General features: G+C 38.1%; 4 protein-coding genes across 4 annotated transcripts; all 4 read right to left on the bottom strand.

Moving 5' to 3' along the window:
* Positions 1-12,929: 12,929 nt before the first annotated feature.
* LOC113285658 (glutaredoxin-C9-like) lies at positions 12,930-13,743 on the bottom strand. Its single transcript, XM_026534462.1, has one exon. The coding sequence runs from the start codon at positions 13,667-13,669 to the stop codon at positions 13,139-13,141; it is 531 nt and encodes a 176-aa protein (XP_026390247.1). The 5' UTR covers positions 13,670-13,743; the 3' UTR covers positions 12,930-13,138.
* Positions 13,744-16,018: 2,275 nt separating this feature from the next.
* On the bottom strand, positions 16,019-19,205 carry LOC113287541 (prohibitin-1, mitochondrial). The gene is made up of 5 exons (XM_026536322.1): positions 18,961-19,205; positions 17,744-17,860; positions 17,314-17,484; positions 16,585-16,797; positions 16,019-16,398 (listed from the first exon to the last, which is right to left on the bottom strand). Exons 1-5 carry the CDS (start codon positions 19,135-19,137, stop codon positions 16,201-16,203), a joined length of 876 nt encoding a protein of 291 aa, XP_026392107.1. The 5' UTR covers positions 19,138-19,205; the 3' UTR covers positions 16,019-16,200.
* Positions 19,206-37,609: 18,404 nt separating this feature from the next.
* On the bottom strand, positions 37,610-39,824 carry LOC113290801. Its single transcript, XM_026540390.1, has 2 exons — positions 39,290-39,824; positions 37,610-38,355 (listed from the first exon to the last, which is right to left on the bottom strand). The coding sequence occupies exons 1-2, from the start codon at positions 39,822-39,824 to the stop codon at positions 37,610-37,612; spliced, it is 1,281 nt and encodes a 426-aa protein (XP_026396175.1).
* Positions 39,825-56,617: 16,793 nt separating this feature from the next.
* LOC113285657 (fasciclin-like arabinogalactan protein 9) lies at positions 56,618-57,453 on the bottom strand. The gene has a single exon (XM_026534460.1). It carries the CDS (start codon positions 57,419-57,421, stop codon positions 56,693-56,695), a length of 729 nt encoding a protein of 242 aa, XP_026390245.1. The 5' UTR covers positions 57,422-57,453; the 3' UTR covers positions 56,618-56,692.
* Between the last annotated feature and the right edge of the window lie 14,636 nt (positions 57,454-72,089).

Genomic DNA, 72,089 nt, shown 5'->3' with positions numbered 1-72,089 from the left:
AACTGAATTTTGATAAATTGTTGAATTCAAATACTGAATGCAAGTATTGCAAACGTTTTGGAGAAATTGAAATACAATGAAATAAAATCCTAAATGCCAAATCCAGACGTCATGAATGTTCAAACGCCTAGTACCTCGAATACCCAATAATTTCAGGCGTTAAATGCTTTAAGCCAATTCTCGTGTATTACTGGCACGGACCTGCCATCCGTGTTGATCAGTCTGTAGTATCCTCCAACTATGGATTTAGAAACCACGAAAGGTCCTTCCCAATTGGAGTTTTTTGCAGAATGAAGGTTGCGCTTAGTTGATTTGAGAACTAGGTATCCTTCATGGAATTTGTTAGGATTGGTCGTTCGCGCTCTGAATATCTTCTGTTGATTCAGAATTCCTCGTATGGTGGAATTCCATGGTTGTGGCACATATGGACACTCATGCAAAGGGGAATATCCAGAGTACTGTCTGTCATGCTGGGCCATGTCTTTAGCAATAAACCTTTTGATATAATGCTCAGTTTGAAGAAGATCTGTGTTCAACCATTTGGTGTAATATTGTCGTGGTGAGGCTATGCACTCGTAGCACTTTGCGAAGGCTAAGTTGTCAGTGGGAAGAAGTCCCCGGACTAGGACAATATGATTAAACATTGGTAGTATAGGTGCATGAAGGGGAATCAGACTTGTCTGAGTACGGAACCTTTTGATGAAAGAGTGTGCATTTTCTCCAGGTTTCTGTGCTAATTCCACCAAGGCTTTAACTTCCTCCAGATGCTCGAATGATGGAGTATCTTATATTTCTTCTGAATCAGAGATTTCTTCAACCGAAGGCATTAGAGTTACCTTTCCAGCATGAATCCAAGGTCGTCCAACAATCATGTCATATCTTGGATCTTCTTGGATTATATAAAACTTGGTCTTAGTGCCGACCGAGTTTTCTCTGACCTTGAGGGTGATGTATCCGCATGCATCTCTGAATGTCCCTTCATGATCTCTGATTGACATGGGAGCATGCGTAGCTTCTTGTCGAGTAATGTCAGCGGCTCTGAGAGTTTTCAAAGGAATGATGTTGATGGATGTGCCAACATCAATGAACACTCTTCTGAATTCATTTCCTTTGAGATGCACTGTGGCGAGCAGTGGATGTGGGATCAGGAGGTACTTCTGGGATCAGTAGACGTTTCTCAGATACTATATGATTCAAAACCATGAACATGTCTCCCCTTTGAGCCTTCGACAGATAAAGAAATTCGCAGACATGTTCGATCAATGACTGAACTGCTTCCTTGACTGGTTGTTCAGGGATGAAGAAATTCCTGACTAGAAGAGGGTCCTTGTGTATCCCTTCAGTTCACAGGTTAAGTTCTCCCGATTCGACCTTTTCATTGAATATGCACTTCAAGACCCTGCAGTCGCTGGTGGGATGATTGACGAACCTATGGAAACGGAAGTAGCGAGGGTTCTCCATCTCCTCTTCAGTTTGTTCTTTTCTGACATATGACAACTTGATCGCACCGTATTGGATCCAGGCATCCAGCAATTCAATGACCTCTTCAATGGAGAGAGGGAAGTCAGGATCCATTGTATCTATGCTTTGGGTTGGAGCTTGTGCGTCCCGGGTTTGATTACCCTATCTTGGTGCTTTCGGAGGAGATGAAGATGCAGGTTTGCATTGCGGTTCGGCTTTCCATTTGCTCCCTTCTGCAACAACATTTGTGGAAGGCTAGAGGTTGTATTTTTTGTTGATCAGACGCCTGCTACCTTGAGTCTCTCGCGGTTCCTCAGCTTTTGTTCTTTCCAGTAAAGCAGGTGCAGTAGTCGATGATCTCTTCGCCGCTTCATGAAGGTTGGAGGTTGTACTGTTTGTTGATCAGACGCCTGCTATCTCGAGTCTCTCGTGGTTCCTCAGCTTTTGTAGCTTTTGATCTTTCCAGTAAAGCGGGTGCAGTAGTCGCTGATCTCTTCGCCACTTCCTGAAATTCTGAAAAGGTCTGGAAACGAAGGTTTTCCAATAAATCTCTGTAGACCGGGATCATGTCGTTGATGCAAAAGTCTACAAGTTTTTTCTCCGTGACATTTGGATCATGACAGTCCAAGGCTTGGACCCTGAATCTTTTCACATGGTCATTGGGATGTTCATTGCTTTTATGAAACATCCTTCCAAGATCAGAGAGAGTGATTTGCTCTGAAACAAAGAAGTATTTTCTGTATAAAGCATTAATCATTTCTCCCCAACTTTTGATAGACCCTGGTGCGATATTTTTATCCCAAGTATATGCCCTGCATTTCAGAGATTTTGAAAATTCCTTAAGGCGGACAACATGGTTGTGCTCATGTTCGCCCAATGCTTCCAAAAACCGAGATACATGTTCTCGAGCATTGTATGTTCCATCATAAAGGGTGAACGTTGGAGAGACATAAACTTTTGGTAGAGGAATCCTTTGTGTAGTAACAGGGTATGGAGATTGGTGAAGATGGACATATGAAGTTTTATCTTTCCCACGGTCCTCCAAGAGGCGCTCCAAGTCTTCACGAGTGATGAAACTGGATTGTTCCTTCTCTGGCATATTGTATGTAGTTTTATCTTTAGGAACTTCTTCATCATCTACTTCATGGATTGGAATGACTTCAGGATCAGCGTCTGAAGATGTTTCTTTAGCTTTTCATTTACCCTGAGTTTTCTCTGACACCTTGTTTGTAAGAGTCTTGAGATAATTGAATAATTCCTTCTAAGTGGCATCCATGTCAGTCTGATTCTTGGCAAGAGTTTCTTACACCTTCATGAGATCGCCTATGGTAGGAGGATTTTCTCTGACTTCTTCAGGATGTCGGACAAAGAGGGGATGACTTCCAGTGTTGGGCTGAGGAGGAGTAATGTCACCACCATTGTTGGAAGCTGGAATGATTTTTGGAATACAATCATTGTTATTATTTCTAGTGCTAGCGTCATTTTCATTTGTAACTAACCCATACCTAAGATCGACCATCTTTGTGAGAATATTGCAACCGAGAGAATGATCTCCCATTGTGGTCGCCAATCTGTAGATGGGGAAAACGATTTGCTAGTTTTTACGGAATTGAAGAGATGACCATGCGGAGGAGTCTCCTTGAACCGAGAGAAATGTTTAACCTCACATAGATGCACTGCAAGAAGGGAGTGATTTAAGTTCGAGAGATCAATCTGTAGGACTCCGGCCTAAACCAAGACAATGGTCGTTCCAGAGTCAATTTGGTCACAAGAGAGGATGGGTCAATCTGTAGGAGGGAAGCTGAAAAATGTGTGAGATCAATGGTGATCAAGGATTGCTGGTGTGTTGTGTATTTTACGTGAAAATAGTTTCTGAATGATTGAGTTTACTCGGTTTAGAGTAATTGCTAAGACGATGAGTTCGTGTAGACGAAAGACTGTCTATCGAGAATTGTCTGTTGTTTCAATCATGATTCAGAGACTTATTTATATTGCTAGAATTGTAAAAACTTTGATCCCATGAAGTATGACAGTTGTTGGAGTCAAAGAGTGTGGAAGTGGAAATCATGTTAAAACCAGTTACTCATCGTGTGGAGACTTGGTTGATTTTCTACCCACTACTTTACTAACTCCTTCAACTGATTGCACGACCTGCTCACATTCTCATCGTGGGTGAAGACACGTTCCGTATACCGCTAGACCAAAACCCTAGTTAATATCCCCCCATGTGACACGATTGATGTCTCGTGATTGTGGCGTCTGCAAGGCAAACGTGTATTTAGTTAGTCAGTTGCTGACTTTATGGGACGATGAGTCCTTTTATTGCTGAGTCGAATGTGTTTGAAAAAATATTCTGAGACTCATGAGTTGAACGTGTCTGTTGAGACAGAAGTATAATTGTTGATAGTTAAGGTGAGAAAATGTTGCTCATTTTATGAATCGTTGAATATTGATAGTTGAATCAATATTCCTTAGTCTTAGCAAATATTGCTCATCTGAGCAAAAGTTGCTCGTTTGATGAATTATTGGTAGCGGGACCAAATGAAATATTAACTTAAGATACTGACGACTGGTCCGAGTAAAATAATTAAAGTGTCGATCACGGGATCAACGTAAAATTATTAGTGTTTGAATCTGCTCATAATTATGTTTTGCAGAGCTTTGGATCCAAAACCCTAATTTTGATCAATTGCTGATCAATTGATGATTCATTGAAAATCAACCACGGAGTGAAGGATGGACCGGCTACACGGGATGATGAGTCGACCATGTAACGCCCAGATGCTCGAGTGAGAAAAATACCAAAGTCTCTTGAAGACCAGTTGGTGAAAAGATGATTAAATACTGGTTTAATCATTTATTCAAATAATGTTCGTCTGAACCTTAGATGATATAACCTAATAAATTATGAAGAGATGAAGGACCGACCAAGAGGTCATGAAACCGTCCCTGGTTGGTTACTGGATCGACTGACGATCATTTTATGAAATTCCCAGTTATTTGGAAGAGTTCTGGACCTAATACATGCAATTGGGCAGATTAGGTCAAATTGTGAAAATGCGTGGGACCGGATCCTTGCAAGCCAAAGAGCCAACCTTGGTAGGTCAAGGTAACATGATCACGTTTCCAAGGTGTCCGTGTCTCAGTCCTGAGAATCTTGATATTTTCTGATGTGCGTTTGAGCAACATTTTGAGAAAATATGAAGAAATCAAGGATTTTTGCTGAAACTGAGGAAACTTCATAAGATCAAGGAAATAATAATAATAAAATGAAGGAATCATGAAGTGTGGGACCGGATATGTCCAATGCATGGACGGCCTTCCAATGAGCCCTGTCCCATGGCACTTTTCCTAGTTTTATATTATTTTCATGATTTTAGGGAAATATCATGAAATTAAGGAGTTTTCTTGAAGTGGAGGAGTTTCCATGAGATGAGAGAAACGAATAATATTAATAATAATAAAATAAAGGCATGTGGGACCGGATTGGGCATGGTCGGCCGGCTAGGGCCCAGTCCCGTGAGTCTCCCCTAATTTTATATTATTTTCATGATTTGAAGGAAATATCATGAAATTAATGGATTTCCATGAGATGATGGAAATAATTAATAAAATAAGGAATTACAAGATATGGGACCGGCCAAGGCTAGGGCATAACCGGCCGCCTAGCACCATGGTCCCGTGATACCTTCCCTAATTTTATGTAATTTTGTGTAATTTCCTTGATGTGAAGGAAATATCATGGAACTAAGGAGTTTCATAAATTTACGGAATTTCCATTAGACGATGGAAATAATAATTAATAAAATAAGGAATTGCAAGGTGTGGGACCGGTCACGGCTAGGGCATAGCCGGCCGGCTAGTGACCACGGTCCCGTGACACCTTTCCTGATTTTATGTAATTTTGTATAATTTCCTTGATGTGAAGGAAATATCATGAAACTGAGGAGTTTCATAAGATTAAGGAATTTCCATGAGACAATGGAAATAATAATTAATAAAATAAGGAATTACAAGGTGTGGGACCGCTTACGGTTAGGGCATAGCCGACCGGCTAGTGACCACGGACCCGTGATACCTTTCCTAATTTTATGTAATTTTTGTATAATTTCATTGATGTGAAGGAAATACCACAAATTGAAGGGATTTGCTCAAATGAAAGGATTTTCATGGGATCAAGGAAAATAATAAAATATGATAAAATAAAGGAAGGGACGTGAGACCGGCCATGGCGGCATGACCGGCCAGCCGGCCGGTGGGCTTGGTCCCCTTAGTCGCCTCTTTTAAATATTTTATTATTATTATTTTCTCCATGGTTTCATCGTTCTTTCGTGTAATTGAATGTTCGTTCGTGCATTCAGATGCTGGTTAGTGCGTTTATTGTTGAATACATTTGCACCATTTTCTCGGGGCTTATTCGATGGTAGCTCAGATGCCCGTATGTTGAATATTTGTTACTAACTCATAGAATCTTGCTGGGAAAAGCCATAAATTGAAGTAACGAAATACTATACAGAACGTAGAATATTTTCTAGGAATTCAATTGATGAATCGTGCGACTAGAAATAATTAATTAGTGTCTCTATACTAGCAGGCATGTTGTCTAGGAGCATTATAATTATTCGGAAATTAAGGTATGAGCCAGCTAGAGCAGAATGCTCGATTTGACTGTTTATTCTGTAAAGTCATGGAACATTGCGACGCCATGAAGACGTAGTGCTCTATACTAGTGAGTAATACATCTAGGAGCCGTCCAATAATTTTGATTCTTTACATAAGTGATTACTGAAATTGCTCAGTATTTATGAGATATTACGTGGTCTCAGCTGAGAGACTGCACATCTACACATACTCTGAGAGTCAGTATTCTCAGTCAGATTTTGTGGCATGAGATTTCATGCTTCGATGAGAGACATGAGCCTCAATACTCGTCTGATTGCTGGATCAGGAGCATGTATATTTATGGTCTTATAATTTTATTCCTTGTCAAAAATCCACCATCTACAACAGCAAACGAAGTTTCTGCTCGGGTAATCAGAAGATACTGATATGCACTAACCATACTTCTATAGGGTGTAGGGTCATGCAATAACTTTCTTCCAATGGGATTAAGATCAGTTAAAGTGCTTAATGGTATAGAGACTGGTTTGGCCCCTTGCATATTAGCCCTTTTGATTAAATTCTTTATATATCACTGTAGATAGGAAAATGTCTTGAGGGACATATGTTACATTAAAAAAAATAAAAAAATAAAAAAAATAAAAAATAATTGATGAGGTTCTTAAGAGAATATTCCTTGAAAAGAGTAACCATTCAAGAATTCATACATGGTATTGTGGATCTTGTTAAGATTATGTCATTTACATTTACTAACAAATGAACAATACCATCATCATCTCGTCTTATAAACAAATAAGTATCAGTGGTGAGATCATGAAACCAATGGGCTGTAAGAAGACACTAAGACGATTATATTATGCTCGTGGTGTCTGCTTAAGTCCTTGTAAGGAGCGATGTAGCATATATACATTATTCGTAAAGGTAGGATCCGTGTAACCTGGGGGTTGTAGAATATCATCAAGAAAAGAAATTTGGATATCAAGTTGTCGAATCGGCCAGTTATATGTTAACCAGAGTGTATGTCTTGTTTACGTGAATAAGATTCAAAGTTTTCATCTAAGAATGAATATTGTTTGCTTGGTTCCAAAGCTATCTTAGCTTAAACCTAAAGCAACCTATCTTTGAAGTCTATATAAGAATTTATACCCTTGGGATGAGCATTATATCCCATAAAGACACAAGGCGACGATCGCGACTCCATTTTGGTAAAACGGTATGATCGAAGATAAGGAAAACATAAGAATCCAAAATTTCTTAAAGACGTGTATTCAAGTGTCTTGTGGAAGAGTTTTTTATATGGTGATCTAGAACAAGTTGGAGTTGGTGGAAATATATTCGTAAGATAACATAACGCGAAAAGGGCGTCGTAGCAATTTGATAAAGGAACAAAATCCGTAGAGAGAAGGGTAAGATCAGTTTCGGTTAAAGCGTTGCTCGATTGAACCCACAAGTTATGCTATCTCAAGCTTGTTGTCAATGTTAGGTGACCAAAACTATATCTTGATTATTAGTTTACTAAGTCAAGTCTCGGACTAGGTTAGAATTTGTAGTTGAGTATCAAACATCACCCTTGAAGACTGAAGATCGACGAAGATATTTGGATAATTTATGTATAAGATATGTGAAAACTGAACCATTTTATTTTACTCACTATCTTACCGTTCTATCTGTTGAGACTATGTCGTATGACTTCAAGTAGATTTACAAATAAGAATTTTCAGTCAAGCTTGTCTTGTGAAAAATCTCGAAATATGATTCTAAGAAAATATGTTCAATGGTCCTTAACAATATTAATTGTATGAATTAATTTGTGGATCAATTGAAAATTACCCATGCAAATGATTTTATCTTTTGGGAATGTTTCGAACATCATAAGAGATAAATATTGAACTTATTGATATTTCTATTCAGGGTAGGTTGGCAAACCAGTTTGCAACCTATAGATATCTGAATTTCACAAATACAGGAAGGTTGGAGAACCAGTTCACGAACCACGCGTTCAGTTGGGTACAGTTTGGCGAACCGTAGTGAACTAAATTTTCACAGTTGTAATTATAGGCTAGCAGTTGGCGAACCCGATTTACGAACTGTTATCAACCGAGGTCGGTTGGGTTGGCGACACGGTTCACGAACCGTAGCAACCTGACTCATGAACAATCCCTACGGTTGGCAAACTGTTGTACCAACTGTCTCAGTTTATATTTTAGTATATGCTCAAAAACTTATTTTTATAATATGTTTAGCATTACTACAACTATCTTAAACACTTCTAAGACTTCATTGATCACTTAAGCACTTACATGATTCTGTAACCGGACCTAAGTGTATATGCCTCTATTGTACTTTTCAAGAATATAGTTTTCTTGATTCTCAAGTTATCTTATCTTGAATTCTAAGCAACCCGTGGTCTTGGAAAAAATATAAATAGAGATGCTCTTTCAACTAGGAAAATTAATCCCTGACACTTTGTGTCCTAGTTGATTCTAGAATCATCCTCTATTGACCTAGGTTTCCTCTTAGAAACACAATTAGGTCTACGACTAACTTCACTTTGGGGATTTGTGAATCCATGTCCGATTATCTTTACCTTGATAGTTCGTGTATCATGATCTTGCTTTTTTGTTATCGAGGTTCTCGTAATCTCTTTCGAGCAAGATAGATATAGAAATCGAAAAGTTCTCTTTGTCTCAGGCTTTGTGATTCCTCAAGATAGATATCTGAAAACTTATCTTATTTGATTTTTTGAAGATTTTTTTTAGAGATGGTTAAGAATCTAGGTTGCTCTTATGGAGTCGTAAGTTCCAGATTTGTGAGGTTTGATAGTTTCGTCTATTGCAAACATATTTTCACATCTTGATCTTTGATCTAAATGGAAATCAAATAGGCTTATCTGTAGGAGGCGGATTGGTATCAAAAGTCTTCAGTTCGGCCGAAACAACTCTTAGGATGTAAAGGACGTCAGCTAAGGGAATCAAGTGCATAGAGCCTTGTGAGGTTCAAGAGACGTAAGGAGCATGGAGTAATTGAATTTCTTAGAGGGTGGATTCGGTGTAAACTAAATTCCAGTCCGAAGTCTGATAGTAGGCTAGTGTCTGTAGCGGTTTGATACGACTCGGTGTTCAAACTGTACGAGGTCCCGGGGTTCTTTTGCAGGTGCAGTTTTTCTAGTTAACAAAATTCCTCTGCGTCTTGTTTTACTTTACTTCCGCATTATATTTGTGTTTGATATAATTAAATAAAAACAAATGATTCAATAATCAACCTAGACAGTTTTTAACTAAAATTGCATAGAACCTACAAGATTTGTTCTTGAGAATTCGTATCTTGAAATATATATTACAAAACTTGTTCTTGGATATTGATTTTTGAGAGCGTCCAAGAATTCTTGTATACAATCAGGTTCAGGTATCTTTGTAATAAACTACTGATTGTACAAGAAAGATAAACCATATACATATTGTTCAAGGATTACTAAGTTGGTCCACTTGCAATTGTATTAGGTTTTGTCTTATATATAAGTCCAAACGAAAAAATTTGATGGTGTAATTGGTACCCCCGCGTTTTCAATTGGTATCAGAGCAGGCAAACACATTTAGACATAATAAGTCTGTGTTTCTAGCGATCTGACTTATAGATATATAATATCGAATATGAAACACACAGAATATTATTTTGTTTAAAGTTTGGATCCAACACCTGAGGAAACTATTACATCTAAATCAATATCTGAACGCCTCTTAAAATCACCTTGAGTGGATCTACTAGATAAGTTTATCTTGTTAATAATGTAGAAACTTTTGATAATCGGGAAATACACCTAGAAAAACAGTTGGATGAACTGCCCGATGACAGTGAATCAGATATTGATATAGATGTTAATGAGGAAGTCTCAGAGTACGCTAAGTTATTGGACCCTATTATGAAAAAAAAAAATAACGATGTATTGTTTCATTGGATTTCCGACTCCTATCTGTCGAGAAAATAGGAAATTGAGAAAGGTCTTCGAAAGTTTTGGTCATGGTTATAAACTTATCGAATCCCTTCTAAAAGACATCGAAGAATATATAAATTCAAAGAAATTTGAATGTGATAATCTTCGTCAAAATTTCTCTTTGTTAAAAGAGAAACTTGCAAAATTTAAAGTAAGGATTAACTTTCAACAAAGTAGTTTCGATGACAGAGAATATGCTTCTGTCGCTCGAGAAAAATGCCTTGCGTCTAATTTAGCTGATGCTCTTGATAAAATCAAGATATTGGAAGATGACTTGAAAAAGTTCAATACTAGCTCGAACAAGTTAACCATAATGCTAGGAGCAAGTAAAAATCATTGTGATAAACGAGGATTGGGCTATAAGGGAATAAATTCCCCAAGTACTAGCAAAGAGGTAAAATTTGTCAAGGATGTTGATTCTTCTCAACCAAAGGCTTCCACTAAAATCAAAAGTGAAATACCTTTCACTGACAGTTAATGTTCGAAAGAGCCAAGTCTATCAACCTCCAAAGATAACACAAATGAATCCAGGGTAAGAATATTCCTTATGTTTGCTATTATTGCGGAAAATAAAGGTCACCTGGAAAGGGGATGTCGTTTTCACATAAGGAATGAGAAACTTCACGATGTTCTTGTTTGGGCATCACAAGAAGTGATCAAACCTAGATCATATTTTAAGGCTAATCCTCTTGACATTATGGGTTGTAAACGTCGAACCTATAGGCAAACGAATCAGTGTTGTGATAAGCCTAAGTTTGTCTATAAATGTCGTACGAATCCTTTTCACAAATGTCATGATTATCAAAAGGATAACTTTGTAAAGACGGAGATAACATCTGAGGCTCCTAATTGGAAAAAGACAAACTTGCAAAAGAATAGTCAATCCAATTCTCCTCTGAGAAATCGTGAATAGAATAATGGTAAGAAGGTTCTGGTTGCTCCAAAACGCACTCAGAGGTGGGTACCAAAGAACGTCAATGGTGCACTGAGTGTTAAAAGGAATGATCTCCCAATAAATTCCATGACTATGAAAAGGGCAGAATCCATGATTTTGGAAGTTAAAAGATTCCTGGGGAATGATGAATATAGATCTGAAGGGTTCTAGAAGAGATCCCTTTTATGATAACCCAAAGGTGAAATGCAAGAATATGTGGAGGAAGAAACAAACTAAGCCAAAAACTACAGATGGTGAAAATCCATAGATGCAGAAAAGCTTGTTTCAATCGCCTGTGGTGAGCAAGACTTGTTCACCCCAACACAATTTGATTATTTTGAAAGTGTGCCGTCACCAAGCAATGCCCTAGTAAGAAAGATGGTGAGGAAGGCACAAGAATTAGGGCGCACATATTATGTTGGATAAGATGTTGAATATTTGGTGAAGTCGTAGGATTGATGATTAGATTCTTCTAAAAAGGTATGCCTTTAAACTTCAGCAAACTTTATGATATCATTATATGCTTGATGCCGTGAACTATTAATACCAAAAACACTCTTGTTTTTGAGCTCTTATCTTTCGCTTAGTGATTTGATGGAAATCCATATGTATCATCATGATTGATTGTTTAACATACTTGAAGTTAAATACCCAGTGTTTCTAAAGACAATAGTTATTATCTCCATCTTATTGAGCTACTGCTCCAAAGAGATGAGTCAACATTTAAGAGGTTACACAACCTTTTAATTGAATGGTTTATGAAAATAAAATCCCTTTGTGGTTGTCATGATTATCTTCAATGCATCTACAGATAAAAGATTCAATATAGTTTTATTTGACTCAAGGTGTAGCACATCGCGTGTGAGTCCAAATCGTATGACTCAATACGGGTATCAACACTTCTCATGTTCTTTGTAGAGTTTTCCTTGGCTAACCAAGAGACGAGAACATGATTCATGGGAATTTCTATCTAACAAGCTTAGAAAAATATGCTTGATAATCTATCTGATCGTTAATGTTGATATTCAAACTTATGATTTTTGGGTACAACTCTCAGGACATGATCATACAGATTACGGGTACACCACTCACCATTGGTGAAGAGATAATGGATCACAGGTGAGGTACTCATGGTAGACAAACCAATGCGGCTAAGATCCATATACCTCGTGTATTCATGTTTACCTAACTTGATTTGGGTTTAAGTTCTTAAATTTACAGGTTAGAAGAAGCAAAAAAAAAATCGATGACTTTATATTTACATCTTATATATATCCTTGAAGTTGGTGAGTTGGGAGCTTATCGGAGGCACATTCTTATTTATGGTAACTTCTATGAATTTTAATCATATAGTTGTTATTTGATATTAGATTTGTTCCCTTGTTGTGCACCGGGAATTTTTTTCTTTTAACTTGGTGTGCGTGGGGCTTCGCCCTGTCCCTTGGTGATGCATTTTTGATTTGGTGTGCGTGGGGCTTCGCCCCGTCCCTTGGCGATGCATTTTTGATTTGGTGTGGCGAGTAGAATACATTAAATAGGTGGTGTAAAGATACAAAGTATGTGTGGATTTTTATTATTTTTTATTTTCGCAGAAAATGTATGTGAAATATGTGGAATTTTTTCCCCTTTAAATATAAATTTACGGAAAAAAAAAGAGTCCTAATATAATAGGTACTCGACTTCCGAATTGAACTTGGACTTTCATAAAATTCCAAACACGGTAAGTTAAATTTTCAAAAGTTTGTAATTTTTAAACCAATCATACGTTGTCAAGTGTTCTCACCAAAACTCCCAATTCACAAAAGCCACAGAATATTTATTTTGGCCAACAGAAAACGAAAATTTCCTCACTATTCAACGTGGGAGCTTTATCCGTCGACGCCTTTAAATCTTTAGATAAGTTGACTAATAAAAAAAAAGACCTTGAAGAGAATACTTCGTCGTTATTCATAGAATCTTATAATCTTAAAGTCCAAAAAATAATCGAAGGCAAAAATAAAAGAAAGGAAAAGAAAAAGAATGGGAGAAAACAAAATTACAAAGTTTACAAATTAAATTGCAAAGATTAATCAAGTCATTAGGTTTGTCCTCAATTAACTCTCTACATTTCTCTTGACATTTAGAGTTTCTGATTAAAGCCACAAAGCACCAGCTTGTTTCAACTTAGGTATTAATTCACCAGTGATATGAGCACCCATAAGTCTATCTAAACCACCAAATAATTTCCCACCAATATATACAGCTGGAAACTGAAGCTCACTATAATCGCTATGCGTCTCTTTATTACCTTTATGATCATTATTGTGAGTCTCAATGACTGATAATAATTCATTGATGACAGATATTTCATCAGCTTCCTCAATAACTTCATAAACAGTAGGATTAACACCTAACGCTAATAATAAGCGTTTCATAACATGACACATACAACACCCACGTCTTCCAAATATTAATACTGCGTTTTCTAATACTAAACCTTTGATTCTTGCTTCCAGTTTACCCCTACTACTACTATAGCCATCACTGATCTTCATTGCACCTTTCTTCAATGGGTCTTCGAGATTAATATCAACCATTTTTAACGATGATGATTGACGGCTAGTGGTTTGGTGGGTTTCTGATTGATTGGGTAACCAAGTTCTGTATTGAATTGCTTGTTGCATGATTTTCTAGAGAGAGTAGAAAGTTGGGGGGAGTTTGGAGGAGAAGAAGAGAAGGGAATTTAAAAGGAGAGGGAAGAAGAGAGAGTCAGAGAAAGGTATGGATGGGTAGAAGAGTCCCACGTCAACGCATATCACGTATACTTCACATTCTTACGCGTCATGTTGCTGTAGATGACATACGAGTGATGTCTTCTATTTTCTTTCTTTTCTTAATAAAACATATGCGTGATGTCATTTCATGTTTTTCTTTTTCTTGCTCTACGTTTTTGACAATCGCTACCAGCAGCCCGGCCCCGGTTTATCTTCACTAGAAAATGAAGTAAAATGTGCAGTCGTATTCTTCTGCAGTTTTGCTACTGAAAGTGGGTCTAGTTTTAGACATTAGAAGACTCAAGTTGGTGATCCATGAGTGCGCCCATCCTTTAAGCATTAATATGATGATTTTATGTAGAATTAATACCAATTGGTATTCAACGGATTTTGGTATCCATCACAGTAACCAAGCATCATCTATAGATTTTTGATGAATTTATAATGTTATTTAAAAAGGCTATAATGCGATTTCAGATTGTTTACATATATGTATTTGGAATTCAATATCTATGACCTGATGTCTATATGCATACGCGAGTATGCTTGGAAAAGAAACTGTGTAGGAGTCCTCCATGTGGCAGTTGATATGTCTATTCTTCATGATCAAACGAATGGGATAAGATGAAGACGAAGAGCCGCTCTAAGACGGTGCACCGCGAGCAGACGTAAGAACCAAGATTAAAACAAACAAAAGACCAAAATCGTTTTAGGCAGAAAAGGAATATAACCTTAGATATCCATTTCTGTTAGTTGCAAGAAATGATGTCAACCCCCCGGATTTGATGGGTTACGTTTTATTTTCTTTTAATTTTATTTCTGTGGCTTCCATTTTGCTGTATTATTTAAGTATGATGATGTGTGTATGACATAAACGCGGCTTAACTTTTAATAAAAGAAATGCATCATCCATTTTCTTTTGACATAGTCAGTCATGGTACCACCAAGACTGCCAAAGAAGAACGTTCCCTTTCTTTCTTTCTCCCTCATTCGTCACGTTTGTAGTGCTCTCAAAGAATTTTTAGTGTTACTTTCTTCTTACTTTTTCCCTTCACGTCTAACACTTTCTTAGTAGTAGGAATTTAAGGAAAATGGTGACGATGCCAAAGACGAAGCAGAGTATATGTTTTGGATCGTTCTCTTTTATCCCCATATTCCGCCATCGTGACATGAATAATAATATATATCAGTTCAACTCCTATTAGCCTCTAGATTTGTGACAGTCTTCCTTGCCTGATCTCGATCACATTAGAAATTGTGGAATTAGTACACTTGAAATAGGTCTAGAAGATCAGCATCCATAACATAGCTACGGCTTAGCAAACCATATTGATACCTTTGATTAGATATAGTATTGCCATAAGACTCGAAACTCTTTCCTCATCCAAGCTGAAAGTAGTATGAATCAGACAAACCCAACGTAAGAGTTGATTTGGTCCAAGATCTTTGTGGATACTGATTTTTGAGTGTCAATCAAGTAGATTATCCCATACACTAAAACGAGTTTTTACTAATAAAATAACAAATATTTAATATGTGGAAGAAACCGAAAGATAAACATACGAATTAATTTAAACATAGAAAACCAAATAAAACGCGCGATAATAATCAAGCATTAGTCAACTCTCCCTCAGCCAGCTCACTTTCATCAAACATGGTTTAGTTAGCCTTTGCAAAGGAGAAGAGAACGAAGCCATCGGTACAGCTATGACAACTGGAAAGTGAAGCAAAGGTCTGGTAGAAGTAGTCAAGGTCTTGGAACATGACTTTTGTGGTAAGCGAAGAAGGATGCATTTCGCAAAGACATTTGACATGTATAGGATGGGCAGAAGTACCCTAAACCTCAGTCATTTCTATTCTAGTCTAGCATAAGCCAATGGAGCATATATATATCCCAGGTAAATTGTAATGTGGTGGCACATACACTTGCTTAGTGGGCTAACATCGTTTTGGCATGTATATCTCCAGTTTATACTATGCCAACCGTCGTGCAGATCTTACCTATTAAATTTCTCGGTCTCCAAGAGTCGAGACTCGAGACACATAAAAAACAGATTTTCAAAATTTCCGAGTATTGATTTGTCCTGTTTCATCAACCCCATGTGAAATTTCTCAATGCAGTCTAACCTATGGAGTCACTGTTTCCTGGAATTCACAAAACAGTTCTCCGTTTTAACCAAGTGACAAGCCTTTTCGTACTCTCACCTAAGAACCACTACTTGAAATTAAAAATAAAATAAGGGCCAAAGACGGTGTCGATGGAAGGTCTGAAGTAGTCACGTTTCTTCATTTACACTAAACTATATCGTGCCATTGTTTTCCAACATGTCTTTTATCAATATCAAACTAACGGGAAGCCACGAGATATTCCCACAAAAGGCTATATCATTTCAATACTGTTCTAACCACATTAACGTGCAAAGACATTTACTAGCTGTTTTTTACTTCTTCTTGCTTGGTGGCTCCAAGTTCATGCTCTGAAGATTCAACAATAGGTCATCTGAGCTCAAGAATACCTTGTTCGCAGACTGCGCTATAGTCGATGCTATCTCCCTTGCAGCTTCAATCTTCCTCAAAGTGATGAAGGCTGGATTGTTTGCAATAGCTTGACCTATTAGCTGAGCACTCTTGGCTTCTCCCTGGTTATTCCAACAAGAAATTAGTTGGTATGGAACAGAACACCCAAGAAAGGACCAGTTATCTTAGTTCCACCGAGTCCAGACTGAGACGAAACTGGAAATTGATTCTCAGAAATCAAGAACTGAAAACTAACACCACTAAAACTAACCAGGCCTCACAGGTTTAAATATTGAACATTTGCTTACCTGTGCTCTGATAACAGCACCCTTCTTATCTTGCTCTGCTTTCTCTACAACAAACTTAGCCCTCTCAGCCTCTTGTGCAGCAATCTGTTTTGCTTCAATAGCAGCTGTGAATTCCTTCCCAAAGGTCAAACTTGTGATGGATACATCATCAAGTGCAATGTTAAAGTTGGTTGCTCTTTCAGTCAGAATCTTTCTAATTTCCCTACTCACAGCCTGCAAACAAAATTAAGATCATAGTTATTCTTCAAACAACGATAATGGCTAAACCTTACTTACAACTATATAATTATCTTTCCTCCATCTATATTCCATTTTATTTCTTCCTTTCCGTTGGGTAGATATTGATTTACTTGTCGTCAGCCCGCTTATCCAAATTGAAAAATCACATCATATCCTAAGAAAATTAATGTGCAATCTGATAGAATACCTTAGTTGCAATAATGTGATGATTCAGTCACATGATATATTGTCCAGTGAATTTTTAATTGTAATGTATCTATTTAAACACATGTAAAATCCAGAAAAATCTTGAGAGGGCCCAGTAAAATTCTTGTTTCAGTACCTACAAGAATCCACAGACAAGTGGAATCTAGGTGAACCTGGTAACCATCTCTCCACACACGTGCTCTAAATTTCTAATACTATTCAAAAGAAAGTCACATTCATTATCACTCTGAAGTTCGTAAGAAAATAATTTCTACAGCAGCCAAAGGAAATGAAGAGTCCTACCTCTCTTTGAGTTATAAGTTGGCTGGCATTGTATTGTGCTACAACAGCTTTCAATGTTTCATGGATGATTGAAGGCAGGACTCTCTCATTATAGTTCTCCCCAAGAGTTCGATAGATGCTAGGCAACTCGTCTGCTACAGGTCGGGTAAGAACTCGAAGCCCAATCTTGACCTGTTACATGAAAGATTTTTGTAAAACATATTAATGCAAACAAAAAAGAGATGCCGAAACAAATTAAAAACTAAAGGGAAAAAAAGCCTCCGAAGTATAGCAAAAACCATTTTCAAATAATTGGACTCAGGGAAGCAACGGGATGCTTTAACAAACCTCGTCATCAATTATGTACTTAGAGTTTCTTAGTTTGCATGAGCGGTGACAGATTATAATCAACATATAGTTGGGAAAAGAAAAAACTACCGGAAAAATATACCATTTGGAGATCACGGCTTCCAGAAACACTCTCCACGAGATGAGGTCGTGCACGGACATCATAAATGACTGGCCTTTCAAACCATGGGATCATTAGATGTGTTCCTTCAGGATAAACCTGATATACATGAAAATATGTGAGTACTAAGCGGATAATAGTGGAGAAAGAAGCTTTGGTTTAAAAAAATTGCAAAATAAGCAAGCAAGAGCAAAGGGCAGTTATGTGAATTTACATTGAGAAACAAACAATGATAGAGAATACTTAAAGAAATTATATTTTAAGCTTACGGTTAGTAAAGTCCGTGGAATACAAAAAAATAAAAGAACCAGACTACGCAAGAACTTCCACTGTTTACTTTCTAGCAGGCAATGGACCCAATAACAAACTCCTCAAGGCAGCCTTGCGGATGCAATCTTGAATAAACATTTCATTGACATGAGCAATACAAAAACTTGCGCTTACCAGTTTTTTTATTGCGTACAGCCTACTGATATTCAAAAAATACCTACATCGGTACACAAACAGAAGCTCAAAATGCAGCTTCATGAACTTCTTCAGCCGACATTGGACTAAAATTAGGACTGTTTAGATGCGACTGATTTCATCCCTAATTTTGGAATGCAAATCCTTTGGGGTCACAGTTCATTATGACCCTTGCTCAGTCAATCACATATGCTTCTGAATACCCAGGAATTTCTTAGGCTGACAAATCTAGCAACAGCCAACCTTGCATACCATTTCTTTAACACATACAGAAGAGTCATTAAGCAAAACAAAAAAAAAGTTAGCCGAGAAAACCAACTAAAACCCAGAATAAGACTGTTGATTCAGGTTTAAAGCCGCTATAAGCCTATAACAAGCATGCTAAGATTATGATCAGGGTTTGCATTTTCTTAGAAGTTTGACTTGATCCCCGTGTTCCATGGATTTTTTTAGCAAGAAAACCCTAAACTCAAATCCTCAAAGCAACATCAAAAACACAAATATCCAGCTAAAATGAACAAACATTGGTGCAATTCACAAACGCATAACAGATAAACACCAACAATACCCAAATCCCACAAATTCATAAGCTCAAATTAAGAAATTAAGGTTTCAAAAGACTACAACAAGCAATTTTTAACCTAAAAATGAAGCTCAAAAGAGAAGATTTTTTTCTTTCGAGAACAAACCCTAGAAACAAAACCAGAGATAGAAAGGGGAAAGAAGAGCGAAACCTTGTCTTTGATACCAACAAGTCTGTTGAAAACGATAGCACGATGACCTCCTTCAACATTGTAGAGACTGTTGAAAGCAGCATAAAGTCCAATTCCACCTAAAAGTCCAACCTTAACTAAAGCTGAAGCAGCACCACCACCAGGTACATTTGGTACCTTCACCTTCTTAAAGTCCATTTTTGTTGGTGAGAGTTAGAGAGAAGGAGAAAATGTTACAGGGGTTTTAGGGTTGTTTTCTTTTGATCCAAGGTTTTTCAATGTCTAGTTGCCGACTCCTCAAGACTGAAATTGAGTAATACCAATCGGGTCCTAAAAAAACTGTAACCTAGAGATACGTAACATAAGTGATTTGTGTCCCAAGGAAAAAAAAAAGAGGCTCTACCGAGACTTGAACTCTGGTTACTGGATTTAGAGTCCAATGTCCTGACCACTAGATCATAGAACCATTTGGTTGTCAATTTTTTGTGAAAACTAAAAATTAGTAAAATAAGAGAATCTACAAACCAATGATGAGGGTACATTATTTATACAAGTAGAGTGCACGTGCGTTGCACGTCAACGAAAAAACAAGTCTTTTGCAGCTTCTTTGTTTTTACGAATTTGGGTAGTGTTTATCTTTTATCTTTAAATTGTATGTTCAAACGGACAAAATAAATTCTGGTAACCAAGTTCTTGTCGTATGATTCCAGTTGAATTTTTATTAGGATTTAATTAGACTTTGTATTATATTTCAAATGTTCATTTGATTTTGGTATATCGTTAAAAGTTTCTCTTTTAATAGGTTTTTGGCTTCCTCTTTTTTTTAATTAATTGAACCCCTGTTTGTGTATGGAACATAATTGTAGATGGATGTTACAACAGTGGGTGACGACGAAATAAATTGCACTCCAACTTGTTGAGTTTGATTGTAATGGGGTGATGAATTAAAATGCGTTGTTCAGAGATAAGAGTGTGGAAAACGAACGTGCAAGAAGGACCAATACGGCGATATCATATGTAGCCCCTTCCCACTCAGCAAATGGGCTAAAAAATTGAGATATTGTTCACCAAAAACTTAGTATGCGCATGCGCCACACGTGGATTAGAGTAGTCAATTTCTAATTCAACTCTTTACTTCTCTTTCAATTTATCCTCAGTGCTCTGCTCACCACTCTCTCTCCCATGTCTAGCATAACTAGGGCTGCACAACGGGTAGGGTGGGTAGGATATGGCATATATCCGCCACCCTATCCGTTTACTGGCGGTTAAGAAAAATTTTACCCGCCACCCTACCCGTCATTGTACGGGTAAGATCTTATCCAACCCATTCTCTGGCGGGTCGGGTAGGGTAGGGTGGCGGGTATAACCATTTCTTTCTTAGATTATCTTGTTTTTCCTTATGAATTACTGTGTTAGTATGTTTGGTTTTTCTACAAGAAGTCAATTTCTTCCATATATTATCAGGGACGAATTTTGATAAACAAAACATGAACCCATCTCCAAAAGAACTCGAATTAATCATCTTACTTTAGGACCTCAGAGGTAACTTTCATTAGAGCTATTGAAGTGATTGAGAAATTTCTAAAGCTACCAACAACATGAAAGTTTGAGAACTGACCGCAAGAATGGAAGCTGCCTGTAACTCTGTTGAATCTGCATCATGAACTCAATCCTTTTATATATTTGTTTAAGCTTTTGTGAAACAACAACTTTGTTCAACTCCTCAGTGGGTTTCTTTTCTGCAGTCTCGAACTCCAAATATTCCTTCAAAACAAATTATGCTCAGTAACGTTAATCACTCGATGGGTGTAGGATCCTACGAAAATCAGCACATTGCTTCAAACTTGAATGCAGAAAGCTAAGCTACTGGTGCACCTGAAGTGCAGTGAGACAAGCTTCTCCTTTCTGGAGTAGAAATCTCTCAATAGAGAGGGAGTTGTAATTTCAAGAATGAGCAAAGTATTGTGTGAGGTTTTACCAGACTGCAAATCAACAGAGAGGGAGTTGTAATTTCAACAACTTAGCTGTTGTCACCACCACAAATCCTAATACTGAAGATCCTAAATGCAAGTTTGATATAATGATCGATGTGAGCAAGCAAACACCTTACCAGCGGGTAGGGTAGGATAATTTCGGATTATATCCGTCACCCTACCCGCTAACTGGCGGATGAAATAATGTTTACCCGTCACCCTACCCGCCAAATAGTGGATAGGATAGGATACGGTTAAAAAACTGGCGGGTAGGGTAGGATTGGCGGGTAAGGGTAGGATATGTGCACCCCTAAGCATAACTTCTCCCGAAGTATCAAGCAACTCCAACTTAAATAGTTTTCTTAACTCTTTGTGAACACAAAAATAACGATGCATCTTTATGTTCACAAACAATATTCGCATTGCATATAGAATCATTACGAGAGATGAAATATATATAAAATAACATAAGTGCAGCGCTTTCTAGACTCTGAGCCTTCGGGCTCGTCATGGTCTAATTAGGAGAGGATAAATTAACCATGCATTCAACTTAGGCATAGAGATATAACAGAAGGTAAAGTGCAGAACGTAAATGAGACAATGATTTACATGATTCAGTACTCAGGCCTACATCCACGGGAGTTGGAGCTTCACTATGTATTAGAGAGTTACAATGATAGTCAAATGACTCTGAGTGAATTACGAAGCTAAAGGGGGAAATGGAATCCATACTTACTTTTCCTATTTCTCTCTCCTAAGATCTCATATACTCACTCAAGACTGGTCGACCCCTTTTCTCTTAGTGGAGAGGGGTATTTATAGGGATGATACATGGGGTCCATGGTTAGAGATAGTTGCAACCTTATCTTCTCGATCTCTGTGCTAATCCCGCTGGTATCTTCGTTCTTGACCGAAGGCTTCAACGGTCATGTGTAGTTGCGATGGGTTGCCTCTTCCTCTTCCACAGGCTGACTGACACGTACCCTATGCTTAGGGTGTTTAATGCTGGTGGTTGGGATGGTCCGCACGCGTCAGACAGGTGTCAGATGCCCTTGTCCCATCCTCGTCAGTGAGACCAATCCTCACCATTGATCTTGGATCTTCCTCGAGATGGGATAAAGCAGATCTTCGGGTGCTTTCCAGTACTTCGTGGTGGCTCGTTCTTTCGATGCTTCACGATTCTTAGCCATCAGATCAGTTTGATGATGACTATATATAGATGACATATGCCCCTTGGGTGTTAATACGTGGCATCGTGCCTTGATGTCTCTAGTTGTGCGTCCTCCACGTGTAACTCCTTAGACACGTGGCGAGTGATGAATTATGTGTATACAATTTCCCCTTTTCTTCTAATTTGGGTGTCGATCAAAGTTAGAAGAAAACTATCTTCTCATATTCTTCATCTCTCTTCAATAACTTCTCCTTAATAACTTCTCCTAGATTTTAGGGCATGTTTCCCACTACTAGCAATAACTCCTTCTTGAATTATGGGACGGTTTCAGTTTCTTGCATGCTATAAATAGGGGGGGATGCTATTGAAATAAATTTTATTCCCTCTTTATTCTCTTGTCAGTTCATTCTCTGAACTTTTTCCTCTTTCTTCTCTTCTCCTTTGTTCTTTAGCCATTAACTCTTGATGGTGCTGTTCAGAATCCCAAACATCTGAACTCTTCAGTTGTTGTTGTTCATCAGGTGTTCATGGATCATTTCCATCCCTTTGTTGATATTTCTGATTCAGGTATGGAGCTCTTCTGACTCTTATCAGCTTTCGATCAATCTTATTTTTCTGCTACTGTTCTTAGGTTTCGTGATGAAGAACAAATATACGAAAGTATATATACTTGCCCCTGTTCTTTATTATGAAACCTAAGGATTCTTCGTTGATTATTTGAAACTAGTTTTTGATGGTTATGACCAGATTAGGGTTCCTTGATTTTGTGAGCTTTAGGTTTTCAAGATTTTACTGGGTTGCTTATCTTCGTGTTTCTCATGATGTTTCTAGCAAATGACGTAAGTCTTCAAAGCTTCGTTTTGTGAATTTCATTACTTTCTTTGTTCGTTTTGTTTGTAGACATGACTGATCGTCATCGGATTCCATATCAGACTCCACCGTCGAGCCCTTATAGATCTCCTTCATCCAAAAGTCCCGATGTATCTCCGCCGAAGGGTGGTCCACCTAGCTCTTCCCATCCAGATCTTCGAGCTCAGAATACTTCATCTGCGTCTGGTCCCCGAGTTTCATATGCTAAGAGGGGAGATCCGCCGAGGAGTTCTCAGGGTTCCCGATATGTTGTCAATCGTCCTTCTGTATCTCAACGTGTTGAACTGATGAATACGCCGTTTCCTTCTCCTCAACGTGCTGAGACACTAGAGGTGCAGCCTCTTCGTTCTATTGCTCCTACTACGAAGCCTTCTCAGAAGTCTACGGTCCCACCATCTGCTGCTCCAGTGAAGGGGAAATCTACCAGAGGTGTTGTACTGAGGGTTGACCCTTCGAGAAATCTGCCAACTAAGAGGAAAGCTTCGGAGATGAGTCCCCCTGAAAAGGCCACCGTCTGATAAAGCTGGTGATTCTGATGCTGCCCCAGTTATACGAAGCGTCTCGGTTAGTAAAAAGAAGGTTACTTTTAAACACATAGATCTCGAGGCGTTCAAGGCAAAGCATCAGCTCGAAGCTTTCGACGTTAAGTTTTATGCTCCCGATGACGATCTCACTTATGATTTGATTAAGAATTATAAGTACGACGACTTTCATCTTTTGACAATCGTGGGGGCCTTCGAGGCTGGCCTTATGTTGCCCCTGTATAATTTGGGTGACTCCTTTTATTACGACGTCTTGGCTCATCGTGAGGGATCTACTCCCCATACACATTGTCGTCCGGTGGTACAACTGTCTGGGAATTACCTTCGGTCGCTTAAGGAGTGTTACCTTCGGAGTAAGGGGGAGAAAATGATGACCTGCTACGTTCCCGACCCGGCTGAGAGAAATTGGTATACTCCCGAGAACTTCAATGCTTCCTTCGGTGACTACGTAATAGTAGGAACCGTAAACCATGGAGCGTTGGTTTTCGTACTATTCCTGCTTCCCAGGGTGAGGTTCGTCTCCTGAGTGAGGTGAGTGGCTCGAAGCTCCGATACGTCCCTGGTACTGAAGGAACTTCTCAACGAAAACTTTTTCCAGCTCGTGAGCGGCTCAAGCGTGATCACGATTATGAGTGGCACGCCACCGTTATTGAGATCATCGGTCCTTGGGCTTATGGTTGGGTACCTGGTCAGCAAGGATGGCATTCTGTTGCTGGTAGTCATCCTCGTGATAGTGCTCCAGCTCGTTATGGTAACTTCTTCCCTTGGCAGTTAAATTTTGATGGTATGGACTTTGAGTATGCCTTCGATGCTTCTGATGTAGACGAAGAGGAAAGTTCTGATGCTACCCTTCCTTCGAAGAGTACCGTTGATGCCAAGGTATGATTCCTCATGTATTATGTGTACTTTCCCCTTTTCTTCTTAGTTTGAGATTTGATCAAAGTATGGAGAAAATTATCTTCGTGATAATACCGTATTATGTTTCTAGGTGGCAAAGAAGAAAAAGATAGGCCCAGTCCAGTCCTCTACTGCTGCTGTCAAGGAGACAGATGTTCCCAATGAGGTTACCAGCCCTGTGAACGATGAGTACATCGAAGAAGAAGAAGAAGAAGAAGAGGAAGTTTCCGATGGTGAGGAACGCACATATACCTCTCCCCAAAATCACGAGGATGGTGAAAATACTGGTGACAGAGCTACTGAAGAGACTGCCCCTGGTGGTCAAGGAGATATTCCTGCTGGTGATCCTAAATTTTCTCCCTCCCAAAATCAAGAAAATGAAGGTGTTGATGTTCAATCGACAATCCCCGCTGGGTCGGCTCAGGAGTTCTCTTTTGGAAAGATCTATTCCTCTGGTGGGCAAGTTGATACTGGAGCTGCCATGGGGATAGCTTCGGATTTTTCTCTGCTCTCTCCAAACAATGAGTGGGATGTCCTTGGTGAAACTGGTGATGAGAAAGCCGCTGACATGGAAGAAAGCTCCGATGGTGAGGACGTCGAGACCCTTGCCAAGAGGTCGAGGCCAAGAGAAATTCTGATGGCCAAAGGAACGTTGTGGATGGTGGGGCTTCCACTGATGTATCTTCAGAGGGGTTTGAGAGGGAGTTGATGTATGATGGTGATGATGGCACGCTTGAGTGGTTGATGAAGAAGAATCTAATATTTGTGCCTAACCCTACTCTGGTAGTCCCTGGTGAGAAGAGTTCTGACGCGTTCACTCGTCAGAAAATGCAATTGACGTCCCATGACGAAGTTGCGGAAATATGGGAGAAGGATTTGAGAGCTAAGTCCACTAGTATTTTGGTTGATCCACCATCTTCCATTGCTGACATGATGGCGATAGCCGATGGATATCATTACGTTTTTCCTCAGCAGCGTATTCTTGAGGTTAGTCATTGGGAATCCCTTTAGGCTGAATGATGTGGTGGTAAGTTATCAGGAATTTATCTATAGTTAATATTTGTTGTTATTAATGCAGATGATGAGGAGTGAACATTGGAACCATATTCTGTACCAATTTTTCAAGGAGAAGGCCCTTAAGTTGGAGGCAAAGCTTCGTCATGGAGAAAATGAGTTTAATTATGCTGAGGCACTCATAGATGCTAAAGATAAGGAGATATCTGAGTTAAAGGACAGGCTGAAAGGTAAAGAGAAGTTGGGTGCATCCGAGGAGAAGCTTCGTATGGAACTTGCTCTGGTTCGTAGTGAGTTGGAGAAGGTTCATAGTAAAGCTGCGTCTTCCAAAGGTTTGTATCTTTCTCTAGTACTCCTCTTCTCCCCTCTCTTTCATCTTCTTAGTGTACTGTCTGAGTCTCCCGGCCCTATCTTCAGCGGTCGATGTCATAGAGTTTACGTGGCTTCAGAATGAAAAGATTCGCCAAGCTTCTCGGATTAGGGAATTGGTGGAGAAAATTAAAAATGAGGCTGATAAGTGGAATGCCCGGGCCTATGAGCACAATAATTTGATGGCTCAGTACCGACAACGACGAGATCAGATGGTTGATATACAGAATCATTATAACGCTGATCACCGTCAGTTTGACAGTGCTTTATTGTGGACTCGTGAAAATCTAAGTGAGGCTTGTGAGGCTATCTCTTGTTTGGAAACTAAGGTGGAAAACTTGGAAGGGGAGCTGCGTCAAGCTCGTTTGTCTCATGGTCTTGAGGCTCGGGATTATATGCAGCGGCTCGTTCGGGAGAGGGACGATGCCAGAGCTGAGGCCCATGCCCTTAGTAATGCCTTAGCCGCTTCTCGAGTCGATGTTGCTCGTTTAGTGGACTCTGAGAAAGATCTTGAGATTAATATGTACAGGCTTACCAAAGGGATATAAGATATGAGTAACAAGGTCAACCGTCTTCGACATTTAGACTCCATGAAGCAGGTAGAGTTGGATGAGTGTCAGTTTTCTCTCACAGATCTTCGGTTGGATTATAAGAAAATTTCAGACGAGTATGATTTTCTTGACGATGCCTGGGACGCCGTAGTAAATGAATATGAAATAGCTTCCGCTAATGTCGAAGGTATACATTTGTTTGGTCGTGAGCGGTTTCATAGTTCTAATTTTCTAACCCGTTAGTGTATTCTTTTTCAGAGCTCGGAGGACAGCTTAACATTGCAAATGAAAGGCTTGAAAAGGCTCAATATGACTTAGTGCACAAGCAGGGCCAAGCTAAGTATTACGAAGGGTTGGCCGGATCAAGGGACGAGGCAGCGAAAGAGGCAGCCAAGGAGGTATCCCAATTGAAGTCTTCGTTGTCGCAGTCTGAGCTCAAGACCACTGTTATCGCACATAAGGCTCGTTTCCATCTTGCGGAAGAGATTAAAAAAACCGTAACCAAGATCGAGCAGAGTCTTCTGAAGGACCATGATATTGTTAAGAGATACCCTCGTCGTCCCATGCCTGCTCCTTTAACTTATTCTTCCGGTCCTTCTTCGGGAGGGAGCGTTCCTTCGTCTCAGAAGAATCCGGCTGATCTTGTTGGGTCCTCCACAAGGAAGTAGGTTTTCGTGTTTGTTATAGAAAGTTGATCTTTGTTGATTACTTGATTGCGGTCCATTTTTGTATCTTTTGTATTTCTTGCTCAGTTTCCCGAACCTGTAATCAACTTTTATGGAACGGATCATCGTTTGTTTGTATATGTGCAGTTCTGTTTTATCTGCTTGTTAATTCAATTATTTAGATAGCGAATAAATTCAATGATTGAAAAATGAATTAAACAGGGTAGTAAAAAGTGTTGCTGGCAACAACGAAGATTGGTACCTTCGTTATTGACTTTGGACCTGTCACCACGCTGGCTAACCCTTGGCCAGAGGATCGCCAAACGGTGCGGGTTGGTGCAACGTTCCCGGGTATGTAATGCGTTACTAAATATTTACATGCATTCATCCCGCTGAACCGCTGTCTTGTTGAATGGGGGGTATCTCTTTCTGCTGGAAGCCTTCCCCATGGTCCTACATTTATAGACGCTGATAGGGGAGTCCCGAGAGATTGTATATGGTTACTTCCCCAGTATTTGTTTTTCAAAAGTCTTGTTTGATTGATAAGGTGAGGTCTGCTACTCCTCGACCAGAGATAAAAACATGTCAAGCGGGTACGCCAGCTTCTTCTTCTTCTGGTACTCTTCATGCAGACGCAGAACTGCATTGCTTCATGGGTAGTATGGCGTGAGGTATTTTGCATTCCAAGGGTGCCTGAGACTTCTCCTTTCAGATTACGTAGATAGTAGGATATGTTCCCTGCGATGTCATGTATGATAAATGTCCCACCCTGTTTGTGCTAATTTGCCCCACTTTTTCTCTCGTTGATATTGTGGTGTAGTTCTAAGCACATACTGCCCTTCTATAAAATTCTTAAGCTTAACTTTCTTGTTGTAATCTCTAGCCAATCTTCGTTAGTAATTCTCAATTCGTTGCAACGGCGTCTCCCTTCGTTCTTCCAGGTCATCAAGCCTTTCTAACATCATATCTGATAGACACATTTTTGTGACTGAATTGTCCTCAATTTTCAGTATTGTTGGTACTCGATTTTCTACTTATTATGGTGTTTTATGTGTTTGTAGGTATTTTTGGAAAATTCGGCTCAAAAAGTTGGTATAGGCACCCGGAGGAGACATGTTATTCAGACTCTCAATTTTGGATAAGGGGCACCTAACTGATAAGGGGCACCTCAGGGAGCCAGCTGCTAATCGCACCCCCATCACTGGTTAAGGGGACTCCATCTTCTTCCTTGATTTGAAAAGAAAAATTGGCGGGAAATTTGGTGTCAACGGTAAAGGATTTATTATCTTTAAGATAAGAATATCTTCTTGCCTTATAAACATGAAGTTTTGAAGAAAAAGGAAGTTATCTTGTATTAAACAAGAAAGATATCCTTAGAAGATTTTATCTTGGATTTTATTCTGCGAATTAAAGAAGTTATGGTTTTAGTAAAGAAATATATAGAATAAAGAGAAGGAAAAATTCTGAAGATATTTTTAATTAAAAAGAAGAAGATTTTAGAGTTATGGAAGAATATATTTGAGTAATGTGTATTCGTGTGTATAAATAGAGAGCTAGAGAGCACATTTGGAGAGGCGGGTAGTCCGGAGCCAAGAGCGTTATTTCATTTGGAGATTAATATTTTCAATTCTATTTTCTACTGTTTCTGATTATTATTATTTTAGAAAAAGGATTGTACGGTTTATTGTGAGAACTCCAATGGTGATTAATAAAATAAATTTATTTAATCATATTATCGTCCCTGGTATTATCATGAGGAGCTAGACCCCATTTCTGGGACCACAGAGGAAACCAAATCTCATGAATGTGGTAATTATATTAATTTTATTATGACTATTTGCACTGTTATTTAATTGATTTATGATTTCGTTGAATGGTTGTCATCTCAATTGATGGGTTATGCTTTCTTAAATGTTTTGATATCCCATGCTTTAGATTTACATCCATTATTTTCGAAATCTACTTTAGGCAATGAATTAGAGTTAATGAGTTTTTATGAGCTATTACTGTTTAGAATTGATATTTGAACCGCATAAAATTTTTGTTTGGTGAAATCCTGAGTCCCAGCGTCTCTCCATCTTGCTACTCATATTTTTTATATTTTTTCTAGTTTTATTATTTTCTTTAATTCAACCTTAAAAATCAATCTCATCAAGTCTGAGTGAACGACAACTCTATTTACCACTATATAAAATTCGATCAATTTTTGATATGCCATGCTTAAGATTTACAATTAATATTTTAAGAATCTACCTTAGGCAAAGAAATAGAGTCAAATTTTTTATTGAATGAGCTATAACGGTTTAGAATAAATAGGTGAATCGCATGAATTTGAATATTTGGTGGAATCCTAGTCCTAGTACCTCTCGAAACATTGTTATTATTTTGTATATATTTGTTAATTTTATAATTTAAATATAAATATCAATCTCATCAAGTCCGAGTAACGACAACTATATTTACCACTGTATAAAATTCGATTAATTTTTGGCGTCGCTGCCGGGGACTTGTGTATAGATTTGTTTTTAGGTTTTATTTTTGTTTTTTTTACGCGTTTTGGTATTTCTTGTTTGTTTTCAGGTTTGGGGCTGAGCTAAAGAAAAAGAGAGAAAAGTGCTTAAAAGAAAAGCGAAGCCAAAGAAGGAAAGAAAAGAGAAATCCAAAAGGAGTGAAGAAGAAGATTTTGTATATATTTAGTTGATTTTATTTTTTAGAAATTGTAAATAGGGTATTATTTTTTGTAATTTTTTTTATTATTATTTTAGACTTTTGGACTTTATTTTTGGGACTTTTGGACTTTATTTTTATTTTTAAACCCTAAGGAAGGGTTAAGTTAAATAAAACTGCTGCAGAGAAAGACGACGGTTACGATACTGTCTCGGCCTCTCGGGTTCGTACACTGACATTGGATTCGGTGGCCTGAGTTGACTTCAACGGTTCATCGCCCGTCTGGTACGGGAGGTAAGAATCTATCCACCCATGAATTTGTCAGTGGGTTTATTTTGTGTTGAGAATGTCGAACTGGTATTACAATAGCCAATACAATGAATATCCGACATATTTTCAAAATCGACATTACTTTGACCATAGTGTGAATAGTAGTTGGGAACGCCAAACTTTTGAAGGTTATGGGTCATACCGTGGTGAGCCCAATTATTATCCACACGCACATCGGTTATACGAGCAAGAAGAATATAATATTGGTTCTTCGTCTTTAGAAGATACAATGAAACTATTGAAAAGTAGTCATTTTTATGATCCTTCCGTTCCTATTCCTTCTCTAAAAGAGTCCCTCAGGGATTTAGCTGAGTCAACACGAAAGTTAGCTGAATAGACATGTGAGTTAGCTGAGGTGAATAACGTAGTTATGGACGAAAGAACTGCAGCAACGACTATATCTTCTTTAGAGGATATCCTCAATAGATTAACCCAAAACTTAGATCCAACACCAAGGGAACTTTCTTTGGAAGAGACCCTTGAGAGGATAGCTGAGTTGACACGTAGACTTGAGTTAGAGACGAACGAAAGTGTTGCTCGAAATAACTTGAATTGCCAATATAGTGTATCCAATAATACCCTTGAGAATGAAGATATTTATTCACATAATCAAGATAACGAGGTAGAATTGGTAACACTACTTGTTTTAATGAGGTTCGATCATTTTCATGTTATTATGATGATTTTGATGAGGATAGTATTGATGAAGAATCTGAAATATGTAGGCATAGTAATCAGGAATTTGTTACTTCAAATATTGACCTTCATGAAAACAACGTTATTTTTGGTTCATATCCTAATAATTTTAACAATTATTCACCTATTCAAAAGGACGAGGATTTGACTAGAGATAATGTTTTACACGATGTAGTATTTCCTTTTTACGAAGCCGATAATGGTTTAGAAGAACGAGTTTATCCTGAGAATACTATTTTAGAGTCTAACGATTTAAAAACAATAGTCTTAGACAAGGAAGATGAACTCGTAGAGATGAGTGAGGATGAACCTAACTTAGAAGAATCAATTGACCATTTCTAGGAATCCGATGACCTAGAAATTAGGGAAGTTGTGACTAGTCTTTCTGGAGACACTGAAAACTCTAAGTTTGGGGGTGATTATCATTCTCCATATGCTTTAACTCTTAGAAAGGTCCCGCACTTGGGACTTGATATATGTGCCTCAACCATTGTGTCAAATTACCTTCATGCTAGCTCTCCCGAACCTAATAATGTCCAGGAAGAAGTTCATTTGTTAGAAACCCATCCTCTGGTTGATGTGGTTTACCCAGGCGATAATACCCAGTTTGACTTTGTTTTCCCACCAAATATTTTTCAACCAATTGTGGGAACGTATAAGTTTCAGATGTGTCAATTATTAAGTTTTGAGACTAAATCTAATTACTTTAGGATATTAGGGTCGACATATTTGTTTAAGGAAAACCACCATTCTTATTGTGGTCAGCTGTGTAAGTCAAATCTAATTGACTTAGAGGATTCTTAATTATTCAGGTTATTATTATGTGCTTCTAAGTTTTTATTTGAGTTTTTCCAGACTCTAGAACCTGAACATTCGAATCTAACTTATGAGGAAACGCAACCCATGAAAATATTTTATCTAGACCCAATTATAGAACCTGAACCCGAACCACAGCTAGATGTAGTTGTCTTAAATAGGAAACTAGACAAGGGTGTGCTTTATTTGTTAATTTTCTTGGCATGTTGCAGATGCCTTTTGCTTATGATAGCTCTATTTGGTTTTGATGACCCACAGATATTTCGGCTATTACTTTATGATTTTATAAGGTGACTAATCCTTTCTTGGTCTGGTTGAAGACGTTAAACTTAGCACTTCTTGGGAGGTAACCCAATCTGATGCAACACGGTAATATCTTTCCTTAACTCTTTTGCTTCAAATGGTAACAGTTTCTCCTTGTTCATGCTTTTAATTTTATCTTTAGAACATTGAGGACAATGTTAGATTTAAGTTTCGGGGTATGGGAGAAACATTTTAGTTGCAATAAATAAACTCCGGAGCCTAGAAATTTATGTTTATTAAGGATGACACTAACCAATCTAAGTGGATGGAAGCATCTTGGTTGTAGGAGTTGATGAACCAATCTGAGTTGGATGGAAACATCTAAATAGAGTCTATTCATAAAAGCACAGAGCTCAGGTGTTAGAAAAAAAACATGGTAGTTTCGCCATATCTCGTCGAATCCTTTTCACTTCTGTTTTTATTTTCTTTTCTTTTAACTATGTTTCTAAGTGATTTGGTGAGGCACACGATTCAAGTTGTTACCATTTCTAGGGTGAAATAGAGTGATTGAGATTAAAAAATAAATAAAAATAATAATAATAATAAATAAATAAAAAAAAGAAATTGAGACCAGACCATCAGACCAACCAGAATAAATTCAATAAAGTCGACCACTGGTGCCCTTGTATATGCCAGTTGTGTTGACCTAGAGTTAGGATTGTCACCCACTGGTCCCTTTTTATATGCCAGCTTTGTTGATATTAGTCATACCGGTATCTCAGTCCATTAGGATAGGTTCATCATAGTAGTGGCCTTCAGACAGATATGGGAAACACCGTTCACCTTAGTCAACATCAAAACCATCTACGTTTTTTTTTTCTTTCTACATCCATCTTCTTGATCTTTCCATGTGATTGGTTGACTCCGGTTATGATGTCCAGAAACTATCTGAGTAGAGCTCTGCCACTTATATATGAATTTTAGTATGCTTGAGTGCAAACTCGTGTACAACAATTGGAATTTCGCATCATGGTACTTCCTCCTATAGTCAATGATATTGTATGCCAACCAAGGAGATTCTTTAGTGCCTTCCAAGGTTCTGTGTAAGTAGCTAGGGTTTGGAGTATAAGGTTTTGTGGATACACCTCTGGTAAACCCTCCCGAGACTATAACTCGGCCACTAGGTCCACCTAGTGAGTTTGGATTTTATTTTCTAGATTAGATTTGCTCGAGGACTAGCAAATAATAAGCTTGGGGGTATTTGATAGACACATTTTTGTGACTGAATTGTCCTCAATTTTCAGTATCGTTGGTACTCGATTTTCTATTTATTATGGTGTTTTATGTGTTTGTAGGTATTTTTGAAAAATAAACATTTTTGGAAAATTCAGCTCGAAAAGTTGGTATAGGCACCCGGAGGACACATGTTATTCGGACTCTTAATTTTGGATAAGGGGCACCCCAGGGAGCCAGCTGCTAATCACACCCCATCACTGGTTAAGGGGACTCCATCTTCTTTCTTGATTTGAAAAGAACAATTGGCGGGAAATTTGGCGTCAATGGTAAAGGATTTATTATCTTTAAGATAAGAATATCTTCTTGCCTTATAAACATGAAGTTTTGAAGAAAAATGAAGTTATCTTGTATTAAACAAGAAAGATATCCTTGGAAGATTTTATCTTGGATTTTATTCTGCGAATTAAAGAAGATATGGGTTTAGTAAAGAAATATATATAATAAAGAGAGGGAAAAATTCTGAAGATATTTTTAATTAAAAAGAAGAAGATTTTGGAGTTATGGAAGAATATATTTGAGTAATGTGTATTTGTGTGTATAAATAGAGAGCTAGAGAGCACATTTGGGGAGGCGGGTAGTCCGGAGCCAAGAGCGTTATTCCATTTGGAGTTTAATATTTTCAATTCTATTTTCTACTGTTTCTGATTATTATTATTTTAGAAAAATGATTGTACGGTTCATTGTGAGAACTCCAATGGTGATTAATAAAATAAATTTATTTAATCATATTATCGTCTCTGGTATTATCATGAGGAGTTAGACCCCATTTCTGGGACCACGGAGGAAACCAAATCTCATGAATGCGGTAATTATATTAATTTTATTATGACTATTTGCATTGTTATTTAATTGATTTATGATTTTCGTTGAATGGTTGTCATTTCAATTGATGGGTTATGCTTTCTTAAATGTTTTGATATCCCATGCTTTAGATTTACATCCATTATTTTCGAAATCTACTTTAGGCAATGAATTAGAGTTAATGAATTTTTATGAGCTATTACTGTTTAGAATTGATATTTGAACCGCATAAAATTGTTTTTTGGTGAAATCCTGAGTCCCAGTGTCTCTCCATCTTTTTACTCATATTTTTGCTAGTTTTATTATTTTCTTTAATTCAACCTTAAAAGTCAATCTCATCAAGTCCGAGTGAACGACAACTCTATTTACCACTATATAAAATTCGATCAATTTTTGATATGCCATGCTTAAGATTTACAATTAATATTTTAAGAATCTACCTTAGGCAAAGAAATAGAGTCAAAATTCTTATTGAATGAGCTATAATGGTTTAGAATAAATAGGTGAATCGTATGAATTTGAATATTTGGTGGAATCCTAGTCCTAGTACCTCTCGAAACATTGTTATTATTTTGTATATATTTGCTAGTTTTATAATTTAAATCTAAATATCAATCTCATCAAGTTCGAGTGAACGATAACTCTATTTACCACTATATAAAATTCGATCAATATCCGTTGTGAGATCCTTTTCCCAAGCTTCGGTCTTCGTGGTTGGAATGATGATCTCTGTCGGAATGACAGCTTCGGCTCCATAAGTAAGGAGGAACGGGGATTCACCGGTGGCATATCTGCGTGTGATTCGGTATGCCCATAGCGCATTATGCAGCTGTTCACACCATCGACCCTTGTGTTTGTCTAACGATTTCTTGAGGATAAGAGCTAGAGTCTTGTTCGTGGCTTCAGCCTGTCCGTTACTTTGGGGGTAGATGGGTGTTGACTTGTTCTTCCTGATCTTGAAAGTATCGAAGAGCATATCTATATTTTTTCCTTGTAGCTGCTTACCATTGTCTGAGATAATTTCTGCGGGAATGCCGAACCTGCAAATGATTTTTTGAAAGATGAATGTGAACACGTCTACATCTCTGATCCTGAGCAGAGCTTTGGCCTCTACCCATTTTCTAAAGTAATATGTGGCTACAATCAAGAATCGTCTTTTCCCTGACCCTTCGATCAGGGGTCCAACAATATCTACCCCCCATTTTGAAAATGGCCAAGGGCTATCTACGGAATTTATCTTCGTTGCCGGGGTGTGGATTCTTTTAGCGAAACGCTGACATTCTTCACATCTTCTAGACATCTTGGCTACGTCTCGTGTCATCGTTGGCCAGTAATATCCTTGCATCTTAGCTTTGTCGGCTAGCGACCTCATTCCGCTCTGGTTGCCCGCGTCACCGTAATGGATGTCGTTCAGGATGCGATGGCCCTCTTTCCTAGATAAGCATCGTAATAATGGTCTGAGGAAAGACTTCTTGTAAAGGACTCCGTCCCGAAGATTGTATCTTCCTTCCTTTGACTGTATCTTTCGAGCTTGCTTCAGATCTGCAGGTAGCATTCCTTCTTCGAGGAACAGGTGGATTTCGGTTCTCCAGTCTTCTTCGTTGGTGAAATCTTCGCCTTGATTTTCTCTTGATAAGATATCTTATTCGTCGAAATCGTTGTTGATATCCTCTCCAACGTCGTCGTCGGCAATATCCTCCCCTACATCGTCTTCACGATTGGTGGCAAAGGGTTGTTATGGAGTAATCGAAGGCTCGTATACTTTTGTTATCTTGATGGCCTTGACGCTTTCATCCCTCAGCATCGATGATATGTACGCTAGGGCGTCGGCATGCCTGAGATCTTTTCTGCAGAGGTGTCGGAACTTGATGCTTGGTATCTGGGAGGCTAAGGTATGGACCAGAGCCATGTATGCGAAGAGGATGTCATCGTAGACATTGTATTCTAGCTTTATTTGCTGAATGACCAACTGAGAATCACTTGTTATGCGTACATCAGTTATCCCCATTTCTATTATTAATCGGAGGGCGTTCACTACAGCTTCGTATTCTACGATGTTGTTGGTGTGCCCCTTGAATTCCAGCCTTAGAGCATGTACGATCCTATCTCCGGTTGGGGTGGTAATTACGATGACTATGCATGCCCCTTCTCTATTCCTTGATCCATCGACGAAGACTTCCCATCTTCTTTGGTTTGAGGGTTCGACTGGATCTTTCCCGTCTTCTTCTGCTTCTGGTATGTCCTTTACTTCTTCGTCGTTGCCTAGAGGTAAGTCCGCCAAAAAATCCGCTAAGACTTGTGACTTTTGGGCAGTTTGGATCTCGTGGATAATGTTAAATTGATCCAGATGAGTGTTCCATTTGGCTATCCTTCCTACTTTCCCTGCGCTTTTGAGGACAGCTTCCAACGGTGCTTTACATGGGACCCGAACATGATGAGTCAAGAAATAGATTCTCAGCTTTTGGGTTGCCCATACTAATGCTAGTATGAGTTGCTCAATCTTCGTGTAGTTTATTTCCGCCGTGTTGAGAGTCTTGCTGACGTAGTAGATTAGTTGCTCAACCTTCGTGTTGGTTTTGACAAGGACCGCGCTGACTGCATCTTCGGTTGCTGTTATATACGGTGCCAACACCTCATCGGGATCGGTCTTTTGAAGAATCGGGATCGTGTCCAAGTATTCCTTTATCTTATGGAAGGCTTCCTCGCATTCGGCGATCCATTCGAATTTGCTCCCTTTTTTGAGAATGTTAAAGAAATGTTTTCATTTGTACGATGACCTGGCGATGAATCTTCCCAGAGCCGCTAGGGATCCGTTGAGATTTTGGACTTCTTTCAGGTTCTTATGGGATGGCATTTCTACGATGGACTGGATCTTGGCGGGATCCACTTCGATGCCCCTCTTCGATACTAGATACCCGAGAAATTTCGCTGAGGTGACACCGAATGTGCATTTTTCTGGGTTCACTTTCATGCTGTGTTTCCTCATCACTTCGAAGATATCCCTCAAGTCTTGATATTGTTCTTTGCGCCGCTTGCTTTTGACGAGCATATCATCGACGTAGACTTCTAGAGTGTTCCCGGTCCATGGTTTGAAGATAGCATCAACCATCCTCCGGTATGTTGCCCCTGCATTTCTAAGTCCAAAGGGTATCCTTGTGTAACAATGAGGGGTGTAGAATGGTGTGTGTTGTTGATCTTCTTCTGCCAAAGCTACTTGGTTGTAACCAAAATATCCATCCATGAATGACAGTTCTTCGTATCCCTCAACAGCTTCTACCAGCTGATCGATGTTTGGGAGTCGGTAACTATCCTTCGGACATGCCTTGTTGAGGTTGGTAAAGTCGATGCATATTCTTACTCCTCCGTTCTTCTTCGGCACGATGATAATGTTCGAGATCCATGTTGGATAATTCACTTCCTTGATGAAACCTGCTTCTAATAGTTTGTGGAGCTCTTTCTCAATTTCCTGGTGATACTCCGGCGCTACCTTTTGTATTTTCTGCCTGAAGGGAGCCGTGCCCGGATTTATGCGAAGTTCGTGTTGAATTATCTTCGGATCAATTCCTGGCATGTCTCCTAATTGCCACGCAAAGATGTCCGCATACTCCATGAGTAGATTGATTAGATCCACCTCTCTTTCTTTATTCATTATGGTCCCTATCTTGATCATTTTCGGTTTTTCTCTGGTCCCTATGTTGATCTCCTTCACGGGTTCCACGGATGTGAATGTAGGCTTTGGTTCCCCTATGAGAGGTATGTTCTTTAATTGTTATTTGGTAGGCTCCCCAACCCCGTTAGATATCGAGGTACTTGCTTCGGTGTTTAGAACGATGCTCTCCTTTGTCAGACTTTTTCCGGAGATTTCTTCGAGATAAAGGTCAATCGCTTTCTCTTTGGCAGCTTCTTTGTTTCGGTTTCTTCGAGATTTACGTTGCTCATCTTGTTCATTATTGAGATGATTTTGTATGGTCTGACATTCTTGGGCGGTGACGTGATCTCCCTTTATTTCCATTACCCCTTCGGGTGTTGGAAATCTAAGGTACTGATGATAGGTCGTTGGTACCCCTTTGAGCTTGTGTACCCATCTTCGGCCGATGAAGGAATTGTAAGGGGAATGAGAGCCCACTACGCTGAATCGTGTATCAACCTTCATTGGTCCTGCGTTCACTTGTAACACAATGTCTCCCAAAGGCTTCGTTGGGGCCCCATTGAATCCGTATATGGTGTAGTACGAAGACATCAACTGCTCGTCATTCATCTCTATTCGTTTGAACGTGTCATAGAACAGTACATTGACCGAGCTCCCTTCAACGATGAGGACCTTCCTGATATTGCACCCTGCGATGGATAATTTGAGAACTAAGGGGTCGTTGTGATCCTCAATGTCATCTTCGATATCCTCGATGTCGAATGTGATTGGTGCGTTCGTACATTCTTCGTGGTCATCAACTTGACCCCGTCGATTTTGTACAGTTCGCAGTAGTCCTCGAATTGCTTTCTCAATCTCTTTCCTATCTAGGAAGTTAAAGAGGGTCCGTTGGATTCAGAACAGGAAATGGTATTGAGCGTTCGGTTTCCTTCAGGTAATTGGACCTGCTTGCTTCATGTTACCATGTCCTATGCCTCTGCCTTTTGAACGTACTGCTTGAGGTCACCGGCGTCAATCAGTTTCAAGATTATTATCTTGAGGTTCTTGCACTTTTCGGTCTGGTGCTCGTTGAAGCAGTGGTATTCACAGTAGTCTCTAGACTTCTCGGACCGTGGTGGTTGCTTTCCTTTGGACCAAGGCCATTATAAGTTCTCTCGATCCTTAATCTCCCTTAGGATGCGAGTGTAGTTGGTGTTAAGCTTCGTGAATACTTGATCTTAGAATTTTCGATCATCACGTTGTCGATCTTCCCTTCGTCCTCTTCTATCTTCGTTGGGACGTTCTGTTGAATTACTCCTTTTGGATCCGCTGGCTTGTTCCGCTGAGTTGGTCCGATGAGATCTCTTTGTTTGGGCCCTCGGATTCTCTCGTTGAATTTCCTCCAACCGGGCGTGTTTCTCGATGATGACTCGAAGATCTCCTTCGGTTGTGGGTACACTTCCATGGATCTCGACAAACAACGGGCTCATTCTATCTAATCCCCATTTGTAACAGTTGATGATGACCACCGGATCCACCTTCCCTATTGCTTGACATATTCTGTACCATCTATCTGTATACTCTCTGATGGTTTCTTTTTATGCGATTGCCAGCGAGAAAAGCTTATCCATTCCGGTGTTGACGGCCTTGTTTTACATGTAAGTTCTCAGGAATTTCTCGATGAGCTGGCTGTAAGAGTCGATAGAGTTTGGTAGTAGGTTATCGAACCAGGATAGTGTTGACCCTTTCAGACTTGAAGGTAAGTATCTGCAGAGGACCATGTCGTCTTGATCCCATCGATCCAACATACGATTATAGTACCCAAGATGGCCGCGGGGTCGCTGGATCCATCGTAACATTCAAACGCGGGTATGGGACACTTCTGGGGGATGAGAGCTTTGCCTAGGTGCGGAGTTAGTGGTGTTGTGCTGGCTTCCCTCATTACTTCTTCTAGTCTTCCTCCTCCTTGTCTTGCCTTTAGTTGCTTTATTTCGGCCATCATCTCAGCACGAAGGTCCTCCATTGCCCGTTGGTGATCCTCTTCGCCTGCAGGTCGTTCAGCTCTTCGGTTTTTGCTGTCGAAGTAGTCTGAATCTTCGGGGATAAAATATGGATCGGACAATCTACTCCCTCTGTAAGGGCTTCTATCCAATGGTTCCGGATTGTTGGCATGAGTTCCGATGATTCTTCGGTCACGGTTGGGCTCCGGTGCCTTTGAAATTACTTCATCATGTTGGCGCGCTGCTCCTATGCTTTGAGCGATCCTATCCTTGAGTTCCTGATTTTCTCGAGCCAACAATGCCATTGCATCTGCAAACACCTTTTGGTTCTTCGTTAACTCTTCGAGTTCTACCATTAGTTGGAGGGTATGGTTGATGTATTTTCAAATGGTTGTAGAGATAGTGGTAAACAGGGTCTTTTCAGACTTGTGAAGAAAACAGTTTTTAGATTTAAATTTAAACAGGCAAATAAAAAGAGTTGTTCAAAGTTATAGAGAAAAACACCAAGACTAGGATTTCACCAATGACCATTTTAATAGTAAACTCTAAATAGTTCTTATGCAATTTTATCTTTAAAATCAATTCTAATATTTGCCTCAAATAAGTTTTTGAAGTAATAATTGTAATTAAAAAGTATAAAACATCAAAAGTTACTAAAACCTAGCATGCTTCATCAAGTCAATTCACAATTACTCAATAAAAACTATTAATTCAATTTTAATTCGTGCAAATAATCAAATAATAATATTGCAAATAAATCTAAAAGTTAGAATTATACCAATAAATTTTGTGCCAATGGCTTCCTCCGTCGTCTCGGCTAATGGGTTTAGCTCCTCATCCCAAAAACACACTCACAAGATAAATTCATGGCTAAAATAGGTGTTTTTATTGATGATTATATGATGAAATAGGAATTAGCAACGCTGTAAAAGTGTTACAGCGTCACTGTTACAAATGGTGTAAGTGCTGAGAAGAAACGATAGAACTAAAGTGTTGTAAATAGCGACACAGGGTGTAAGCTGCTGGAAAGAACGATACAAGACGTGTGCTGTAAACAGCGACACAGCGTGTTCTGGTTTTAAGACTGATGAAGAACGACTGCCTTAGCAGGTCTGTTCTTCCTCTTCTTCTTCCTCCTTGAACAGCAGCAGCAGCAGCAACAATCAATGGTATCTTCCTCGTTTCGGCTCTGAACTCTCTCCTATTTGTCTCTAAACTTTTCTAACCCCTCTTATGACTCGAACCAACACTTATATAGCTACCAAACCCCCAAAAATCTCGAGTGAATCCGACTTCTTCTTTTTCTCTCTTCTCTGCGCTGTTGAGAAAATATCTCTCTCTAATCTCCCTGTACGCGTTTGTTAGTTATATATTTGCCACCAAACTGTTATCAAGACTAGAACAGGACCAAGTAAAAGTCTAACTAGCGTGAAACTCTCCCTGAATCCTTTACCCATTCTCTGTACATATCGGGAAGATACGTATCTCTGTACCAACTCTGTTTATCCAGCCCGGATTATCCAGCCCATTTCGATTGATAAAAACGCATGTACCAACTCTGTTTAGTCCATTAACATCCAGCCCAAACGAATTTGGTGATCGAATCTGTCCCAAAGGGCCCCAAAATTCCAACCCTGTTTGTTGTTCGTGAAGCATTTCATTTCCCGCCAAAATTTTCTTTTGAATTTGAGAAGATGACCTCCCCTTATCTGTGGCTGGTCTCCCTTTAGCAGTTGCCTGGATATAGGCCACCCCTTAGTAATTAGGTTACCCCTTATCCAAAGTGAAAGTCCGTATAGTAATTTTCTCCCACGAGCGCAAAAACCACTTTTTTAGCCAATTTCGCCGCAAAAGCTTATTTCTCTAGAAATACCTACAGGGACATAAAAAGCCATAATAAGTACAAAAAATGGGTACTAACACAATATACAATTGGGCTATATTAGACACATAAATGCGTCTATCAAATACCCCCAAACTTATTATTTGCTAGTCCCGAGCAAATCAAAACTACAAAATAAAATCCTAACTCACTGTCGCAGGCATCGTCGATTGCATTTAGCGTATGCAATAAGCCTTTAAACCCCTAGGTGGCCCTAGTGACCGAGTTATAGTCTCGGGAGGGCTTACCAGAGATATACCCACAAAACCTGTACTCCAGACCTTAGCTATCTACGCAGAACCTTGGAAGGCACTAAAGAATCTCCTTGGTTGGCATACTTATTGACTACAGGAAGAAGTACCCTGATGCGAAATTCCAATTGCTGTACACGAGTTTGCACTCAAGCATACTAAAATTCATATAAAGTGACAGAGCTCTACTCAGATAGTTGCACTATGGACATCATATTCGGAGTCAAAACTAATCACATAGATAGATCAAGAAGATGGATATAGAAAAACATGTATGGTTTTGATGTTTACTAAGCGAACGACGTTTCCCATATCTGTCTGAAGGCCTCCGCCAAAATGAACCTATCCTAATGGATTGAGATACTAGTCTGACTAATATCAACACACTGGCATATACAAGGGTACCAGTGGTCGACTTTATTGAATTTATTCCTTTTAGTCAAATGGTCTGGTCTCAATTTTTTTTTTTTTTTTTTTTTCATGGTATCTCAATCACTCTAATTCATCCTAGCATTGGTAACAACTTGAATCGTGGGCCCCACCTATCACTTAGAGAAACATAGTTTAAAAACAAAATAAAATAAAAATAGAAGTGAAAAGGACTCAACGAGATATGGTGAAACTATCATGTTATTTCTAACACCTGAGCTCTGTGATTTTATGAATAGACTCTTTAGATGTTTCCATCTAATCATATTGGTTCCTCAAACTCCTACAATCAAAATGCTTCCATCCACTTAGATTAGTTAGTGCAATCCTCAATAGGCATAAATTTCTAGGCTCTGGAGTTTATTTATTGCAACTAAAAGCCAAAAAGTGTTTCTTCCCCACCCCCAAACATAAATCTAACATTGTCCTCAATGTTTCTACTTATGAAATTAAAGCACATACAAGGAGAAAATGTTACCACTGGAGGGAAAAGAAATAAGGAAGGATATTACCGTATCACAAGAACGCGGGAGCCTCCCAGTAAATGCTAAATTTATAGTCATTAGCTAGACATCAAATACCTCAAAAAGAATTTTCACCTTCCAAAGTCGTATACCAATAGTCGAAACAATTGTGGGTCCATAAGACCAAATAGAACTGCCACTAATAGGAGACAAATGGTCAAGATCATAAAAATGAGCAGAAAGAGCACAACCTGATCTAAAGTTTCTCGCAAGACAATTGGATTTATCTGGAGTGCCCAATTGGGCTTCATATGAGTGTCTCGGCAAACAAATTCATCCGAAAAACGGGTCTCTAACATATGGATTTTCTCCTGAACAGTATCAGGAGGATCGGGTTGTGGAGTCTGAATAGACTCAAGCGATACCTCAGATGCACTAGGCTTGAGTCCCAAGTTAGGGACTTCTACTGGGGATAATTGACAATCTCTACCCCCAAATTTAGGGTAATCACTATTCTCCATAAGACCTTTAACTATGGCTTGAATTTCCGGATCCGGAGAGTATTTAAAATACTATAGAGCTTCTTCTAGTTCACTACCCCCAAACTTAGATTTTTGGGTGTCTCTAGATAAACTAGTCACAATATTCCTAATTTCTAGACCATCCGGTTCTTGAAAAAGGTCAATTGCTTTCTCTGAGTTATAATCAGGTGGTTCATCCTCTAAATTCTTTTGAGGTATACTAGCTATAGGACTTATATGTTTCATATCCTCTATGGTCATCCCTAGAGTTTCCTTATTGTGTTGAAGCATGGTTACTGGCCTAATCGCATGATCACTATCCAAATTGGAAGTTATAGGCAAAATCTCAGATGGGCCTACAAATGCATAATTGGGGTTCAACTTAGAAGGATCTTTAGGCTCTTCGAAATAAGGGCTTAAGGTAGATTCGGTAGCTAGTAATGGTTCAAACCTAGATTTCCATATATCGGTATCTAACATAGGAATAGAAACCAACAGAGCATTTACTTGTTCAATGTTGCTATCATCGTCGAAATCCATGCTAAAACGGGCTAGACAACTCTCTAATGGATCTTCCGATTCGGTGTTTGGTACAGACTTCGGAACTAAGGTTCCTATCATGTTGACCTCTTCAATGCACGTGTCATCTAGCTCAGAATGTAGCTTATTGACATTAAAAATATTCAACTCAATAGTCATATTACCAAAAGATAGATTCATAATACCATTTCGACAGTTTATGATCGCATTAGATGTGGCTAAAAACGGGCGACCTAAAATCACTGGTATTTGGTTCTCTAGGTCTGGGACAGGTTGGGTATCTAGGATAATAAAATCCACTGGATAAATAAACTTGTCAACCTCTATGAGAACATCCTCTATCACACCACGAGGAACTTTAACGGACCTATCAGCTAACTGAAGTGTTATCTGGGTAGGTTTCATCTCACCAAGTCCTAGCTTGAGGTACACATGATATGGAAGTAAATTCACACTGGCTCCTAAGTCAAGCAAAGGTTTCTCAACACGGTACTTACCTATTGTACAAGCAATGGTAGGGGACCCTGGGTCTTTATACTTAGGAGTAGTGGTATTCTGAATAATAGAACTCACATGACTAGCTATGAAGGCTTTCTTCTGGACACTGAGCTTACGCTTTCGCGTACACAAGTCCTTAAGGAACTTGGCATAAGAGGGAATCTGCCTAATTGCATCTAATAATGGAAGGTTGATATTAACCTGCTTAAAAACCTCCAATATATCATTAAAGTTGGACTCCCTCTTAGTCGGAACTAGCAGCTGGGGAAACGGGGCTCTGGGAACAAAGCCGGGCTTAACATGACCCTCATTGGTCTCTTTGGAGACTCTATCAGTCTCCTCATTTTCTGGCTCAGCAGGGTGAACTACAGCATGTTCACTATCAGGCATGGCGACCTTGTTGTCAACTTTCTTTCCACTCCTAAGGGTTGTGACAGCATTCACATGATTGTACGATTTCTCTCCTTGGGTTAGGATCAGTATGACTAGGGAACCTTCCTTCTTCTCTCTCATTGATAAACTTAGCTATTTGGCCGACTTGAAGCTCTAATTTAGCAAAAGACTGGGCACTATTCTTAAAATTCTGTTTGGTTTCCTCTTGAAAATTACCCTGGCTTTTTACTAACATTTCCTGGCTTTGTGATAGCATCTCCTGGCTCTTCCTTAATATACTAAGGGTTTCCTCTAAGCTAGCTATTCTATTCTCAGATGGGTTCTGGGTCTGACCTGAAGAGTTCTTAGTATAACCAAAACCTGGGGGAGGCTGAGAATTACTAGACTGGCCTTGATTCTGGCCCTTAGACCAAGAGAAATTAGGATGGTTTCTCCAACCAGGGTTGTAGGTTTCTGAGTATGGGTCAAACTTCTGACGGTTCTCAAACCTAGAGTTGTTATAGACAGCATGGGCTTGTTCTTCACTAACTGACCTTCCCAAAATGAATTATCGGGCTCTATTCCACAACTAGAGACTTGAGAGGCTCTATTAGGTTCAACAAGGGACCTATTTTTAGACTGACCCATTTCTAAAGCTTCTAACCTTCTGGACAAAGCAGCAAACTTAGCATCTGACGCAAAACTCGTATCTACCATATTGGTGCTACTTCTATTGACCAAGAGTCTTTTAGGGGGTTCAACACAAGATTCCCACTGTTGGGATTTTTCAGCGATAGCTCCTAAGAAGGTAAAAGCATCATCAGCATTTTTACTAGTGAACTCACCAGCGCACATAGACTCAACCATGGCTTTGGTCGAATAGTCTAAACCATCATAAATAATCTGTACAAGTTTCATATTATCAAATCCATGGTGAGGACACTGAGATAGGAGATCATTGAATCGCTCTAAAAACCTATAAAGAGACTCTCCCTCTTGTTGCACACTAGCACTAATTTTCTGCCTAACAGCTGCAGTTTTATGCTTAGGGTAGAATTTCATATAGAAGGCAGCGATAAGTTCCTGCCATGTTTCTATGGATTCAGACGGTAGGTTGTTCAGCCAGGTCTTGGCTTTGTCTCTCAAAGAAAAGGGAAACATCTTAAGTTTCAAGACTTCATCGGTAAGGTCCTTTATCCTAATTGTCCCACAGATTTCCTCAAAGTCCCTAATATGAAAATAAGGGTTCTCATCATCTTTTCCTAAGAATATAGGGATCATCTGAAGAATACTAGGTTTTATCTCAAAATTAGCCGTAGTGGCTGGCAATTTAATGCATGAAGCTCGGTTGGTCCTAGTTGGGAACATGTAATCTTTCAAAGTTGCCATCGCTGGCACAACAGAAGTACTAGGGGTACTATCCTCACAAAGAGACAGATTCTCAAAACAGAAGTTTCCAAAAACAGGGCTCTCAAAGAAGAATCTTCGAGCTCCCTGCTTAAATCAGAAGAACTACTAGGTTTTTCGCTAATCAATCGACCTAGAGTATCTCTTTTCCAAGCCCTAACAAAATCGGGCATACACTAAAAAGAATTCAAAAAGAAATAAAAATCCTAACAGGAAGGTTCTAGCAACACACAGCAGGCTGACTCGACTTTACCACAGCAAACCTAAAGATTTCTAGCAAACAACAAGCATGATGGCTCCACTTAGATTGTTTCTAGACCAGCTTCTAATCCTTCGAAAGGGAATTCGTTACAATTTAAGCAAACCCCTCTGGAATCAATCCGAGTTAAAGCAAGTTGAATCGAGGCGAGGGAAGCTCAGTGGAGCTTTGATACCCAAAACCTCACCGATCCAATGCGGCGCAGTCACGCATTCAACTCGCAGAAACCGTCAAGAACTTCGAGGTGTGCTTAAAAGAGTAACCAATATTTTTCGAATGATTGTCCTGTTAAGCTCGATACCCTATAGGTCTCTTTCTAGTCCAAATTTTAGGCTTAGGTTCGCTTTAGGTTTCGTTTTCCTAAGGCGGGCAAGAAGGGAGCGGTGATGAAATCCGAACCCTTATCTTATATGGTCCAGTCCTTGCCCTTTACTAGGAATTTAAAAACAGTCCATATTCAAGTCCTCAACATATATTCACCTTAAGGAGTCCAGTAACCCGCTTGCAGGAGATTCGCGGTGTTTAGAATTTTACCTCCCGTACCAGACGGGCGAGAACCGTTGAAGTCGACTCGGGCCACGACTCCTATGTCGTGTGCGAACCCGAGGGGCCGAGACGATATCGTAATCGTCGTCCTTCCCTGCACACAGTTTATATTTAAGGTACCCTTCCGTAGGGTAAAAATAAAAAAATAAAAATGTCCCAAAATTAATGTCCAAAGTCCATAAAAAAAAATACAAAAGAAAAGAAAGTCTAAAAAAAATTACAAAAATAAAAATGTCCTCTTTTTTTTTCTCTCTTTTACAAAATAAAGAAAATCTTCTTCTTTCGCTCCTTTAGCTTTGCTTTTCGCTCCCAAACTTTAAGTAAATAACCACAAGCTTTGGCAAAATTGTCTTTCGCTCCAATCTTCAAAAATCTGCAAGGAAACAAAAAAAAACCCAAAAAACGTAAAGAAGAAAAAAATAATAAAAAAAAAAAAAATCTAAAAAAAAATGCTAACTAAACACAGGTCACAGCGTCGCCCGTCGCGGCGCCAAAGCGCGGCGCCAAAAATGGTTGTAGAGATAGTGGTAAAGGGTCTTTTCAGACTTGTGAAGAAAACAGTTTTTAGATTTAAATTTAAACAGGCAAATAAAAAGTTGTTCAAAGTTATAGAGAAAAACACCAAGACTAGGATTCCACCAATGACCATTTTAATAGTAAACTCTAAATAGTTCTTATGCAATTTTATCTTTAAAATCAATTCTAATATTTGCCTCAAATAAGTTTTTGAAGTAATAATTGTAATTAAAAAGTATAAAACATCAAAAGTTACTAAAACCCAGCATGCTTCATCAAGTCAATTCACAATTACTCAATAAAAACTATTAATTCAATTTTAATTCGTGCAAATAATCAAATAATAATATTGCAAATAAATGTAAAAGTTAGAATTATACCAATAAATTTTGTGCCAATGGCTTCCTCCGTCGTCTCGGCTAATGGGTTTAGCTCCTCATCCCAAAAACACACTCACAAGATAAATTCATGGCTAAAATAGGTGTTTTTATTGATGATTATATGATGAAATAGGAATTAGCAACGCTGTAAAGTGTTACAGCGTCACTGTTACAAATGGTGTAAGTGCTGAGAAGAAACGATAGAACTAAAGTGCTGTAAATAGCGACACAAACGGTGTAAGCTGCTGGAAAGAACGATACAAGCCGTGTGCTGTAAACAGCGACACAGCGTGTTCTGGTTTTAAGACTGATGAAGAACGACTGCCTTAGCAGGTCTGTTCTTCCTCTTCTTCTTCCTCCTTGAACAGCAGCAAGCAGCAACAATCAATGGTATCTTCCTCGTTTCGGCTCTGAACTCTCTCCTATTTGTCTCTAAACTTTTCTAACCCCTCTTATGACTCGAACCAACACTTATATAGCTACCAAACCCCCAAAAATCTCGAGTGAATCCGACTTCTTCTTTTTCTCTCTTCTCTGCGCTGTTGAGAAAATATCTCTCTCTGATCTCCCTGTACGCGTTTGTTAGCTATATATTTGCCACCAAACTTATCAAGACTAGAACAGGACCAAGTAAAAGTCTAACTAGCGTGAAACTCTCCCTGAATCCTTTACCCATTCTCTGTACATATCGGGAAGATACGTATCTCTGTACCAACTCTGTTTATCCAGCCCGGATTATCCAGCCCATTTCGATTGATAAAAACGCATGTACCAACTCTGTTTAGTCCATTAACATCCAGCCCAAACGAATTTGGTGATCGAATCTGTCCCAAAGGGCCCCAAAATTCCAACCCTGTTTGCTGTTCGTGAAGCATTTCATTTCCCGCCAAAATTTTCTTTTGAATTTGAGAAGATGACCTCCCCTTATCTGTGGCTGGTCTCCCTTTAGCAGCTGCCTGGATATAGGTCACCCCTTAGTAATTAGGTTACCCCTTATCCAAAGTGAGAGTCCGTATAGTAATTTTCTCCCACGAGCGCAAAAACCACTTTTTTAGCCAATTTCGCCGCAAAAGCTTATTTCTCCAGAAATACCTACAGGGACATAAAAAGCCATAATAAGTACAAAAAATGGGTACTAACACAATATACAATTGGGCTATATTAGACACATAAATGCGTCTATCAAATACCCCCAAACTTATTATTTGCTAGTCCCGAGCAAATCAAAACTACAAAATAAAATCCTAACTCACTGTCGCAGGCATCGTCGATTGCATTTAGCGTATGCAATAAGCCTTTAAACCCCTAGGTGGCCCTAGTGGCCGAGTTATAGTCTCGGGAGGGCTTACCAGAGATATACCCACAAAACCTGTACTCCAGACCTTAGCTATCTACGCAGAACCTTGGAAGGCACTAAAGAATCTCCTTGGTTGGCATACTTATTGACTACAGGAAGAAGTACCCTGATGCGAAATTCCAATTGATGTACACGAGTTTGCACTCAAGCATACTAAAATTCATATAAAGTGACAGAGCTCTACTCAGATAGTTGCACTATGGACATCATATTCGGAGTCAAAACTAATCACATAGATAGATCAAGAAGATGGATATAGAAAAACATGTATGGTTTTGATGTTTACTAAGCGAACGACGTTTCCCATATCTGTCTGAAGGCCTCCGCCAAAATGAACCTATCCTAATGGATTGAGATACTAGTCTGACTAATATCAACACACTGGCATATACAAGGGTACCAGTGGTCGATAACCTAACTCTAGGTCAACACAACTGGCATATACAAGGGTACCAGTGGTCGACTTTATTGAATTTATTCCTTTAAGTCAAATGGTCTGGTCTCAAATTTTTTTTTTTTTTGGTAACTACCATTTTTTTTTTCATCTTTTTTTTTCATCTCTTTTTCTTTTTCAACTTTTTTTTTTTTCATGGTATCTCAATCACTCTAATTCATCCTAGCATTGGTAACAACTTGAATCGTGGGCCCCACCTATCACTTAGAGAAACATAGTTTAAAAAAAAAAAAAAAAAATAGAAGTGAAAAGGACTCAACGAGATATGGTGAAACTATCATGTTATTTCTAACACCTGAGCTCTGTGATTTTATGAATAGACTCTTTAGATGTTTCCATCTAATCAGATTGGTTCCTCAAACTCCTACAATCAAAATGCTTCCATCCACTTAGATTAGTTAGTGCAATCCTCAATAGGCATAAATTTCTAGGCTCTGGAGTTTATTTATTGCAACTAAAAGCCAAAAAGTGTTTCTTCCCCACCCCCAAACTTAAATCTAACATTGTCCTCAATGTTTCTACTTATGAAATTAAAGCACATACAAGGAGAAAATGTTACCACTGGAGGGAAAATAAATAAGGAAGGATATTACCGTATCACAAGAACGCGGGAGCCTCCTAGTAAATGCTAAATTTATAGTCATTAGCTAGACATCAAATACCTCAAAAAGAATTTTCACCTTCCAAAGTCGTATACCAATAGTCGAAACAATTGTGGGTCCATAAGACCAAATAGAACTGCCACTAATAGGAGACAAATGGTCAAGATCATAAAAATGAGCAGAAAGAGCACAACCTGATCTAAAGTTTCTCGCAAGACAATTGGATTTATCTGGAGTGCCCAATTGGGCTTCATATGAGTGTCTCGGCAAACAAATTCATCCGAAAAACGGGTCTCTAACATATGGATTTTCTCCTGAACAGTATCAGGAGGATCGGGTTGTGGAGTCTGAATAGACTCAAGCGATACCTCAGATGCACTAGGCTTGAGTCCCAAGTTAGGGACTTCTACTGGGGATAATTGACAATCTCTACCCCCAAATTTAGGGTAATCACTATTCTCCGTAAGACCTTTAACTATGGCTTGAATTTCCGGATCCGGAGAGTATTTAAAATACTATAGAGCTTCTTCTAGTTCACTACCCCCAAACTTAGATTTTTGGGTGTCTCTAGATAAACTAGTCACAATATTCCTAATTTCTAGACTATCCGGTTCTTGAAAAAGGTCAATTGCTTTCTCTGAGTTATAATCAGGTGGTTCATCCTCTAAATTCTTTTGAGGTATACTAGCTATAGGACTTATATGTTTCATATCCTCTATGGTCATCCCTAGAGTTTCCTTATTGTGTTGAAGCATGGTTACTGGCCTAATCTCGAACCAACACTTATATAGCTACCAAACCCCCAAAAATCTCGAGTGAATCCGACTTCTTCTTTTTCTCTCTTCTTTGCGCTGTTGAGAAAATATCTCTCTCTAATCTCCCTGTACGCGTTTGTTAGCTATATATTTGCCACCAAACTGTTATCAAGACTAGAACAAGACCAAGTAAAAGTCTAACTAGCGTGAAACTCTCCCTGAATCCTTTACCCATTCTCTGTACATATCGGGAAGATACGTATCTCTGTACCAACTCTGTTTATCCAGCCCGGATTATCCAGCCCATTTCGATTGATAAAAACGCATGTACCAACTCTGTTTAGTCCATTAACATCCAGCCCAAACGAATTTGGTGATCGAATCTGTCCCAAAGGGCCCCAAAATTCCAACCCTGTTTGCTGTTCGTGAAGCATTTCATTTCCCGCCAAAATTTTCTTTTGAATTTGAGAAGATGACCTCCCCTTATCTGTGGCTGGTCTCCCTTTAGAAGCTGCCTGGATATAGGTCACCCCTTAGTAATTAGGTTACCCCTTATCCAAAGTGAGAGTCCGTATAGTAATTTTCTCCCACGAGCGCAAAAACCACTTTTTTAGCCAATTTCGCCGCAAAAGCTTATTTCTCCAGAAATACCTACAGGGACATAAAAAGCCATAATAAGTACAAAAAATGGGTACTAACACAATATACAATTGGGCTATATTAGACACATAAATGCGTCTATCAATGGTTCGATCCTTGATTTGGGGTTCCGGTTCGTACCTGCCCTCCAATGGCCATTGTGTGACCTTCGTCCACTGTATGGATTAGAGGGGGAAGCGGATCGGTTGTGGCCGTTGGCAAATCCACGCGCGGGGGCGTTGTCTGGTTTACTATCAACAAAGGTTGGGTGACTGGCGGAGTTTGGTGTTGGTCTTTTGTCGACGGCATTCCGAAGACCGGTTGGTGCATCATTGATTCTGCAAATCCTTCCTGTTGTTCATGAATTCGGGTAGCTGCCACTGTCTTTGTTGCATCGGTTTTGGCTGCTGCCGCTTTGAGGGTCGCGGCTACTACGATGTTAGTATCCAATGGTGATGTGATCTTCGTGGAGTCCTGCTTCTGGTTGGTTACCTTCGATTTCTCGCCTTTTTGCTTGTTGCGGGTTACAACTGGGGTAGTCCTTGGTGTTTCTTTCGACGATGCTTTGGTTTTTCCCACCTCCTTCGCTTTCTCCATCTTTAACTTTTTGCAAAGATAAGAAGTGATCGAAGAAACAAATTCCACGTTGACTTTTTTAACAAAGTGCGTTCAAAGAAAGTTGGTTAGTATAGTCTTTTCAAGGTAAGGGCGCAGATCACAACGTGTATTTAAAGGTTTTCAACGTTTTCAGTGTGAAATAATGTAGATCCGACTATTGTAAACATAGATTTACTGACAGGTTTTTTTGAAAATATTTTGCGAAAAATACCAAGTTCATGGGTTTTGTTAGAAAATACACGAGGACAATGCAGATTTGTTAGAAAATATTGAACGCTTAGTCTCACTGCATGTTTCGTTAAAAAATACACTAGGACAATGAAGATTTTTTTTTTTTAATGAAGATTTATAGAATGAAATGTTGTCACGTAAATCTCAGATCTGAAAAGGTTTTGCCAAGGAAAACACAGATCTAAAGTGCTTTTTGCAGGAGTATATGCTGATATCACAGGGAGACATAGATCCAGAAGGTTCTTTTTTTCAAAGAAAACATGAATCTTAATATAAGTTGTTCAAAGCGCTATTATAAGGGGAATAGCGCTGAGACCCAAGAAGTGAAATCACAGGGAAAGATAAATATTTTACCGGGACTAGAGTCCCTGTTTCTAGCGCCAGATTGTGAACACAAAAATAACGATGCATCTTTATGTTTGCAAACAATGTTTGCATTGCATATAGAATCATTACGAGAGATGAAATATATATAAAATAACATAAGTGCAGCGCTTTCTAGACTCTGAGCCTTCGGGCTCGTCATCGTCTAATTAGGAGAGGATAAATTAACCATGCATTCAACTTAGGCATAAAGATAAAACAGAAAGTAAAGTGCAGAACGTAAATGAGACAACGATTTTAGGTGGTTCATCACTAAGGCCTACGTCCACGGGGGGTTGGAGTTTCACTGTGTATTAGAGAGTTGCAATGATAGTCAAATGACTCTGAGTGAATTACGAAGCTAAAGGGGGAAATGGAATCCATACTTACTTTTCCTATTTCTCTCTCATAAGATCTCCTATACTCACTCAAGACTGGTCGACCTCTTTTCTCTTAGTGGAGAGGGGTATTTATAGGGATGATACATGGGGTCCATGGTTAGAGATAGTTGCAACCTTATCTCCTCGATCTCTGTGCTAATCCCGCTGGTATCTTCGTTCTTGAACGAAGGCTTCAACGGTCATGTGTAGTTGCGATGGGTCGCCTCTTCCTCTTCCACGGGCTGACTGACACGTACCCTATGCTTAGGGTGTTTAATGCTGGTGGTTGGGATGGTCCGCACGCGTCAGACAGGTGTCAGATGCCCTTGTCCCATCCTCGTCAGTGAGACCAATCCTCACCGTGGATCTTGGATCTTCCTCGAGATGGGATAAAGCATATCTTCGGGTGCTTTTCAGTACTTCGCGGTGGCTCGTTCTTTCGATGCTCCACGATTCTTAGCCATCAGATCAGTTTGATGATGACTATACATAGATGACAAATGCCCCTTGGGTGTTAATACGTGGCATCGTGCCTTGATGTCTCCAGCTGTGCGTCTCCACGTGTAACTCCTTAGACACGTGGCGAGTGATGAATTATGTGTATACACTCTTGAATATTATGCCTAATTTCTCTTATTCTTAATTGTTCTTCCAACATCAATGTAGTCAAATCTCTTAATCTCATCGTTGACTTGATGGCATGCATGAGTTATGAAGCTAAACAAAAATTAAACGGGTTATTTTTCTTGAAAGCTTGTTAAATATCTCTATTATTTTCATGTTAGCTCAAGCAAACAGTTAACTGGTTTTTGTTTTTCCTCTCATTTTTTAATTTCTGATTTCTAGTTTTTATTATTTCTCAATATGATTCTCTGTTTGTACTAAAATCTGAATGTTTATATTGTTTGATTGATTTTACAGGAGGAAAAGAAAACGAAGAAATGTTGATTTGCTGATCTTGATAAACTGCTATAAAAGTTGGGGTGGATAACTTAGCTGAGTTAGCAGATCTGGAAAATACCCGGATCCGATTGTCCATCTTCTGCACCGGCATTCAAAGTTCAAACAAAATTCTCTTCTCTGTAAATTCAAATTTCTTTCGGCTACGAAGAATTGTTCATTGAATTTTAGAACCCTTTAAGGTTTTAGTTGGATCATATTAAAGTATGAAAGCATCCATTCAAAAAGTTCATGGGATTTGCGATTAATTTTTTTTTTAATGTATTCTCAATGAATAGGATGATGAAATTCATCGACTCCGATCTATTTAATGAAGTTTTCAATTCATCTCATCTGATTTGATATGATTTTGTATTTTTATTTGATTTAGTAGAGGAAATTTTGATCATGTTATTATTTTTCAATTCGTCTCATCATCCAAACCCGTCAAATGATCATAAGGGTTTGATCTTTGATTACATTTTGAAAAGATATTTGATGTTATCCTATCATTTTCTCACAAATTTGTTAATGGAGGAATTTTGGATTTCTGCTGTGCTTGTGAGATAGTTGAGGGAGAAGAAGAAGAAGTAACGAAAATGTAGAGGGGTATAGTCGGGAAGTAAAAATGTCACACGGAATTTGTTTCCTATCATCCAACGGTTGTCTTTAAAACTTAGGAGATCCAAGGGATGCTGTCAGTTTATTTGTTGACTTTTCAACTCTGTTGCGCTCATTAAAACGGGGAGGAGATGTCCCTACTTTTGACACCTAATAAATATATCCTTATACAATAATAAATATGTCCCTATTCTTTAATAACCTTATATCCATTTAAAATTAGATTACCTTAATACCCTCACCCATATAATATTTTTCTTTATTTTAAAAATGGAACAAATTTCTTCCTCTACCACTTCACCACCACCACTAGCAACACCACCACCAACATTCAACTACCATTCCACCACCAGCGTTCAACAACCACCACCTACCAACCGTCACCACCACTCCTTCACCACCACCATTACACCACCAACAGTCCTTCACCACCACTAGTCCGTCGCTGCCGCCGCCACCACTGGTTCAGATATTTTTGTATCAACAACAGTAGTTGATCCAAATAAAAATAGAACCAACAGTAGAAGTTGATCCAATTTAGGGGATCAACAAAGGTAGTTGATCCAAAAAAAAAAAGGATCAACAGTAGAAGTTGATCCAATTTAGGGGATAAACAGTGGTTGTTGATCCCCTAAATTGGATCAACAATGAAAGTTGATCCATGTAAATGGAGTGAACTTGGCGTGAGTCAAACACGCATCATCTGACATGGAGTCAGTCATGCTACCATTGCACCACAAGTTCAACACTGGAAGGAATTTGTATGATTTAAACTACAAGAATGATTTAAACTACAAGCATGATTATACTTATCCAAGAAAATATTGTCAACAATATAATTTGAAAGGATCAACAACCGTAGTTGATCCCATAAAAAATTGGGTCAACAACAATAATTGATCCCCTAAAAACATATAAACAATAACAATTGATCATCACATGTAGCTTCATAAACAACAACAGCTTCATCTCGTTCATTGCAGTAGCCACTAACTTCATCTTCTGCTTGCTATATTTCAGCCGCAACAAACACCACTACAACACAGATTTACAGCACCATTCAAAGCAACATTTGTCACTGACCTAACATTCATCTAATTGTGAATCTGCACAACAGACCCATTCTTCCACCAACTGTAGTTTCAGATCCACCAACAAAACCATCAAACCACCATCTATAATACCTAGCAGCAACTGCCACTGTATGCTCTAAAGCTTTAACACCAATTCGATCCATCTGAACCGATTGAGCAGATACCAAATCCTAAATCAAATCACCATCTCATCAGATCTGATTTAAACCTTGCTACTAACTGGTTCGGAATCAATAAATCTCGAGCTCAAAATCACCGAATATGAATCTTTAACTCAAAGTCCACTCGAAACCACCAAATCGAAAACTGAAAATCAAATCGATCTCTGGATCTAGCTTGAAATCAGTTGAAATCGAACACAAATAATGGTAGATTTTTTGATACTAGCGGCGGACGTAACAGTGGTGGTGGTGCTGGTTGTAGTGGCGGCGATAGAAATCTTGGTGGTGATGGGGGCGATTGAGAAGATGATGGTGAGGGAGATGAGTTCTTTTTCTTTCTTCTGCTATTACAATTGACAAGAATGAAGTAAGAGGAAAGGATATATAAGGAAATATGATAATTATATTTTTAAAGAAATTTCAATTATGCCATCAACGACATTTATAAAGTCTATTAGTGATAATTGTGAAGGCCCATTAGAAATAGAGACAATCATTCAATTTCCACGGGAGATTATTAGTCGGATAGAGTGTCAAGTAGAAATGTGGAATTCAGAGAAGTTGACCATGGACTGACTCGGCCTTCTCACGCAATTGAACTTCATTTATGCTTTTACAACTGTGATGTCTGGCATATTCCAAAATTCGACCACAAATTCGGTCTCTAAACAAAGAATGCGGCTGCAATCATACTGAAGTGTTGAAGTCCAGGTATATTCAGGGGTTCTTAGTTTCACACAGACACAGGTCAAGACTCTCTCTATAGATGTCCAGGAAAAATAAAAAAAAAGATTGATTAATCATCAACTAAAAGAATTTTCATTCACAAATGACATATATAGTTATAGATGACTGAACCATATAACAGGATTGATCTCAAAGTAAAAATACAAAGAATCAATATATAACAATAAATACACAAGCAAGACCAATTCCATAATTACATCATTGGAACATAATACCCATAAGAACCAAACCAAATCCAAAAATCATGCTGAACCCAATATTATTCGATCCCGAATTATCACCTTTGCCACCAGCCTTAGTACCAGGAGCTTTTGCATCAGCAGGGTCCTCTGACGAAGGTGATGTAGCTGAAGGAGTTTTAGGACCAAACAATTCATTTGGAAATAAAACTTGATCAACTTGATAAACACCTAATGGAAATTCTTGTCTAAGAGCATTGTTGAGTTGAGTTGCAACGATACCGGTAGAGATATTAACTTGATTTGAAGTAGTAGTGAAGTCAAGACCAAAGGGTTTACCACCTTGATCAGAAGCTTGAGTTCTAACAGGGTTAGAAACAGTTTGAAAATTGACCATGCTATAATACTTCGGTAAAACATGGTAAAGAACGAGTTCAATTTGTTCTTGAAGAGAGAGTCCGTTCAGGGTTCCTGGCTTTAAGTTATTGAAAGCATTGTCACTGGGTGCAAAAATAGTCATACCTTCACTCGATGTTTTGATTTGGCTATTAACTTGGCTTGAAACTTGTGTCGAGTTTAATAAACGCATGAATGTTGTGAACTGACCGCCTTTTTCAAGGATTTGTGTCAGATTGATTGGACCACCTGGTGCAGTTGGAGCTTGAGCTTGAGTTTGGGGTGCCAATGCTAGGATTAGACATTGTACTGTGACGGTGAAGAGAATGAAGAGTGATGAAGAAGAAGCCATTTTAGATTAGAATTTAGAGATAAAGAGAGAGAGGTGGTGGCGGGTGTTCGATGATGAGAATGGGAATGGAGTTTATATACGGATAAGGTGTTGGGGGGAACGGGAATATGGTGGAATGAGCTGTATATGGATTATAGCCAGTAAGAGTTTCAATCAAAGACAAGACTCCGTTAGCAATTACATTTTGTTTAAATCATCATTACCAATAATGCAAATAATTAACATTAACAAGATTAGTAATTATGGTGCTGTTTTATTGGCGGTGTAGGACCATTGGAAGTTGGAAGCGAGACAACAGTGTTGCCAACTGAATCAACCAGTATATAGATTGAGTACTCCAGCTATGCTCCAATGAAAACGAACCTACATGTTACCTTCAAAATCTTCCCCAATTTCGGATATATTGTTCGCAGTTGTCATGCCTCATGTCTACTCGTTAACTTGTCTCGTGTGATTTTGGTACCCATCCAAATAAAATGATAACCCATTAGTAGCTATGAAAAACAAGACTTTGCCTTCTTATTGATATTTAAATAACATAACATCTGTAACCAATGTTGCGCACCAAACGAAGCTCGGTGCATCCATTTTTGAAGAAGACGGAGAACAACTCCGATGAATGAAACAACGGGGGAAGGTAATTTATTATTGGTATTTCACTAATTAGGCACGAAACTATGAAGTTCTTGTTAAATAGTACCACATCGCCTAGAGAAATCTAGGTCTCGTACTTAATAAGCCTCGGACAATCCTAACCTTATAAGTCGGTTTTCGAGATTAGTTAGGCCCGAGAATTTCTAACATGGTATCAGAGCCAGGCTCCTCTCAACGCTGTTCGTGGTTTCCGTATCACTTCGTATCCCCGCCAGTATGTGTCCACGGCTTCCCTGCCACTCCGTCAATATAGCCCTAGTCATTTAGGGGAGGTGTTAAATAGTACCACATCGCCTAGGACAACATAAGTCCCATGCTTAATAAGCCTTGGACAATCCTAATCTTGCAAACCGATTTTTGAGATTAGTTAGGCCCGACGATTCCTAAAAGTTCCAACAGATTTAAGCAATACTAAAATTGGAGTGAGTTGAGTTGAAGGATTCTTACATTTTCATACGGACATTAGATGGGGTGAATTATCCAAGGATGCTAGAAGAAAACTTTACGTTTTCTAGTCCGCTCGTATTTGTTTTTAGTATTCAATTAACAAATTGCTGTACTTCGTTTGGTGGGCGGGATATCTACTATTATACTGATAAAATATATTCTTTCTACAATTCCCATGTGTACTCAACTAACATGCTTATGATACTCTCTTTTTTAATTTTGATTTACATGCTGTGCTAGACGATAACGATTTGGTTAAGCAAACCTATACTGATAAATTGGTAATTGCTACAGCTTCAAAGTCGCAGATTCTTCGAGTGTGGGGCTTAAAAGTCTCGGGCAGTCTGTCACTTGGTAGCAGTGGGGTACTACAATTAGTACTATACCAACTAGGACAGCTAAATCCAAAAACAATTAATCGGCCCATACATATAACTTGGGGATATTTTTACTATGGCGGCCGACATGGTTTTTCAATAAAATCGGCATGGTCGATGGATTGTCGGTAGCTACAGTGAAATATTCTCAATTAGTTTATGTATCCTCCAATTGCATGTTCAAATTCAATAGTCTGTTTGGATACTAGAAGCACAAATATTTCTACTTTTTCAGAAACCGAAATTAGGAGTAAAAGTTAGAAGCAAAATATTTTTTGCTTCTAAAAGTTATTTTGAAGTTGTATACTCGAATTAACTTCTGACTTTTTTGGTTCTAAAAGTCAAAAAAACACCTTCTAAAATGGTATCCAAACAGGCTATAGATACATGTGTTATACGGAGTATTTTTTTTCTTCCCTACCATTTTCCCGTCTACGTGGAACCATCTAAATTCTAGCTAGATGGTGAATTCTTTATGGAAGGCAGTGGGTCTTATAAAAAATGTCATAGATTAATAGAAAACGATATCCAAATCAGAGAAAATTTGGTTGGTGACAAAACATTTCGATGAACTACCAATGGTTAGTGGTGATAGTATTGTTGGCACAAGTTTTTTTTTTATGCAAAGAGCCATTGTATTAAACCAACATATTACATGACTTTTTAGTTACCTTCCTTTCTTCCCTTACAAGATAAGCTAAATCTGTGGGGAAACTGCTAACAAAATAAAAGGAAGATTTGGTAGTTCTAGCTTTGTTGGCTATTACATGAGCCACATTATTCGCCGTTCTTTTTACATGACTAACATTAAAGGAAGGAAAACCTGACAACAACTGCTTTATTTCATCTATATAACTCTGGTTCATCCAGTGAACTACAGAGTTAGCATTGCTGATAAAACTAGTGACATTTATACAGTCTGCTTCAAACAGTAAGTTGTTGAGATTTAGATTGAGTTCCTTGGCCCACGGGATTGCATGTTTCATGGCCAAACATTCTGACTGCTCTGGATCTACTCCTTCATAGTGGTACCTGCCTCTGATCCCCCTGGCTGAACCTGCAGAGTCACGAATAATTAGCCCTATTCCAATCTCCTTTGTGTCATGATCAAAAGAAGCATCTATGTTTATTTTCAAGTGATAGTTGGTGGTGGAGTCCGCTGCTGAGGTCTCATGTTCTTATGACTCTTAAGCTGTTGAGTTCCTTCTTTAAGGCAAAGCTCAACAAGGTTATTAATCTCATGACAGGCGAACCAATAGCTAATTTTCTTATTATGAAACACTGTAATACATCTATTCTTCCATATCTACCAAGCTGCACACATTAAAATGGTCTTCCATCTCAGATTTTCATCATTTGCAGAAGAGTCAGAGAACCAGCTAGCTATCCATCTAGAAGCAGTAATCTGTTGGCTATATAGACTGTGCAGATTAACATTCATTCCTAGCCATATTGACTTCGCATAAGCACATTCAATAAGTAGATGCTGCAGAGTTTCCTCCTGTGATTCACATAAAGGGCATACTGTGCATATGTTATTCTTGTTGGCACAAGTTATTTTCGTAGATTTGCAAACGGAAAAATGATAAAAATACCACTATAAAACATCAAGTAGATGGGATGGATTGTTTTGACAAAAATACAATCATCAAGACGGAAATTCAAAACTATTACATCAGTTTGTTTACTACTCACAATACTATGTCTTCTAATTTTAATGCCTTACACTTTCATGAGGTGGGGGGTGACCAGAAGCTTTAGTTAGAAAGATATTTCAGTAAAAAGGAGATCTGGAGCGTCACCTAGCATTGGGGGATAATGAATCAATCTTAGGTTTTTAAGGCTAGACTCTTTTTTATCTCAAAGCTTAGATGACAATACTAAATAGAACAAGATCCAAACGTACCAAACATAACTATAGTTAAAACAGTGTGTATCCCATCTAATGCCCCCGTTAAGAGATAAGGAAAATGCATAATGAAGGGCTTATGCAACCTACTTTTTATATGTTTTTTATTTTGTCTTTTACTCTTGACTATAATTACTTAAATCACTCCATCTTTTTTTCATGTTTCATTTGTGGGGTTATAGTATTCTCATGCAAATTTCTTTATGGTTTTGTCAACAATAGCCTTCTCGTTTTTTTTTTTTGAAGATGATACTTTTCATATCTCCTTGTTGAGTCATATTTGAAAAAGCGGGGTTCTAACAACCACACCCAATATTTCGCTTAGCAATCTGTATGGACTAACTCCAATATACTTTCAAAAGAATCAACTAGACAGTCGTACTCAATCTTAAGAAAAGTATATCAAAGAGTTATATCTCAATTTCTCAATTCAATCTGCAATCAAACAAATAAGAATTTGCGACACCGGTTGAATATAAGAAATAACTTGGACGGTATCAAAAACCAATATCCAAGTGTCAATCAATTTAATCAACAATCAAAGGTTGGGTTTACAATTGATTGAACTTACGCACAACCTGTGATATTTCAATTATATAAACAAATATAACGCGGAAAAGAAATAACACAGACACCAGAAATTTTGTTAACGAGGAAACCACAAATGCAGAAAAACCCCGGGACCTAGTCCAGATTTGAACACCACACTATATTAAGCCGCTACAGACACTAGCCTACTCCAAGCTAACTTCGGAGTGGAATGTAGTTGAGCCCTAACCAATCTCACACTGATCAAGGTACAGTTGCGCTCCTTACGTCTTTGAATCCCAGCAGGACTCTACGCACTTGATTCCCTTAGATGATCTCACCCACAACTAAGAGTTGCTACGACCCAAAGTCGAAGATTTGATAAACCAATCTGTCTCACACAGAAAAGTCTATTGAACAGATAAATCTGTCTCCCGCGGATATACCTATGAGTTTTGTTCCGTATTTTGATAAATCAATGTGAACAAGAACCAATTGATATACCAAACTTATATTCCCGAAGAACATCCTAGGAATATCAATCACCTCACAATAATCTTAATCGTATAACAACGAAACTAGATATTGTGGAATCACAAACGATGAGACGAAGATGTTTGAAACTACTTTTTATCTTGCCTATCGGAGATTAAATCTCGAGCAAATCTTTGAGAAGATATTACCCAATGACAATATAAAACAACAAGATCAGAACGCGCAACTACAGAAAAAATAGTTGGGTCTGGATTCACAATCCCAATGAAGTCTTCAAGTCATTAACCTACAGGGTTTTGGAAAAACCTAAGGTTAAAGGAGAATCGAATCTAGTCGCAACTAATATCACACAGGAGATGTAGGGATTAGGTTTACCAGTTGCTAGAGTTCTCCTTTACATAGTCTTCAAATCAGGGTTTGCAATCAATGTTACCTTGGTAACAAAGCCTTCAATATTCACCGTTAGATGAAAACCTGATTAGACTCAAGCTAATATCTTTCAACCGTTAGATCGAACTTAGCTTGTTGCACACAAATGAAAAGTGACTTTATTTTTTATGATTAACCGTACCTAAACATGCATACCTTTGTTGGCTCAACAATAGTTACCGAAGTTAGACATATGAACACTTTCATATCAACCTTATTCATTGTAACCATAACTAGTTCAAATGACTCAAATGAAACTAGTTCTAGAGTTGTTCAATTGTTTATATTCTCATAGAAGTATACAAGACACAACTGAAGCAAAATCGATTTCGATTCACTCGAATCAAGTCATGAACATTATAGCCACGGTTTGAAAAAGATTGCATTCCTTAATATATAAATGTATTAGTTCATGAACAAACCGATTTTAGAACACAACCCACTTAAGGTACGCATACCTTAGTGGCCGGACTAAGTTTGGGTTCGCTAGTATGTGAACGGGTATGTATACCACCAAACTCAATAAAGTCCCGGAACTTGAACCTCATGCCAGTACACGTACCTGTATGCGTACTTAGTTCCTGGACCTCTACTAAACCAATCAGTACGCATACGGGTATGCATACTATGTTTCCCGGACTTGGATTACACATATGCAAGTACACATACTGTGCTTATATCCAATTTTTCTAAACTCTCTTTTCAACCATTGAAACATTCTCAGAATGTCTCACACAAACTATTAGCTTCAAAGCAATTTTCAAGTGATTGAATGATCAGTACGAAACATTCCAAGTCTACATCAAATGACTGTCTCACACAAATCATGTAAGATGTTACCAGGCAATTTTCACATGATCATCTTTTGACTTTCGTCAAGAATATAAGATGAACTTGGTTAAAGAGAAAGCTTACCAACGCATATTTCGAGGAACATGTAAGCGAGTTAAACTCAGATCGAAATATCAAATGTGCATAATTGAAATCTATATAGCTAGACGACTTTTGACTCAAATAGGAGATAAAGTAGATAGATTTTTGAGTGATAGATGAGTTCAAGTTTCCACATACCTTTTGTTGATGAAGTTCCACAAGCTCCCCTTAGTGGTTCTTCGTCTTCAATTGATGAACGTCGTGAAGTCTAATGCTCAACTACACTTTCTATCCTAATCCGAGATTTAGCTATAAGTAGACTAGAAATCAAGAATTATAGTTTTGGTAATTAAATTTGAGAAACAAGCTTGAGATAGCAAAACTTGCGAGTTCGACCGAGCAGTGCTCTAACAATCTCCCCCTTTGTCAATTTTAGTGACAAAACTATCAATACATATGGAATACAAAATAAATAAACTTTGTAGCTCTCAATCCAAATGCTTGATTTCCTTGGTTCTTCAACATTACTCGAATTCTTCGTCACTTCAAAGTACTCCGGTGATTCTGAATCCCTTAAACTCAGCATCATAGTTGTTGAAGATCCGTAGCTATAACAATGAGAAAACAGTAGCTCTCAATCATTGTTATACAATGTCATGATATTATTACACAGCATCAAAGTCCAATTGTATCACAACTTTGACAACAATACTATGGTGATATATATCACTCCCCCTTAGTCAATACTTCATCTCACATGAAAACCACTTCCCCTTATATAATGATCCGTAAACCATATGTATTTGTAGTGTGAACTACACATTAATTCTTCCCCCTTTTTGTCAATATTAATTGGCAAAGGTACGAAAACTAGTGGGATCCTAATGAAATTTCTATTGGGATACTTCATGACCAAAAGAGAACATATCAACTTTGTTTTGATGATTTCACATAGCCGAAACTAGTGTATTCATCAAGGATCTTATAAAGATACAAGAAAACTCCTACAATATTCCACAGCCGCACTCCCCACAAAGATTTGGCAATTAAGCACAAGTTGAATTAAGAACTCTCCCCCATAAAATGTCATTCCAGAAAGAACAAAAAGAGCGACCTTACTTTCACAGGAAAAGAAAGATTTCTTTGGACATTAACAAATCACATGAAACATGAATTTGTATTCAAAATACTCAATTAAATTAACCACAAGAGAACCCATGATTAATTTAATCGGAAATGCTCAACATAAGAGAACTTATGGAGCCACACGGTACTTACACAAAGATGTGGATCAGGGAAAGACCAATACTGCGGAATATTCAAAAATTCATTATATTTTTCATCAATATTTGCATAGAGACATGTAATAGACTTGATATTTGTAAACAAAAGTTCATCCTATTTCCATCAATATTTGCATAATGACATAATAGTCTTAACTTTTGTTATCAAAAGTTATTTCTATCTTTTATCAATATTTGCATAAAGACATACGATAAACTTAATTTTTGAGCAAATATGGGATAATCATAGTTCACAGACGCAAACACACATATCCCACAACAAGTTGCAATATATAAAACCATAAAGATTAATACTGCAAAATCATCTTCCAAATAAAATTTAGAATTAAATAAATAAATTTAAAAACATTGAAAGATGAAAAATGTTGGAAATAGCTATCTGCTACTCACAATAATTGTTATTCCAAACCCTAGTTATCCTTCTTAAAACACAAGAATAAATTTTCATAAGAATTTTTCTAGACATCGTAGAGATTTCTCAGAGCATCTATTGAGAATTCCTTCTCATTATTGAAAAACCCATTGAGTATGGGATCGTTCAATTCCTCCAAATCTTCAAAAATATCAGTTAACTCACTAAGTTCTCTTTTTATCCCACACAAGGTGTTCTTTGTTAGAGACAACATACGTTCATGGTGAGCTATCTTTTTTAAAGATAAAATGATTTGAGATAAAAAATCATCTGTTTTGTTGATGAAATCCTTCACCATACCTCTAAATTTATTATCAAAATGACAAACAGACAAGAGGCGGTTAGAGGAAAAACCTTCTTCATCATTTGTGGATCTCTCCTTCTTCTTCCTTGGGGAAACGATTCCTTCACAAATATACACATTAACTGCTTCAAATGCATCCGTTTTTTTGGTACCTCTAGTCACAGGAGCCATGAAACTGTATCTTTTCAAATATAAGAGACGTAAAGGGCATTTTGACCACAAATGAATATAAATAGACCTATTTGACATCCAAACCCTAGAAGAACTTTGAACAAGTCTTTTATGGTTCATGATCCATTATCTATTTTAACAAGAAGATATTTTCTTAACAGAAAAAAAATAAGAAATTAATAATAATACAAAACTTGAGCAACCTTGATGCAATCCTCATTTTCTCAAGATAAAGATGAGTATGTAGACACCACTAGTATTAAATAGTGACGGAGTGAGCTGAATGCTCACATCTTTTATCACACAGTGACATATCAAGGTTTGTTGTATAAACAAACTTCTTACCTCGTCTGAATCTGGTTCTTTTGGATTTTTTCTTGTCTTCAGGAGTACCATGTTGTTTACCCACGGCCAGATTCATTCTTTGCATGTCATTATGAAGTATGGAAATCATTTTGTTATTCCTCTTGAATTTCCAGCACTTATCTTGAACATGATTTGCATTTCCAAAAAATGCACAAATCAAGGAATATTTATTGTCTTGATTATTTGCCTCATGTTTATCACAACATTCTTCATTAATTATTTCAAAACCGCCTGGCACAAATGAGTTGTTTGTGCTCAGATTTTTGCTTTTGAACCCTAAACCATTTGTGTTTCCCAAAGACTACTGACCGAATAACATTGTTGATATTTTGTCAGAACTTCCAGACAACCTTTGCAGGTCACACTTACGGATATTAATCTCTTTTTCCTTCAGAGACAGGGTTCTGGTGAATTCATCATTAAGACAATCTATCTCAAGATTTTTCACCTGAAGTGATGATTCAAGTTTCTCCAACGAAGCCTTTAGTTGGAGATTTTCTTGGTGATCATATTTATCCAAGAATTCAAAAATCTCAGTGTCAGACTCAAACTCTGAATCAGTCTTGAGTAGGAAGAGGTTTCTGCTGCGAGAGCTGAAAAATATCCTTGAGCATTGGAAGTATGCAAGACATCGACAACCTGGGATGATTTTTCTTGTATTGAATCATCTGAAGCATTAACCAGAGAGAGACCTTTCTCACATCTTTTGCTTCTTTTTTACAATATCCTTGATCTTTTGTGTAATCAGTGATTTATCAAAATCAACATGATTGAAACAACATTCATCCGCCCAAGACAAGTTGGTCATAGCATTTAACGTAGATGTTCTGACTGTTTGCTGATCAAGATCAAATATTTTTAACTTTCCAACAAGAGTATTTCTGGAAAGTGTATCAAGGTTATTTCCTTCAACGATGGCATGTTTCTTAGAATCGTATCTAGATGGCAATGATCTGAGAATTTTCATCACAATGTCTTTTTAGGAATAGTCTTACCCAACGCAAAAGATGCATTAACAATTTCAGACACTTTGTGATTGAACTCATCAAATGAATCTTCATCTGCTATACGAAGGTTTTACCAATCAGAATTTAGGTTTTGAAGCCTACCTTCTTTTCCACAGGTATTCCCTTCAAATACGGTTTCTAAGATATCCCGAGCATCTTTAGAACGAGTGTACCTAGTCACATGGTGCTGAAGATATGGGGTAATGGCATGGATGATTGCATTCAATCCTTCAAAATTTTTCTTTGCAGCAAGAATCTCGACAGCATCATAATCACCGATATCCTTTGGTACAGTTACATTGCCTATTGTAACAACCGAAGGAAAATATCCATTAACAGGTAAACCCATGATTGAAAATCGCGCACTTCAAGAAAGGCACGCATAAAAATTTTCCACCACAAGTAATTAGAGACATCAAAGACTGACGGTACGTTTATAGAGATAACATTTATGTCCATAGAGTCAGATTGCAACAAACACAGAGTTATAAGGTCTTAAATGTGTTTGCCTGCTCTGATACCAATTGAAAAAGTGGGAATCTAACAACCACACCCAATATCTCGCTTAGCAATCTGTATGGATTAACTCCAATATACTTTCAAGGGAATCAACTAGACAGTCAAACTCAATTTTGAGAAAAGTATATCAAAGAGTTGTATCTAAATTTCTCAATTCAATCTGCAATCAAACAAATAGGAATTTGCGAGCCCGATTAAATATAAGAAATAACTTGGACGGTATCAAAAACCAATATCCAAGTGTCAATCAATTTAATCAACAACCAAAGGTTGGATTCACAGTTGATTAAACTTACGCACAACCTGTGATATTTCAATTGTATAAACAAATATAATGCGGAAAAGAAATAACACATACACCAAAAGTTTTGTTAACGAGTAAACCGCAAATGAAAACAAACCTGGGACCTAGTCCATATTTGAACATCACACTGTATTAAGCCGCTACAGACATTAGCCTACTCAAAGTTAACTTTGTACTGGAATGTAGTTGAGCACTAAACAATCTCACACTGATCAAGGCACATTGTGCTCCTTACCTCTCTGAATCCCAGCAGGACTCTACGCACTTGATTCCCTTAGATGATCTCACCCACAACTAAGATTTGCTACGACCCAAAGTCGAAGACTTGATAAACCAATTTGTCTCACACAGAAAAGTCTATTGAATAGATAAATCTGTCTCCCACAGATATACCTATGATTTTTTTTCCGTCTTTTGATAAATCAAGGTGAACATGAATCAATTGATATGCCGGACTTCCCTAAGAACAGCCTAGAAATATCAATCACCTCAGAATAATCTTAATCGTATGGAAATGAAACAAGATATTGTGGAATCACAAACGATGAGACGAAGATGTTTGTGACTACTTTTTATCTTGCCTGTCAGAGATTAAATCTCGAGCAAATCTTAGAGAAGATGGTACTCAATCACGATAGAAAACAATAAGATCAGAACAAACAACTATAGAGAAAATAGTTGGGTTTGGATTCACAATCCCAGTGAAGTCTTCAAGTCGTTAACCTACATGCTTTTGGAAAAACCTAAGGTTAAAGGAGAATCGACTCTAGTCGCAACTTGTATCACACATGAGGTGTGGGGATTAGGTTTCCCAGTTGCTAGAGTTTTCCTTTATATAGTCTTCAAATCAGGGTTTGCAATCAATGTTACCTTGGTAACAAAGCATTCAATATTCACTGTTAGATGAAAACCTTATTAGACTCAAGCTAATATCTTTCAACTGTTAGATCGAACTTAGCTTGTTACACACAAATGAAAAAGTGACTTCATTTAGATATGAGTAACCGTACCTAAACGTATACACCTTTGTTGGCTCAACAATAGTTAACCGAAGTTAGCCATATGAACACTTTCATATCAACCTTATTCATCTTAACATAACTAGTTCAAATGACTTAAATGAAACTAATTCTAGAGTTGTTCAATTGTTTGTATTTTCATAGAACTATACAAGACACAATTGAAGCAAAATCGATTTTGATTCACTCGAATCAAGTCATGAATATTATATCCACGGTTTGTAAAAGATTATATTCCTTAATATATAAATGTATTAGTTCATGAACAAACCGATTTTAGAACATAACCCACTTAAGTATGCAAACGGGTACGCATACCTTAGTGGCCGGACTAAGTTTGTGTTTTCCAGTGTGCAAACGGGTACGCATACCACCAAACTAAGTAAAGTCCCGGAACTTGAACCTCACGCCAGTACACATAACGGTATGCGTACTTAGTTCCCGGACTTCTACTAAACCAATCAGTACGCGTACGGGTATGCATACCATGGTTCCCGGACTACATCAACTGACTGTCTCACAGAAATCATGTAAGAAGTTACCAGGAGATTTTTATATGATCACATTTTGACTTTCGTCAAGAATATAAGATGAACTTGGTTAAAGCGAAAGCTTACCAACAATATTTCGAGAAATATGTAAGCAAATTAAACTCAGCTCGAAATATCAAATGTGCATAATTGAATTCTATATAGCTATATGACCTTTGTCTCAAATAGGAGATAAAGTAGATATACTTTTGAGTGATAGATGAGTTCAAGTCTCCATATACCTTTTGTTGATGAAGTTCCACAAGCTCCCCTTAGTAGTTATTCGTCTTCAATTGATGAACGCCTTGAAGTCTAATGCTCAACTACACTTTCTATCCTAATCCGAGACTTAGCTATAAGTAGACTAGAAATCAAGACTTATAGTTTTGGCAACTACACTTGACAAACAAGCGTGAGATAGCAACGCTTGCGAGTTCGACCGAGCAGTGCTCTAACAATATTGCACCATAGAGTTGAGTTCATACTTAAAAGGTACCTATAAAATCACAAATCTAGTTGTAATTTCTTACCAAATTGCTAATAATGTGTTCAAAATATAATGATGTGATGTGAGTGTCAAGACTTCTTATGCTCATTGTGGAGTCTTCCTTACTACCTGATTCCTAAGCAAGAGATGGGGACAAGTTATAGAGAAATAGCTATATAACAAGTTAAGATGAATAGATACATGACAAGTTAAGACCTAAGATGGAACCTTAGATATTTCAATCTGATCATATCGTTGATATTTAAACTTAGATTCTTTTGGGCAAGATACTGATGTCCTTTAGAGAAATTTTCATATAAATAATTTGGGGCATATTAATCATCCTAATCAAGATTCTCACTTTATCTGTGATTCATGAGATGATGTTACGAGAAAATTTAAAATATTTTCAAAGGTTGTAAACTTGAATATCCTTTTGGAAAAATGATTGTTTTTAGTAATTCTAAATCAAGTTTAGTATGCTTTGTTCGTGAACATAATTTTTTCTTTGAAAACTACAGTTACGTTTCGAAATTGCCATTGGATGAACATCTTTCCTATATCTTGTTCTACTTTTTTTTTTGAAAATCTTCGAATTTAGAGTGACTATATATTTGTGATTCTTGTAAACCTTAAAAAACATTACTTGAAAACTTGTCATGGATCCTCCAAAAATAGTCTCTTCTGGTGAAACTTATACTTTTGCGACTGTTGAAAACTTTTCAATCATCAAGGAAAATGTGAAACCTTACTCGAAGGAAAAGAATACTTATTTGGGAAGAAAAAGGAAGAACATAAAGAAGCCAAGATCAAACTCTTCTAACCATAAAATATTTGCAACTCTTTTCGAAGAATGCAAGGAGCTAAAATTAAGAGTGAAAACCCTTGGAGTTTTTTTTTTTTTTTAAAAAAACTCTCAAGGTTCAAGAAGCACTTTTCAATCAACGGAAAATTCTTATTCAATGCCTCAAAGCCAGACATCATGAACCATATTGCCCAATGTCGTTGACTAATAAAAAGGAATTTGGAGATAATGATGAATTCTTCAAAAATATTTGTTCTTTCTTAGTTTACTCCTTGTACTGATTTATTTTCATTGTTATTAAGAGGAAAAATTAGAGAATGACGTAGTTTATTGAGTTTTTTTTTTTACTATTTCATATTTATCATCTATCAATTGTTGAAGTTTATTTAGTTAAATTTTTATTGATGATGATTGCAATACTTGATCTTTATTGATTATTCTTTGTGTATTACTTGAATTCTGTGAGATAATTCTTAATCATCCTTTTATTTCTTTTGATCTTAGTTGGTAGGTACATGGCTGGGGTAGAGCACGATCTCATAAGAATTTCCTCAATATTTAAGTTATTCACTCTTTTTGTCATAACTGGCAAAAGGATGAGTAAACTTTTGATGATTCATTTCTCCTAAGTTATAATTTTAATTCTTATATTCTTAACTGGCTAAGATCAAAAAGTTATGCTATTAACTTCTACGTTCGTAACTGGCTAGAATATGAAATCAAATAATCGTTTCTCTTAAGTTATGTTCTTGATTCTTAAGACCGTTATTTCCTAAGATGAGAGATCGTTCTTTTTAATTTATGTATTCGTCACCGGATAAAAGGAAAAATATAGCTAATATTGGATATAAATTTACTTGTAAAATTGTTAATGCCCAGTAAAATCATTTTCTTTTGAAAGGTAGATTTCATTATCCTATTTGAAGAATGACAATGACTGGGAGAGTTCAATATGAGCTTGTGCTTAATTGTTATATTTTAACGGGGACTACAATTGTGAAATTTTAGGAGAGAAATGTATCTTTAAATCTCTCACTAGTGAAGATACTAAGTTGTGAAACTTAGTGGAATCCTTTTTTAGTCGTTACAATCTCTTTATGGCATAGTTCAGTAAGATCCTTATTCTCGAAATCTTTACAATTTGTGACAAAAAGGGGGAGAAATAATTAGTAGTAATATACTAAGACATATGGCTTTTCGGAGAATTGTCTAAGATGGAGTGAATTGCTTGTGTACGTAAATGTCAAATTTACCAAAGAGAGACAGGTAAAAACTAAGGGGGGAAACATATCATCGTAGTATTGGTTTCAGGTTATGGTACGATGAATTTAATTAAGGTAGGTAAAGGTACTACGTATTGACATAATAACTTGATTTGTTGATTATTCATCCAAAGTGGTCAAAATTTATTTGTACTACAAAAAGGTACGTAAATAAAGAAGCAGAAAACTCTAGAAAACCCAGGGACCTCGTCCAGTATTGAACACCAAACTGTATTAAGACGCTGCAGACACTATCCTACTATAAGACTTCAGACCTGAATGTAGATAAGACTGAATTAACCCTTCAAGCAATCCAACTGTATTCGTTCTCCTTGCGCATCATGAATCTCTCAAGGCTCTACGTTATTGATTCCCTTAGCTGGCGTCCTTTACATCCTAAGAGTTGCTTCAACCTCAGTGAAGACTTTTGATACCAATCTTCCTTTAACGGATAGTCCTATTTGAA

The sequence above is a fragment of the Papaver somniferum genome, chromosome 6 (genome assembly GCF_003573695.1).
Source record: "Papaver somniferum cultivar HN1 chromosome 6, ASM357369v1, whole genome shotgun sequence".
Taxonomy (NCBI): domain Eukaryota; kingdom Viridiplantae; phylum Streptophyta; class Magnoliopsida; order Ranunculales; family Papaveraceae; genus Papaver; species Papaver somniferum.
Note: the sequence above shows the minus strand (reverse complement) of the source record. Positions and strands in the feature narration are given on the sequence as shown.

What these genes read in the sequence shown, in the direction of transcription:
- LOC113290801 (XM_026540390.1), bottom strand. Translation starts at nt 39,824, where the DNA reads ATGGTAGAACTCGAAGAGTTAACGAAGAACCAAAAGGTGTTTGCAGAT. An exon ending in CGACCCCGCGGCCATCTTGG is followed by an intron (nt 38,356 to 39,289) that starts GTACTATAATCG and finishes TTAACTTCCTAG; the next exon opens with ATAGGAAAGAGATTGAGAAA.
- LOC113285658 (XM_026534462.1), bottom strand. Translation starts at nt 13,669, where the DNA reads ATGCAACAAGCAATTCAATACAGAACTTGGTTACCCAATCAATCAGAA.
- LOC113287541 (XM_026536322.1), bottom strand. Translation starts at nt 19,137, where the DNA reads ATGGACTTTAAGAAGGTGAAGGTACCAAATGTACCTGGTGGTGGTGCT. An exon ending in GAAGCCGTGATCTCCAAATG is followed by an intron (nt 17,485 to 17,743) that starts GTATATTTTTCC and finishes TTCATGTAACAG; the next exon opens with GTCAAGATTGGGCTTCGAGT. An exon ending in GTGCTGTTATCAGAGCACAG is followed by an intron (nt 16,399 to 16,584) that starts GTAAGCAAATGT and finishes TGGAATAACCAG; the next exon opens with GGAGAAGCCAAGAGTGCTCA.
- LOC113285657 (XM_026534460.1), bottom strand. Translation starts at nt 57,421, where the DNA reads ATGGCTTCTTCTTCATCACTCTTCATTCTCTTCACCGTCACAGTACAA.